Source organism: Frieseomelitta varia, unplaced genomic scaffold, assembly GCF_011392965.1.
Source record: "Frieseomelitta varia isolate USP_RPSP 00005682 unplaced genomic scaffold, Fvar_1.2 scaffold_825, whole genome shotgun sequence".
Lineage (NCBI taxonomy): Eukaryota > Metazoa > Arthropoda > Insecta > Hymenoptera > Apidae > Frieseomelitta > Frieseomelitta varia.
Window position 1 is genome coordinate 10,776 of NW_025110618.1, and position 72,089 is coordinate 82,864.

General features: G+C 37.0%; 4 protein-coding genes and 1 long non-coding RNA gene across 8 annotated transcripts; 2 read left to right on the top strand and 3 right to left on the bottom strand.

Annotated features, from left to right (window-relative positions):
- The first annotated feature begins 1,139 nt into the window (after positions 1-1,139).
- Positions 1,140-30,352, top strand: LOC122536366. Its single transcript, XM_043668682.1, has 9 exons — positions 1,140-1,529; positions 2,114-2,798; positions 5,797-5,900; positions 7,800-7,976; positions 8,354-8,536; positions 9,153-9,335; positions 26,812-26,994; positions 29,109-29,193; positions 29,751-30,352. The coding sequence occupies exons 2-9, from the start codon at positions 2,374-2,376 to the stop codon at positions 29,818-29,820; spliced, it is 1,410 nt and encodes a 469-aa protein (XP_043524617.1). The 5' UTR covers positions 1,140-1,529; positions 2,114-2,373; the 3' UTR covers positions 29,821-30,352.
- Positions 5,683-6,822, bottom strand: LOC122536369. Its single transcript, XR_006308384.1, has 3 exons — positions 6,403-6,822; positions 6,057-6,188; positions 5,683-5,907 (listed from the first exon to the last, which is right to left on the bottom strand). It is a non-coding gene; the product is annotated as an uncharacterized LOC122536369 (long non-coding RNA).
- Positions 30,093-37,608, bottom strand: LOC122536365 (HEAT repeat-containing protein 1). The gene is made up of 7 exons (XM_043668681.1): positions 37,467-37,608; positions 32,738-37,377; positions 32,200-32,517; positions 31,520-31,974; positions 30,819-31,269; positions 30,468-30,659; positions 30,093-30,413 (listed from the first exon to the last, which is right to left on the bottom strand). Exons 1-6 carry the CDS (start codon positions 37,606-37,608, stop codon positions 30,489-30,491), a joined length of 6,177 nt encoding a protein of 2,058 aa, XP_043524616.1. The 3' UTR covers positions 30,093-30,413; positions 30,468-30,488.
- LOC122536368 (MIP18 family protein galla-2) lies at positions 37,554-39,009 on the top strand. Of its 4 annotated transcripts, none has more exons than XM_043668687.1 (4): positions 37,554-37,629; positions 38,368-38,491; positions 38,570-38,667; positions 38,740-39,009. In XM_043668687.1, the coding sequence occupies exons 2-4, from the start codon at positions 38,371-38,373 to the stop codon at positions 39,007-39,009; spliced, it is 489 nt and encodes a 162-aa protein (XP_043524622.1). In that variant the 5' UTR covers positions 37,554-37,629; positions 38,368-38,370. The 4 variants fall into 4 exon arrangements, with proteins under 4 accessions (XP_043524622.1, XP_043524621.1, XP_043524620.1 ...); XM_043668686.1 differs by lacking the exon at positions 37,554-37,629 and adding an exon at positions 37,936-38,282; XM_043668685.1 differs by lacking the exon at positions 37,554-37,629 and adding an exon at positions 37,936-38,278.
- A 42-nt stretch (positions 39,010-39,051) lies between these two features.
- On the bottom strand, positions 39,052-41,133 carry LOC122536367 (mitochondrial inner membrane protein OXA1L). Its single transcript, XM_043668683.1, has 8 exons — positions 40,946-41,133; positions 40,690-40,864; positions 40,527-40,604; positions 40,086-40,415; positions 39,948-40,027; positions 39,608-39,868; positions 39,371-39,542; positions 39,052-39,301 (listed from the first exon to the last, which is right to left on the bottom strand). The coding sequence occupies exons 1-8, from the start codon at positions 41,006-41,008 to the stop codon at positions 39,138-39,140; spliced, it is 1,323 nt and encodes a 440-aa protein (XP_043524618.1). The 5' UTR covers positions 41,009-41,133; the 3' UTR covers positions 39,052-39,137.
- Between the last annotated feature and the right edge of the window lie 30,956 nt (positions 41,134-72,089).

The window sequence follows — 72,089 nt, forward strand, 5'->3', positions numbered from 1 at the left end:
ACGGCGCGTCGACAGAGCTTTGGAAACCTTCACTTACCCCCTGTTGCACAGCTGCAGAGTATTGGCGAAGATTTATACACTTCGAAAGATCCAATATTGACGAGATGATTGAGACAAACAAGAGAGATTTAACGTAATTTATACTTCGTGATGTGGTTGATTAAAACCGAAGAGGAAAGCTTTGGGAATAGGTGATCGCAGAATGTGTTTGTTTAAGATGGAAAGACCGCTTGTGATCGCAGAGAAAGAACAGCGAATGTTGGTCGATAGTGGCTGATAAACCGAGATCGATGTCTGTCATTAATTGATCGATCTGTAACTTTGGAGATTCATTGAAAAATTGTGTACGAAATTTTTTATGCAATTAAATTTGGTTGTGATTCTATGAAAATCGGTTGACAAAGATAATTCGTTGAGAGTGAACAAGAAGAAAAAGAAGAGAATTGGATATTATATTTTTGAGAGTAGTTTATGCAAAATATGGAAGTGAATTATTAATATATTTTTTTACGAGATTAATGGATAAAGTCGTCGAATCCGTGGTCGAAGCGCGTATTTTTGTATGCGAAATTTTTTAAAGGATTTAATGCACACATCGTAAGATTTCCTTCTAAGAGACTGATCGTACGCATTGGAACGTAAAGTCTAACAATTTACCAAAGAAGCTTTTGATAGTTTACGAACTACTTTGAGAAAGATTTAATGGGCTTGGAGAAGAATAACGTTAATTCAAAAATAGTCGAGCCTCGTCCGATCTTCTAACATCGTCGGTACGCCTCGTTCTTGAAATAAAACAGAAACGTCATTTACTTCGAAGCTGACTAACAACACAAATATAACGATCTCCAATCAACCAGATCTTCCCAGTATTCAACATATTACGCCAAAATTACACAAACAAGCTCTCTATTAATCCAAAGAATAGTCCAAATTCCAAAGAAATTTCTAGGCGTAAAACAGAATTTTCTATCTTCAACGAAAGATTTTCTATTCGAAAGTTAAAAAAGAATTTTTCTATTTTAAACGGGGGAACTTTTCTGTTTCAAAATCAAAAGAAACTTCTGTATCACTAAAAGGGAAATTTTTTAAATTGGAAGAATATTTTTTTTTAAAACGTTTCTAAAGAAACAAAAGGAGGAGAGAAATGATCAGAGAAACTCGCAAAATGTGTAACCAGTGATTAATAGCGAATCTGATGTACAAAAGCTGTGAAAATCAGACGTGCATTCCCGATACTATTCTAATCCGTGTCCTTGAACGGCCGGTATACAGCGTTGTCTGGAAGCCTGGAACTTGGCCGTGGCCGATTAATCGCGCACCGGGGCCTCTTCGTCGTGGCAACAAACCTGAGGGCTTCTGAGAGGCGAGCACGTGGATCGAAAATAAAGAGAGCTACGATTTTCATCGAGAAATAATCGTGCTACCGCTTCAGTCTTCTCCAGTTTATCCGTCTTATTGGTCGCATTCCCTTCCGCAAGAATCCTTTGAGAATTTATTCGGCTCGGACGAACAACCTGAAGACGTTACTGGTAAGTTCCGTTTGTGAATCAAGTGTCCTTTAACGTGAAGAAGAAGTCCTTTGAAAGAACTTCTTTTTATATAACAACGTTTGAAAGAACTTCTTTTACGTAATACTGGATTGAAGATTTTTCATTTGTATAGACGACACTCGTATGTAGGTTAATTCATTTAACGTAGTTCAGGGGCGAATTTATTAAAACCGGAGAGAAATACTCTTCAGTTTCTTGCAAGAAACAGTGCATAGACAATATTAAAATGCGGATACTAATTTATTTTTGACAGAATGTAAATTAGTTACGAAAGGATCCAGGATGATTTTACTTTTCATTGAAGCTATCGTACAATCGAATTTATTTTCTAATAATACTGGTATTACTTAGTTGTAAGTGTATTTTTACATTCTGCCAAAGATAACTAAGTCGAAGCGGAATTCTCACGCCGGAACAAACTACTTGCAACACTACTTTATCACTCCACTACTTTCACGATAACACTCTGTAATGAGGCTTGTTTCGGCCAGAATTTAGCCTATCCTTCTACCCTCCTTCAAAGTTTCTTCTCGCATCCCCCTCACGTACCATGTTTCTCACAGGCTCGACGAATAGAGAACGAAGAAACGAGGATCATTGACCCGGCGCATAAAGTGGTCCTCGAGTGTCCGAGCGCGGTTCCAGCGAGCCAAAGTGCCGCTGGCTGGCCATATCAGAAGCAGAAACAAGAAACAGAGAAAAATTGATCCACGGTTATCGGTGCACTTGACTCCTTCGTCGTTTCGAGTAGGCTAATTTTAAGATCGTCTCGAAAGCGAGAGAAAGAGAAGGACTATCTCGACCTCTGTGATGATCAACGGCTATGGCGCCAGGAGCAACGGCCCTGACGAGTCTTCTGCTGTTGCTGATGGCGATGGCCGCGAGATGCTCGTCGACGAAAAGTATCCTCGCGAGCACTCAATCGCCGTTTGCCAAGATTCTGAAAGGCGTCCGGCTACCGGATGGTTACATGGAAGTAGTCCAGGAGGATCATTGTTCCCAAGGCGCTGCTCGATTGACCTGCAGATCGCTCAAGGCGTTCATCTTCATCCTGGAAGCGGAGTACCTGACGAATCTAACGCACATTTGTGGATACGACGCGCAGAAACTGATGGCGAAGAAGATGTACAAGAGTCGAGGTAACAGCTTATCGTTGAAGAAGAAGGAGCTAAAGGGGAATTATATCGACGATGCCGAGGATGAACAACGATTCGGCGTGGTGGATATTAGGCAGTCGTTGAACAGGAGGTATGTCATGTATCGTGAAAAGATTCATTTTATTGGAATACGATGCCAAATTTTCATGTATTCTGTATGTATGTGTATAAAGTAAGACTTCGGTTGTGTTCATAATAAATCTGTGTGAACACGCGCGGTCTAGTCGCGAAGAAATCTAGTAAACGTGTGAAATCATAAGAGAAATAAGTCGACGATTTCACGGTATCAAAATCGATCAACGCAGCTCGAGATCATGTTTTCTAAAGTTTTGTGGGTTTACTGCGGAGCCACTGCTTTCGCTTTTCATCGCATTTCGACACAATATAACTGTCTCCGGTAATACGAGTCAGCCACTAAGGCATCCGCAAGAAAAGGTGAGAGCAAAGTATATATTCGGTTTGGATTAGGTTACCGGACCCTAAACCACAGAGTTAGAAAACCATTTCTGATACGCAGATACAGTGCAGTACAAACACAGAATAAATTCCTATTTTTTTTTTTTTTGTTTTGGATAATTTAATGATTTAATTTATTTTATTTTTTTGTTTTGAATAATTTAATTTATGATTAACAGACGAAAGTATTTCTCGGAGGAATCCGTGTATGTGATCGCATACCCGTGCACTGTCTTATGTGAACTTATAAACTAAAATTTTATTGCAAACGAACTTCAATATCTATACTTCTAGAATTTTTTATTTTTGTATTAATATCTACTAGTATATAATTTATTGTCTACGAACTCTTTGTCTTTGACCATTACCTTTCACTTTTCCATTGATTCAAGACCTAGATCCAGATCTAGGTCAACATTCTACTATTCTTTTCATATCTACGCTCACTCCAAGTTCGACCTTCGTTATCTCTAAAAACATTTTAATTTAAATTTATTACATTTTAATTTATTCTTTTTTGGGTAATCAAACGAAATAATCCCATTAGAATTTATTCTCTGTAGCTCTCATCAGAAAATTACAAGATCTTATAGAAAGAGTTATAATAATTTATTTCTCATTATTGATAAATAAAGAATTATTTAACAAGAATTCCAATTACTTTACAAAAATCTTTTCAAAAATTTCACTACGAGTTTTCCAAACAACCTATTCTTCAAACGAAATATGTTTCGCCGTAAGCTGGCAAAATAACATGGTTTACGTAATACTTTATATCCCACAGTTTCCATTTTTTATTTCCTTCATCTATTTTACAATAGTACGAGGTCTTACGTCACGCCTTGTATTACATGTACACCATTGTCTGCCACAAATGTGTTCGCAGGAAGGTGCAGGGGTGGCTACGACAATCGCATGAATAGACCCACCAAAAGTAACTGCAGTAGAATTAGACCTCTACTCTGCTTTCGTGAGGAATTGCTCTCTCTCTCTCTCTCTCTCTCTCTCTCTCTCTCTCTCTCTCTCTCTCGGTTTCTCTGAAATTTCGTTCTTCGTAATCGCATGTGCCGTGCTGCAGACCTGTCTTCAAGAGTGGAACGAAATCTCGGCACGCAAAATTGCCGTTTGATGTGCGCCAACAAAGCGTATATGAAGTTTTAATTGCCTTTTGAGCGACGTTCGATGCCCGTCGAAGGAGAAATCGCTTCCAGGAGAGTACATCGCGCGCGAGGAGCACAGCTCGATGAACTTTGTAAATAAGGGGTAGCTGCGGACCGGAGGGAGCATACTACCCTATCTGCCTCTCTAGGATGAAGTTTCTGGCATCTTCGCAGCGTCCGACTGATTTTATCGTACTCTCTTCTCTGTTGCACAAGTTCAATTTCAATTGATCGTGTAAATATTTAAAACGACATAGAAAACATTTAAAATTAATGTAACACGTTCGCCACCAATATCACATATATACGTATTAGAAGGTCTACTCGTTATATCTGTAGAAAAATTTCGAAAGAAAAGGAACTCGATTTCTGCAAAGATCTTTAACGAAGCCAGCCAGTTTCTCAACATTTAAGAAGATACGTAACACACCGGATTCGTTCGCTATCTGAGTACTATCTGAAAATAGCTATTTCAAGCATCATTACGAAACTTCCATAGTTATAGAACTATCCACTTGAAGAACATTGGAGTACCCTCACTTAAATTTCTTCAGTATTTCTAGGAAAATCCATATAAAATATCATAATGCGCAGTTTAGAAGCAAAGATCATTCGTTCCGTGTAAACGCGTTTCATGCTCATTTTGATGACGGAAACGTGACGATGAAAGGTTAGCGACGTCGAAAAATTCAAAGAGATTACTCGCGTGGGTGGCACGTGAAACGTTATTTCCCTTTTATTTCCGGCAAAAGGGAATGAAGCGATACAATCGGCGAGAAAGAAAAGAGAGAGAGAGAGAGAGGGTAAGTTTATCCCTCGCGGCAGAAAGGGTGAAAATCGACCCCCATGGCCATTGTTTCACGTAGGCCAAGCCACTTTCGATCCCTGCGCAACAATCATCTCGATCTAAAAACAATCGCGATTTCTCCTTTGTCCGGTCGAACGCAGGGTGCTGGCGCTTTCGACACCCGGTACACACCCCCTAACGACCGGCGTCGCTTATTTAATTGACGACGCTGCAACAAGAAATCGATAAAATCTGCGTTGCGCTGTTTGCGATACGAATATTTATTGGCATGCGTATTTAAAAACGCGATATCACACTTGCCAGTTCGCGATAACGATTATGTTCATTTTTATTAGGGTAATAGAAAAAAAAGGGTGTTCTTTTACTTTGGAAATTGAAACCTGAAATTTAGGAATTAAAATATATTTAAGATTATATATTTATATAAAATACATTTAATTTAGGATTTTAAGATTTGCGAAAATTCGAAGATGCGAAAACTTTGAAATTTTTGAAGATCCCCGAACTTGAAAATATTAAAGACTTATAAATTTAGAATCTGAAAATTCGAATTTGTTTTCAAGAAATTGAAATTGAACATTTGCATCGAAATATGTATATTCATTCAGATGTTCGTAGTAGTTAAATCTTTTTAGCGATATATGATTGTTGTTTCAATATTTCAGATGTTCTGGTCAAAAACATTGTCGTTACAACTTCATCACCGATCATCCTGGCGCCGTTTATTGGAATCCTGCCACTTTGCGGTTAAAATATGCGTGTATCCCTGGTAAGTTCTTCACAAGAGATAATTAATACACACCTATCAATGAAGCAATTATCTCTTCAAAGTGATATTTAATATTTCCACCTCTTGAATAATCCGATAGAATTTATTACATGAGAAACAGGAAATTCTTCACGTGCGTATCACGTTTCTACTTACGGGACGTAGACAATCGATCGTCAGTCACGTTCAATCGATAATCTTCAATCCGGATATTCCAACAAAAAGATATCAGATCAAAGCCGAAGAACGAATGCTGTGTCACGTGCGATACGTTCACAGATTTTTATCCTTCAGAAACATTTGTTATCCGTGGACTTTGTAAAAATTATTTTTCCAATAGTGAATAATTTATTACAATCTAGATAATATTCTATAATTCTTTTGCAATCCACTTTCTTTTAAGAAAAAAAAGGAAGAAATTAATTCAAGTAAAAGTTATAAAGAAAGTTAAAAATTGATAAAAAAAAAAGTGGAACTTGGAGTTTTTTTTTAAATCGCATACCTAAAATGGTACTATTGGTTTTTCTGTAATTTTCTGAGACTTCTGCAGAACACGTGTTTCAAAACAATTCCAGCCTTCGACTTCAAAGAATTGGAAACTTTCATAATGGCCAATAGTTTTTTGGCATGTATTCCGTAATGAATGGCATGCAGCACGCAACAAAAGGCAGAAATTTGTCAAGGACACACTAATCCCTTGTTTCTATGCAACCAGGCGCGTCCCGAATACGCAAAAGATGCAACTAAAGTTCATTGAATACGAAAGGAACGTCCTTGTATCCCTTGCAAATTACAGTCGTCGAATATCTTCTCAATCGAACATAATTTCAACTTCACGATGTGCAATAAAATCCATCATGAATAAAAATATTAACGATTGTTATAATTTATATTGGAATAAAAATATACTTGAAAATATTGCTAATATCTTACAACAGCTGACGCAACCATGAACGGTATATGCATATTGACTTTCTCACGACGTTTCTGTGCCATAAATCATTTCTAATATATAAACAAACCCATATGCGCTTCGTTTGCATCACTAATGGTGAAAAAATTACTGCTTGCAAAATGAAACCTCGTCTCATATACGTGCCTCATTACGAAAACTTGCTTCCATCTCAACAATATGATAATAATAACATGGAATAAGAACAAAGCTAGAAAGAGCAAAGTTGTTATTTATGAAATCACAGTTCAACAGTTGTAACATTCCATGCAAAAAGTTCATCCCATTTCAAAAATTTCAATCTTCGCCGTGCAATTCAACGGTGGTTCGATAAAACAGCGATTTTACTCATTGAAAAGAACAGAAAATGAGCTCGAAAGGAACGAAATTGCGAGCATCTTTTTTCACGATGAGAAAGGTGGGAAGGGCTAGGCCACCCCTTCGACGCCCTACAACCGGTATCAGCCCCCTCCAGGTGTAGATATTCTCCGGTCGGTTCACCCCTCCGTTGGAAAGTGGGGCAAGGACACTCTCGGTCGCATAATGGTGGCCAGAGTCACATTCGAAATCGACAAATGGACCGAAACGGATGCAGATGTTGATCAGCGTCCTTATGCCGGTAGAAGTATCGTCGTTTCGTGTCTTTGTAACGAACAATAGCTTCCCCGGGAGCTCTTACTTGGGGGTGGTAATTCAATCGAGTCGGATCGAACCGGAGAGAATAGAATTTCTGTGTGTTTCAAATACGGATAATTTATATTTTCTTTTTTCTTTCTTATCTTCCGATATCAGGAAGGAAATTTAATTTTCTTTCCACCCTCGGTGACGTAACTGAATCGCAGAGGAGAATTTACGTTGTACATCGATGTTATGCCGTTCAGTTCATTTTTTTTTTGTTTGGATGTTTTTTAACTTTGAATTTATACAGTTTTTGTCGGTTGTTCCAGAGGCTGCCGTGAAGAGATATTGCAACGAGGAGCTGAAGGTGGTCCCTGGAGAGGGTGGCTTCATAAATTCACCAGGTTATCCGCTTTACTATCTCGGCGAGAATACGTGCGGCTGGACCTTCAGGTCGGCTCCTGGGCACAGGATTGTCCTGACTTTCCACGATCTGAATATCCGGGGTGAGTATCGATCCGTGTCGAGCCATCTCTCGTTATTCTCTTCACCTTCCGATTTAACTCGCGTGGATCTTGCATGCAATCGATCAAGAAATTACGAGCCGTGACAATGTGTTTTCCAAGAGAAATGAACGGCTTCGCGAACGCGAATTAATATTTAATCGGTATTGGAAATGTCAAATTTACACGTGCATCAGTTACGAACTTTGTATCTTGCATTTTGAAAGTTAATGAACTTCATTTATTTTATATTCGAAATTCGTGCGAGGAATCATCTAACGGAGTGAAACTTCCTTGTTTATAATTGTTAACAGTTAAAAATTGAATCTTATACCGATACGGAGAAATATGAGTAATAAAATATTCTAACTGTGTTTTAGAACCTGAATCGGACGGAAGTTGCGTGGACATCGTGAGAGTACGAGAAAAAGGAAGAACATTGTTCGAGAATTGCGGTACCGTGGTCGGCGTCAAGGTCATTTCGAACTCGAACGTGATCACTCTCGACCTTGTCGCCACGAAGAGACTGTACACTGCACGAGGATTCTTCTTGCAATATCAAGGTCGGTTTAACTTGACAACAGCAAGTCGTTTCATTTTTATTGTTTGTTTGAAATCGAACCTGTCTGAGATGGATAGAACTTGATATGAACAAACGTTCGCGATTGCACAATGAATCTCTCATCCAGAAATAACATTGACGAGTCTATTTTCAGGGCATCGGTGTGTTTGACTCGCGTTCTGACGACTTTGCGTTTTACTTGATTGATTTCTATATATATCAAACGTATAAGATGTAAAATAAACACGTAATTTAATATTCTCAATCTATTTTCATCGTCTAAACATCTTGAGCAATGTGTGACAATCACGATCGATATTGCACGTTATCATGAACTCTGTACTTGTTTTCATTCGTTAATAATTACTATATTTACTTGCACAATATAATTATTGCAAAATTATGTTTATAACGTATAATTTGTACGTTCATATTCAACGTTCGTATTGCGAGGCTGCAATGCAAAGAGAGACTAACAAATGAGCAAGAACGTGATTGAAATCGCAAGTCAGTTTATTGTCAAGACGTACCGCCGGTAATTATAATTTGACGCGGTGAATAGAAACCGTATGCAAGTGAACAGCAATTTCCACAGCCTGGTGGTATTAATGTTTCAGTGTTGAACTGTCCGGATGTCTCAGCGCCCAACGGAAGCTACGTATTGAATGGCACTCTGACTTCGAGGACCTTCCTGTGCAAATTCGGCACCGTGTTCCCCGACAGTAAAGAAAGGACAAGGATACTCGAGTGCAAGAACGGCAAGTGGAATGAGAGTGTCATCAGCATGCCGAGTTGCACAGGTAACCGCGATTCCCTCAACATATCTTTCCCCGCAAGCGGCGTATCGTTGACACAGAAAATTAATGCGAAACATCTTGCCAACCGGAAATGCAAATGTCCTATATACATCGTGCAATTTAAAATTCTAATATCATAACTTGGGTTCATGGAGGTTAAATCATCCTTTACACGTCATGGTAACGCGTAACACATTCTTTTTCAAAAAGAAAATCGTCCGAAAAACCAAGATCGTCTACAAATTTTATAAGTCTACGAGTTTAAAAAAAAATGTGTTTGCATTTTTCACAAAGGTGAATTCCTCGAATTCTTCATCGACTGTAACATTTAATTGAAATTATCTTCGATCTATCGATGTCCATTATCGGACGTGACAACCAACTGACGTCAGTATCTTTGTGTCGAAAATATAGACGAGATTTATGGTGATCGTGGCACCCGAATTGGTTGCTACGTTCCTCGCAGGCCTCCCGGGAACCCATGGCTGTCCATTGCGTTCGAAAGGGGAAATCCGTGGTGGGGGTTATCGTGGTGAACGGCGGGGACACCGAAAGAGGGGTTGCTGGTGCGCGGGGGACGGGGCAGGAAGAAAGAAAAAGACGGAGGGAAAGAATCTTGGGGCGGAGAAGTATTCGTGAAGGCACCATACATCGGTAGCGTCGCACACGTAACGACGCCAGCCGTCTCGACGCCACGTGTCTCCGCGCAAAAATCATTTGAAAATCAATTTCCCCAACTCGATCGTATTTTTCTACTGAATCGTGTTTTCGTTTCAATCCTCGCCGCTCGATTGATCAGTGACGTTGGTATCGAAACGCTCGTACTCGCGAAACAGCAACGAAGAAGAGAGAATCACACGTCCAATCACTTCCACGTCATTTTGAACATCATCAGGTAATTTTTTTTTTTTTTTTTTCAGTAAACTGATTCTGCTTTTTGTCACGTTTCTTCTGTGTTCTTTGATCCGTATATCTTGCAACGATCGTTGAACGTTTCCCGGAAATCGCGAGTTTCGAGCAAGAAACATAAACCGATGAAACACATTTCGCTACGATAAATCAACGTCCAAAGACCTCTCTGCGTTTCTCTGTCGTTTCTTTTTTTTTTTTTTTTTCTATTTTCGTTTCTTGCAAGTGCACGATCTCGCATGCGATTAAATGTATGCGTATAAACCAAGTCAGACCGATCTTCCGCTCGAACTTTCGTACTCAAGTGGAATTGCGAATTAATTAACGGCACCCCGAGTCTTTTTTCGTGCTCTTTAAAACGTGATACGCTCAGCGGATTCTTAATTACCCTCGCTGACGATAGTAAACCCATTCAACTTTACCTTCCTGCTGAGACCGTCGTAAATTTGAAAACCATATTACAGGAAATCTTACCCCGAAGAGATACGAAATTTTTTATTAAACAGTTCTATTATTCAGTCATTCCTTTGATAGTATAAAACGAATATTCAATTCTATGTTTTCAATCTGTTAATTTATTTCCATCATTTATTATCAGCAATCGACGACGATCAACAAATTCTCAAGATTTAATTATTTCCAACAAAGTTTCAAAATGCTCTGGTTATGACGTATGTACATTCGTAAAAAGTTTCCAGTGTCCAAATACTTTCAAAAGAGTTTCAATCTGCTTTAGTCTCTTATCACATTATTAACGTTTGCGCGAGCAGACGTCCATATTTATCTTTCCTCTGAAAATTTCCGTAATCACGCGTTATCGATCCGACAGTCGCCTCTCGAAAACCAACCGATCCCAGTAACGATACAGCGCCGCTAATTCGGGCCGGTCGCCCGCTGAATGAGAGCGGTGAACAGCTGCAAGCCGAAAAAAAAATTTCGCGTGGAAAAAAAGGGAGAGAGAGAGAGAGAGAGAGAGAGAGAGAGAGAGAGATTGCTTGAATCCTCTCGGTAGCTTTTCACACCTCTCGAACAAAGGGGATCGGGAAGAATGTGTCTGTCCCGGTGTTCTTTGTGCGTCGTCCTATTCACGTCGATAATAATTCCGTCGGCCCCGGAAGCAGTCTCTTTCCGCGAAGAATATCGAAGAGTTTTCGCGCGCTGGCTTTCACCGACCGCAAGAAAACGCCCGCGAGATTATTGCCTTTCTTATACGAGGAACTTGGGATTTAAATGCAATAGAACGAGGTCGAGTAGCTTGGACATCGTAACGGTGATTGAATTTCCAAGGAGAAGATTGTTAGCAGTAGCATCGATCTCTTTTTTTTCCCTCTTTTTTTCTTCATTAGAACGATAAAGGTATTCGCGAAAGACCATTAATAACGTACTCTATAGATGGAACGACGGGATAATAGCTAACTAGTTTAGTGTTGGGTCTCATTTAAAACTCGTTTGAGGCGGATTGCTAAAAAATTCAAACGTTTACTATTCTCGATGAAATCTGGGGAGAAGCCTCGAATTGGAATGTAAAAGAAAAATGGAAGCATTGTCTATAGATTTGCTTCTCCAGGTCACACGATAAATACATTCTATTTCCATTTTAACGGCGAATTTAAAAAAGAAAATCTAAGCTCCAAATTGAAGAGAATTGAAAAGAATGCTGAAACAGGGTTTTTACTTTTGAAACAATCGAGTGCTTTAACTTGACTCTAAAAATCAATTTAAATTATCGGTATATTCCCGCGTAAACTGTGTTTCAATTTTCCGCCTCCTATATTGCACCGGCGAGCTAACGAACTTATGAAATTTCCTGCGAGATAGTTGTACGAGCACGCGTCCGCGTGCATTACAGCTACGTATAATTCAAACGAATGCATAATTCAAAGGATATGCAGTTTTGGTTAGTAGTGCGGTTACACGAACGCGAAACGTGAGAGCGGAGAAGCTGGCAGTTCGTATTCGTTTCGATGGTGGGGAAGGATCAAGAGTAGGGGAAGATAGTGATGAAACTGGAAGGGCTGATCGCCCCTATCGCCTCCCCACCATCTCTGCCCCCTCCTGCGAGAAGATAATTTTAGAGTCGACAAAATAAAACAATGTTGCGGTTGCACATGTTCAACGAGCAGCTGAGACCGAGTTGAACTCTGAAAATGCGAGCTTTAAAACTTGCTGATCCAGTATACATAATTTAATATCCATCGTCGAAAACTATGATTTAGATTATCAAATGTGAGTTTAGAAGTCAAGAATTTTTAGAAACTAGAGATAAAAATTATGTAATGAAACCGTAGTTATTTTTAATTTACAATCATTGCGATAAAAGATAATGCAAAATTAATTTCAAATGTATGGATATTACACTTTCATATGATATAGAATTTTAAAGTAACATCAACGCAGCTAACGTCAAATACTGTTTATATAATACGCTGGCATAATTTTGGGCGACTCGTGTTTCAAAGTTTACATAAATAAATGAATATACACTAACACGTATAGCATATACATTTTCCAACAGTCACTAACCGCTAAAGATAATATGACTTTATAGTAACGTCATCGATCACGAACATTGAGAATCATGTGACGCTATTGTCACGTCATCGGTCGTCATAGTGTTAATGGATCATAAATTTCATTACTTTCTAATCTACTTGATCCGAATCCTGACTCAACAGAAACATTTGTATATAATCTCTGGGAAAAATATTTGTTACAATGTTTCAAAACAGAGATCGCGGAAATCTCTTCCATGTCCAATCGAAAAGTATAGTGTTCGTGATAAAAGTAACAAAGAATCAACATACCGAAAACGAATTATTGGACATGGAAAGAAACGCCAGGTCATGCAAATTCTCGTACATAAAAAGAAGCAATATCGAAGAACCGCCGTGCAATAGTCGTTGCAAGAACGTTGATCGAATCGAAAGAGGACAGCTTGTTTTCATCCCGAGCAGAATTCGCGTGGGAGGGTGGTCGGAGAGGAATATCGTAGTGGGGACGACGCTTGCCCCTGTTTATTTCCCCACCATCTTCACCACCGTTCCCGTCTCTGTCGCTCTACCCTCACCACGATGAGATCTCCCGAGCGTTCTGGTGGACGTGGTATGAAGTAGGGAAGGTTCGTATCCAGTCGTCGTCGGAGTTTCTGATAGTGGGACCACGCGACTCTTGCCGTCTTATCGCCTCTTGCTTTTTATCAATGGAGAGCTCGTGTCACCGTCTTTCACGTTTACGTACGCACGCCTCGCGATTACGCTCAACGACGCACGCGCGATATCGTGAGGAGAAGAGAAACAGACACTCTGGACGTCCGATTCCAAGAGAGATCAGCCCGGAATCCAGCCCGTCGCGTTTCTGGACGACGGATAGTTTCTCGCGACTCGAAGGAAAGTCGATGGAGTAAGACAAGGCGGTCCAAAGGTCCACGGTGTGTATGTGTCACTCCGATTGATTATACAGCTTCGCTCCTGGCTCCATCGATTTCTTCTATTCGATATATCGAGTATACATTGTATCTCACGCTGAGTCAGAAAGAGAGAATTCGCCTGGGGGGGAGTTTGATGCACTGTACAGAGAACGAGAACGAGAACGAGACGGGGCCTTTGTTCTCTGGTTTGTCAGTAAAAGAGCATTCAAGTCCAGGTCGAGCGGAGAAAGAAGAAGAGAACCGTTTGAGAAACTGAATCGCGGCTTGTACGGTTTGCTCGGCTAGTTCAGGCTGGCATTACTTCGATGGAGTTGGACAGTCTGCCTTGGCCGAGAGAGGTATCGTGGACGGCACAAATTTGATCTGCTTCGATCTTTGTCGCTCCTTTGACGCTCTGGTCTCTTTACCAAAAAGAGAAGAGAAAAAGAAACCAATTGTGGTGAAAGTCGAGTAAACTTTGATCTCCTCGAGCTTGTCCGTATTTTAAATCGACCTTCTTCGATGAGGAATGTCGACGTTTGATCGAGATTAAATGGAAATTGTAAATTACGGATAAAAACAAAGAGATATTCGATGACTCGGATAAGTTTTCAAGGCTAACTCCAAAGATAAGAGTTCAGATATCGAGTGAAAAGACGAATAATATTAATTTACTTGGATCTCTTTATTATAGCAATACATGTCCAGGAAAAGTATTTTTAAGGATGATCGAGCGAAGCCAAAGAGTCTACTGAGAGTAAATTAAGCCTGGACAGAGCTCGATTGAAAATCAATCCTTGAATTTGACGCGTAGTACGAAAATAGTTTGAGAATGCGTTTACTTTTGAGGACGTCCATAATCACGTTCCATGCTTTCAGTATCTAGAAAAACCGCTGGGTATATTCTTTGTTGTGGCATAAATTAAGCCCAGAATCCAAAGCATCGGCAAACGGAATTATCGATATAAATCTACCTTCTGCGGAAGAGCACGTGACCAAGAGAGACTCAAAGGGAAAAAGCAATAAAGTAGGACGGCTCTAATCAGATGATCGACCGAAAAAACAACACACAAATGCACACGTTGAAAGCAGGTATTGCTAAATTTTCTTACAACAGAGAATGTCTTTTGCTTGTACACATTGTGTACTATATATAATTTACGAAGTTACGAGCAAACAGAAACAAGTTGCACAGTGGGTAACGTAAAATGACCGTGTATTATACACCGCGGAACGGTTCGTGCAACGGAATCGAAGGAAAACGCCGTTTTACACAATTCACCTCTTCTTTTTTATCGTCTGTCTTTTTCTTTGTGCCCACGATCTTTCTCTCCTTTCGACGAGTCGATTGACGTAACGTATTTATCGCGGAACAAGGTTGCCTTCAACTTTGCGGCGAACACATGTTTCGCGTAAACTGCGAAAATTATCGCGAGAAAAAAAAAAAAATTACCGTGCAACTCTTAACAAGGGAAATTAGAGTATTACAGTCGGTTCTTGTTTCCGCGGTTAAAATAAAGACGTTCTCGTCATTTTAGCACGTACGTAAAAATTTCGTCTTGTGAAAGGAGTTTGCAATGAAAATTATTCGATTCTTGAGAAACGTAACGGAGAAAAGTTTCAAAGGTAATGGAGTATTTTGTCGACTCGAAAACGGTAGTAATCTAAAAGTGTTTCTCACGTATATAAAGACCGACGAATGTTGGATTCCAAGAAAGAGGGGATAAGGATAGTCCATATGGCGTCGTTAACTCAGGATCGTGTTCATCGCTCTCGATGCCCGATCCTGATTCTCGATCACGATTGATTTATAACGTCCTCCGTTACGATTAATTTACAACGTTGTAATCAATTAATTTAAAATCCTATGTCATCCTGTACTGTACGAAAAATTGATTTCACGAAACACTTGAAAACAATTTTTACCATTGACACGCTAGATTCTGATCGGTTGTTCCATTATTGAGATTAATACAACGCCTCGATCTCCCGATTAATTGTCAAAATTGAAACACGATATGAATTCTTTTATCTCGACAGAGTCGTGTATTTAGCGCGTTTACACGTGATTGCAAAATGGTGGAGGTGTAACGTCAGATGCTGCTCAGTGGAAAGAATGCTCGGTAGAAAGAAAGATGCGCCGGTTACAAAGACAAACGATGCAAGACAAACAAACAGATAATAAATCATAATTTTCTTTGCAGTGTATCTTTTTTTCTACTTACGGCTCGGTTGGGGTCAAAGAGCATCGCGGTCGTGAACGATTGGAGGCGTCGTCCCGTCACGCCACGCGTTTCTTGTCGATGATAAAACCGATGGAATAACGACGATCTCACTCAGTTTGTCCGTTCTGCTTCGTGAGTCTTCTGTAAGCCACTTATCGGCACTCTTATGACGAGAAACGACCGTGTTTCTCCTTCACGAACGTGACAACATTCGCGTTGTCTTCCGACTCACGGAAAATTCATCGTTAATATCCAACACAAACTCGGCTTTCATTAATTTTCATGAAAAAATTATTGAATAATTGTGATATTGACGCAAGTGTTAGAACCGGTTATTCATGTGTAATATCGCATATGAATTTCTTCGCAGTTGCATGTCAAGTCATTCAGCCGAATCATTACTCGGACGATCTCGAGTTTTTCCGTTCGAGACAAAGATGGGATGAGACTTTGTCTCCTGAGTGATTACTCCGATGGAATCGATCTTCGATATTGACTCCGCTTGTCGACGAGTTTTTTGTTTACCCGGTCGATCGGAAACATCGAAAGCATCTCACTCTATCATCAACTGATACATAGTCATTTGCGACGATCATTTTCTGTGCGTGATAAAAATAGGAATAAATTGACGGATGATAGACAGCTGTTTGCCCTTGGTTTTTGAACGTGATACAGTGCGGTATAAGGATAGAGGACAGCGATATTTAAAGATAAACGTATAGAGGGAAGAAGAAAACTCCAGAAAAAATATAAAGAGAGGGAGAGAGAGAGAGAGAGATCGTGAAACAAAAGACAGAGATAGGAGACAAGAGACGCTTTGGGGAGAGACTCCAAGCCAGAGTGGTTTGAACACGGGCCCACTGATGCTATAGTAGTACAGTTCGAGGAGTCAGCAGGAGCTGTCCGTTTATTAACCGAAGTGTCGTACAGGAACGCGTTATGGTGGCGTCTAGCAGCTGACAGCGCGCGGCCATACACGAATTCGAGTGTAAGGGAGGATCGACGAAGAGCTTCTTGCCGATTGCTTCACCATGATACGAATATTCGCGGACACCTTCAGGCATCTGATAAGTGAGTGTCTCGGAGATACACTGTGCGTTCAATTTCATTTTCAAATCAAACGTGTACCATTTCGTTGAAAGTAACATCATCGGTCAGTCTTTTAATCACCAAGTCAATGATAACTTCTTTATTTTTATTTTTCTTGTATTCTATTTTGTTTCTGGACATTAGAAAATTATTTTCTAAAGAATATTATATAAAAATACAGATCTGAGAATCGGTATTATGTAAAAGTACATCTGAATTAATCAGAGAACGAAAATTATTGCTGTAGATATTCATTCGTATATTTTATCAGACATTTAATCGAATATTGTGAATTTAAAAATTATTCTATCTAGTTACAGTGTCTAAAAAAGAGAAAAAAGAATATCAACCGAGACTCTCGGTTAAGATTAACTTCCGTTTGAAATGTAGTCAGGAAAATATCATTCAAATCGTTTTTGTATTCGTGTATATATTTTTAGATCTTTAATTTCTTTTCTAGTACATTAACATGGAAGAGATAAATTACTAAAGAACCTTGAACTAAGTGACATTGATATTAGGTTTTATCTTAACATTTATTTAACCGGAAAAGATAGAAGAAATTTAACCGGAAAAGATAGAAGAAATTTAACCGGAAAAGATAGAAGAAATTATTGGAAAAACCCAATAAATCGACGGAAAATACTCATTTCTCCCTGCGATGATCGTTTCGAAGTAACGATAACGAGAAATGTTACGTCATTTCGTTTCGCTTCATTAAACTACCGAATGACAGTTTCCATGTTGACGTGCTCATAAATTAGCACAAGTCGATGTAGCGGTCATATTAATCAAATTATTTATAGCACCTAGAATTCGTCGTGACATGTTTATACAGAATCATATGGACGTGTTTAGTATCCGGTCAAAGCACAATTACATTTCAGTTGACATTTGTAATGTGATTATTTCACACGTATTTAAACATAACAGAGAGGGGGGAGGGGGATCGATTAATTTGCCATCTGTGTATCGTTCTGTGTAAAATCAACAACAGAAAAAAGAACAGAAAATTAAATTAGAGAAAAATACGGCAAATTCTTTCTTTAGTTACTAAAAACGATGTACAATAAGCAGCGAATGTACGATAAGAAATTCGTAACATTCCGTCCTGAATCATTTTCAGCTGACGTTGTACACAATGCACAGGAAGTCCGTTCGACCGTCTCCGATAATTTTAGTCAACAGTCGGCAAAAAAAAATATTATCCATCTTGATGTTATGTAATTTCACGATGTATCGCGAACGTCCAATTGTCCGTCAGGATTATCACTCAATCTTCGCTCCTATTCTCTGCGGCTAGACTCATTCCATGCGATTTTGTTCCGAACTCCATTCAGCCATTGACGAGCGGAAAAAGAACGAAGCTAAGTTCACGAGCTCACCTTGTGCTCGTCCTGTCGACCGGAAAGGAAGCTTTTCCCTCGACATTGTTTCCCGACTCGCCTTTTATCGACGATTTCCATCGGCCTTTTTGGACGCACACGATCGATTCCTGCTTTTTTCTTTTCTTGCCAACCTTCTTGCGCGGCAAGCGCGTGGTATATACGTGACTGATGCAACGTACAGAAACTCGTGCACGACACTCGTTCTAGATTCTCTGCTCTTCTGCACAGCCAAAACCTGTATGTACATATTGTGCAGTTGGGGGGCAATTTTCGATGGCCTTTGTACCCAGCATTAAAATTAGGCGAACAATGTGACGCAATATCGTGCTTCCGATCACAAATCCGTCTATTCTCGTGTCGCTTAATTGTCGCTCTTCTATTGCGTTCAATCGAGCCGATTCTTCTTCGTTTTATGTCACGAGTAACGATCGATCCGACTCGATTCTTGCTGTCGAGAGGAGTTGTAGAGAAAGGTGGAGAGAATTTTAAGCTGGCAAGAGGCCGGTGTACGTCAGTGGAATGTAATTTGGATTTTTGCTCTCGAGAGAAGCGGTGGATATAATTTTAGAGAATTGCAGATAGAGTTGACGATGACGTAAACTTTTTCTTTGAAAAGATGCTCGTTGATACTCATACGACGGAATAGTTCGTATTTTAATATGATTTTATATAGCTTTAGTTTGGAGTAATATCGAAAATTATAACAATATAAATCAAGATCTTGAGGATTTGGTATTTCAAGTCTTTAAGGTGTAATAAATTATTCGTTATAATATAAACAGCGCAGAACGTTATTCCGTTCTATTCTAGACTGACTTATGTCAGATTTTCAGCTCTTTGTATTTGTTATGTATTTGTCGAGTAATTTGATTAAATATTTTCTCCATATCAAAGTGAATGCACGTATATGACAGGAATCTCCAGAAGTTGGATTACGAGGCGTCAAACTCTCTCGATCAAACGAAACGAAGATAGTGACAAACGATTAAACTTTAAAGTCATCTGAACTTTGAAATTGTCGTTTGAATCTTCATGAAATATCTGGTATCAGTTGTTGTCGTTTCTCTTCATTTAATTCTTCAACATTCGTTGATATTGACTTCTCTTATTTTCATTTTCACGTTCTACAATTTTTACGAAGCATTTACTGTTCTTCGCGAAATTTCACGCAAGATAGTTCTAAAGCGGGGAGCCAAATTTCATACACCTCGAATAGCAAGACAAGTGTGGTTTCTCTTTCCAGTGTTATAGACATTATCCGTTATAAAATTTCGCAAGAATGTTTCACGAAGCCAAGAAGATTTCGTTCTTACTTTCTTAAAAGAAAGTATCTTAACTTATGAACCTTGCCAGCAAGTCTCGTGAATTCTGTATTAACCTAGCATCCATCTTCGAATCTTGATATTTCAGTCTTACTCTCGCTTTATATTTATAGAATTTTACATGCATAGATATCGAATTTAATTGAATTAGTTTCTTTACCAAAATAACGCGCAGGAGATATAACTAAGTCTTCTCAAATCCTAAATTTATATCAAAAGGTCTTCTCTAATTAGCATTCTTCATGTAATCTCTCAAGTTCATTTCTCTGTTCAGTACGATGTGTAACCTTCCTTTTTAATCGGTCCTTGAGATCTTGCCCATAAAGGGGATTCTGTTCTCTGATTATGAGACGATCATGCACCGTTCTCCGAGACGATTCTGCGTCACACTTGAGGAAACATTCTGGCCTTTAAGTAGCATCTCGACCAGTCGGTCACTCTCAAGGATTAACTAAGTTAGAGGGTTAGCGACAATTGCGACTGATTGAACGATCAGTGAAGAGACCCTTCGCTGGTATACTTGAAACGCACCGGTTTCAGTTCGTTCGAGTGCCTCGTGGAACCTGGTCGATGAATCGCAACTTACCCGAAACTTGTACTGAACTGTCTTCAAATTGCTTTAATTGGTCCTATCGAAAGTTTCGTTCGGTAGTCAGTGACAAGAATTGTTTCTCGCTTCACGAGTTGCATCTGCTAATTGGACAGGTACACTTTTCTAGATACAGTTTGTCTCGTGTGTTATTTTTATTTTCTAATTGAAGATACTGTAGAACTTCATTTTATTTATATTTGGATATGACACTTCGATTGGAGCGAAATTTTGTTCCCGATTTTTATCGACTCTGAGAGAAAGGTTTCATATTTTCTTTGTTATTATTATTTTCTTTTTCACCTAGATCCTACAACTTTGTTTTCAAATTATTACTCGTGTCATTTGTGTAATTATTAGGTAGTAAGAAAAATTGGCGATCGCCTATTATATGAACTGTTAATAGTACGGTTAATTGTTTGAAAACTATTTAAAATTATTTGCATCGAGGAACTATGATTACTTGACATGTAGAACCATACAGAGAATCAACAATATATCATGTGATTCATTCGGGTGAGGTTTAAATTAGTTTATCTCATTTATCTTGAAAACGGAAGGGTTGCTAATTGCATTTCCTATTAACGTAGATTGCATTTGTTCGTTCAGTTAACAAAGTTACGTCATCAAACTCTAAATGAATAAAAATGTAAAATAATAAACTAATTACTCGTAAGTTAAATAAAAGAAAGAAATTATGAATTCGCATTAGTATTTTAAGTAATTTCAAGCGATTATTTTGTGCATTCGTTATCGCATAATTTATTTTATAAGTTCACCCTAACGTGAGAACGCGATATCGTTGATTGAAGTACATACTTATACCTAATTTCATCTTATCATTCAATAATACAAAATCAAAAGTTCGCCCCATCGTTGTTATTTTATGTTTCATACGCTATTAAGCTATCAATCTTCATATCGTGGACTTCATTTGCTCTCGACTTTTTAAAAATAACTTTCAATACCAAAGTGGTCAAAATATATTTGTTTTGTCATTCGTTTGTCGCTGTAAGATACGAACGGTGTAATGTTTAATTATTTAAATAACAGACCAAAATTTATGATTTTGTTGTGGCATTTGATTACGCAATAAATTCGTCCGCCTGTCGATGTTTTGAAGACTATTTTGAAGACTATTGGAGATATTTTGAGAATTATTAATAGAAACATTATTTATGCCAATTGCACATACGTTTCAATATTTGAAAATTTTGTACGAGTAATTATTTTATGATTTGAAGACTAATATATTCAAAGACTACAGAAAAATTCTTATCGACGCTTTTTCATGAAATAGGTTACTTAATCCATTTGCGAGAATAATGTATAAATGATCTTATTACGCAAATTGATAATTTCGTAATGTTAGAATTATCAGATTTGTATAATTTTTATTAATAAGAGCTCAGTTTATTTCTTTATATTTCAATTTATTCGATGGAATTTAGTCACGAGTAAATTTTAATGTATATTAATATTGAAAGTCTCACAATTTGCATTCCGTTTAACGATTTTCAACGACTTTCATTAAGCATCGCTCCCTTGTTCGAAGAATAGGAACGTGAACGACGCGTGGCTCCATCGTGGATCGGAAAAATAAAATGGTTACAGTGAAATGAAGCGTCGATATCCAGTGACCCGTGTCAGAGCAACAGTTCATCAAAATCTTCCCACATTGAACAGCGATAACGAATCGTTCGATTCTCACGTAATCGGGAATGTTTCTTTACTGCAGTAGCATTGGTGCATGATACGACAGAGAAGGCAAGACAAGACAATATTTGATAATCTGATGCCACAATTTTGTCAATAATTCTCGATTGCAGATATATATTTCATCTGTTGGCATGTCAATATAATTAATCGATTGACGAATGATTCTATTAAACTGTCGACCGGATGTATTTATAAAAATTTTAAAATTAATAAAACTGGTTTTGTTAATTTGGTAAACGTTTGGAAAAAAGAAGGAAGAAAGCAATATATTAAAATTCAATGCGAAATTATATCACAATTTTACAGTTTGTACTTACATGCAAGAAAAGTTTCGCTTCTATTTTATATATTCAAACAAATTTATTTTATTAAATTCATTGATTAATTAATTTATCTCATAATTCGTTTAAATGAAGTAGAAATAACTATAGCGAAAAGAAAATTGTCTTAAACTTGAACATGAGAAAGATATTAATATCACTTGATAGAAGTATTAAAATAAAAAATAGAAACAAGTTCGATTCATGTAATACACCATGTATGATGACGTACGAACGAGTTTACATTTTCTATTTTAAACAACATAAATTTTAATCGTCCAATCAATTAACAGGAAGCTGAGATGTTTCAATTAATTACAGATAAATATGATGAAAATAGAGCGATCGATAATAGCGATGGTACAAAATCAGTGTAATTGGGTCAATCGATGTTCTTGCAAAGAAGTTCGACTATCGATAAATTACACCGGATAAGGACGCATTCATATCTTTTAATTAAAAATTGGTATGATACCGTTCGAATGAAATGTGATATCGTTATTCGGCTTCTATATTCTTTCGGATTCCAATAAAAAGAATATCAAATACTTTTACCTTAAAAACAATAGTCTTAATTAAATTTTGAAAATCACAATACATGATTTGTAAATGTCTGATCTCGACGAAAGAGAGAGAAAAAAAAAAACAATGAACACGATGTTCTCAGTTTTAATAACGCAAAAATTTAGAAGATTATTACTTCATTGGTTTTTTGCCAATCGTGACTATGTGTCGAGTCATCCGAATGGACTTTGCACGCTCGAGCTATTCTTCATATTCTATTCCACGAGTCGTTAAATTATTAAACATCGCGGAACATAAACCAGTTCGCGATCACGTAAATACATAGTTCGATAATTGAATTTCTTTGAACTAACTGGTTTTAACTTTACCGAGAATCAAGCGAAAGACAATCGAAATATATATTTATTTGTAATAAAAACAGAAACGCGATTCGCGTCACTGAAAATAATTTAGAAAAATAATTTAGAACGTTGTTCGTTCGAAGAGAAAAACAAATATAATTTTCGACAACAATAGAAATGCTAAAGGCTATTTAATGATACCAAATTTTTGTTCCTGTTCTAATAATTTATCCCTCCAGTAACTATTTTATTTTGAACTTGAATAATATTAATCGTAGTTTACAATTTAAAGAAACTTACAATTTTATTTGTAAACGACAAATATCATTTTTCAAATCGTGGCTCACTGCAAATGTTTTCATAGTATCTGTAACAGAAAAATTAGATGGATGCGAAATAAACAGAAAAATTCACAATTTGTTGCTTCTCTCTCTTTTTCACTTGGAAAATATTGCATTTCAATCGTGATCAACTAAGCGTCTATTTTGAAAAGTGAATAAAGTGAGAATTTTCTAGAAATTATTTTGCTCACTGAAACAAATCCAAAATCTATGTTATTTCATGTACATAATAACGACCAAATGTATCATGAATTTATAGTATTATCATAACTCTAGTTGCTAGGGAACGATGTTCATTTTGTAAATTTAAAATTAAATCAATATTTGAGTTTAGTGCAGAGAAAAGAAAATTAAAATTCATCCGAGATATTGATAATAATTCTCTTATTAAATCTCGATAATTAGTAAATTGAAAAACGATTTATCGTTTCCACTGCAACCAATAAGATTAAAGAAATTCGTACGAAAAATATCAAACTCTAATTTCAGATAAGAATAAAACTCGAAATTATCGAGAATTTTCCAGTAAATAAAGTAAAAATACTTATGATTTTTCATTAGTCGTTCACCTTGTACTTGGTATCAGTTCCTTTCGAAATATTGATCGTCCAAGTGACGTACTGCAAAGTAATCGCTTATCGTGCTTGCGAATTCGCGTTTCCGTTGTTTGATAATAATATATACTTTTACGCTGCATTTGTCGTGAATATTTTCTCTCTAACAACGTAGTGATCGAAAGACAAAGAATGTATAGCGTACGACCGTGACCATTTCGTGAATCTAAGAAATCATTTCTCCAAAACAAGAATCGTCCAATTTTTTATTGTTCGCGTATTTTAAAGAAGTAATAATTTTTACTATTTCATGATGATTTCTTGCTATTTTGGTGATTAATTTGTTATATTGGTTTAAATTAGACTCGAAAGTAAAATACACGTTATGTTCGCTATTTTTGAAGATACAGATGTATTTTTAGTGAAAACATTTCAAGCAACGTAAAATTTTATAGTGTCGGTAGTAGTTGCATACAATAAGCGTGTATTTTCAGAGCGATGTGTCTGCTTTAATTCCCTTTGTATTTTTACTGTAAGACACTTTCATAGACGAGGTAAAATTCTAAAACTGTGATTTCCTTCCTTTCTTTTAGATTATTTAATGAATTTTGGTAAACCTTGAATTTTATTATTCTCCATATTATGTATTTAAGAAATTATATTCGTTGCAAAGTGTATTGTATTTCAAAGAGGTTAAAATTAAAGGTAATGGATAAGTTACATTCCTTCCACAATGGAACTGGTGACTTTGATAACAGATACGGACGAGAAATGCGTGTTCTTTCTTCCTCCCTTTGCAAAAATAAATTGTATTCTCGTCTTCGTTTTCTTTTCCGATAATAAGATTTGATCATTTAAAATGAAATGAAACAAGTACATACTAATCAGATATTTATCTCCGTCAATTTCAATTATTACAAAATCTTCAATATGATTTAATCAACATATACTTTTATTAGAAAACCACGTACGTCTTTAGTCGATGGTATCAAATCAAATGAGTTGTTCAAGCTTCAAATTCGTAGAGAAAATTTCTAATTCTGCTTGACCTTGTTTCTTCCCCCTAACATATGATAGAACGTACAATTTACGTTCCACATGATTCACCGAGGAAATATAAATCCTAGTTGTAGATGTTAATTCTTCACGACCGAAAACACACACGTGAACACATCCTGGAACATGTTTCTATGAAAAGAAACGGCAATCGGCTCGAGCGTAAACGTGTTTTATGGGGCTTGGCCGTTCTAACTTTGATATTATCGGAGGAGCGTTTTCGAGGGCATGATACTCCCACAATCAGTCTCTAAAAACAGAAGCCATTTTTGAGAGCTGGCCGTTTGTCTCCAAGTTTCCAAGTCACCATCGTAAAACGTACCCGGCAGAAAAAGAATTTTTTGTATTACTTCTCTGCTAAATACACACAGAAAATTCTCTTTTCTTTCTTTCTTTGCTACACACGTATTGTGTTTCTTATTTTTCTTTTCCTTTCTTTTTCTATCGCACAAAACATCGAAAAAATCATGGCTTTTATAATCTATGTTTTTGAGATTCTTTTTCCGTCTTTCTCAGACTGTTGACATTTTTATACATTTTCTTATGCGTTTTCAAGTATTTTAGTTGGAAGACTTGTATAGAGATTTTTCATTATTTATGTATTGTTATTTTAACATGTATATTGTTATAGAATTTCTATACTATTCTACAGTATCAAGACTGAGTTATAGAATTTTTATTCTATTCTATAGTATCAAGACTAGTAACAAGAATTACAAGTATTATTAGGAATTACTAATGAACAGTACATGAAAGTTCGATTAGAAGCTTTCTATCGGAAAATTCATTTGTTCAAATAATTTTTAGTGATCTCTGTATTGTATGCAATGAAGAAGTTTTTATCTTTTGCTTGATCCTCTGCCACGAATGGAGAGTCGATGATTGAGAAAGTTTCTGAAATATTTTGTTTTACGGAGTTTAACGAATATGAAACTCCAAACTGTCAACAAAGTTCTGAGACCCTCGTATCATCCATGTTCCCTTGTTATCAGTCACTTTATCAATCATTTTTCTATTTTCGTCTCTACATATCAGCGATAATATTTGCTTTTTATGTTTGCTTAAACTGTAAATCCACTCTTCAGAACTGATATCTACACTGTTTAAACAAAATATTTGCACAACTACTTTTTATAATTCAATGTTATCATAAAAGTTATCTGATAACTAAACTGCAGATTTTCATACACGTAATAAATGCATATTGAATATTTTATACATATAATAATGCATAATATGTATTTAGTGCATATCAAACTGTATAAACATCCGCAATTCACTGATGACATATCAAAAAGGTGACATCATGTTCAAAGAGATTTTAATCTTTTGTACATATACGTAAAAAAATACAAACAATTGAAACAACTTTTTAAAATCGATATCTCCAACAAATTGGCGCGAAACACTACTATCGCATCCATAACTCGAACTACCGTATCTGTGAACCAGCTGCTAGCGCAAAGGGTTAATATTCCCCTAAAATAACAATTTTATTTAATTTCGTAACAATTTTACATTCAAAATCTCATAGTTTTCAATTTATCTGTCTCCAAAATTTTCATATACAGTTCATGCATATACATGTATATAAAGCCTAAGGGTCAAGGTCATAAAATTTGCTTTAAGTAGTCAGTCGTTGATTAAAATATTCTCGTGCAACGAAGTCATTTCTTTTATCTCATATTTCGACAGCCACGTCAGCGGTGATCCTGAAGACGGAACAGGAGCATCATCGGATATCCAATCTTTCAGGGGACAATATCCTTGGCGCAGGGGTCAGGATTGGTCGAGGTGAGGACGCAGTCGCTGTTAGCAACGGGAACATTATGGATTCGGCGCAATCAGCCATGATGAAGCAAACAGACTACGTCGTAGGTTAGTAAACCAAGCTTGAACAAATTCTTTTCAACGCATTGAATGGACTTGTTAAATAAATTCTTCTATCTCGTCCAATCGCTTCTGTGATTCGTGGAATTACGAGTTCACTCGAATTATCCGTGATATTTCAAAATTTCGCCGAGAAAGATGATCGTTGCGACGCAAGAATAGTTTGTAGATAAATCGACTGATTCGATGTGTCAGTGTTTTAGACAATTCTGGACAATTTTCTTCATCGTTATCATCCTTTTTTACAAGCGAACTGTGACACGGTGATTCAACATGTTCTTGTAAAAGTGCAAAAAATGCAAAAACGGAAAATAGTGAAACAGAGGTTGTGTTTCGATATCACGTTATGTGTGATCAGCGATTCTCGATATCGACATGTCCAAGAATTCCGATGATATAATCGTCATATAATCAGTGAACTGATGTTTGAAAATTGTCCAGATACGTGTATTGCGTAATACTATAATGATACATGTCATTTCAATGAAACATGCAAACTTTATTATTCTCTTCGTTCTTCTATTTTCCTCCTTTTTTAAAATCGTTTGTAATATGATTCTTTTATGCTTACAATGAAGTATAAAAAATACACGCTATTTATTAAACACACAGCAGTCGATAATGGAATCTTAAAAAATTTTTTGTTTTAACAATTACATCTTTAAATAAATTAAATAAGTTATATACGCCATTTTATAGAAAAAGTTATTACTTGTCCGAAAAATCACTTGAAAATTCCTGGTATGAATTATCAAGCAACGTAATTTACTGATTTTCTAATTTGCAGTCCATTAGACTTGCTCACCTCTGTTAAAATTAGTTTCAAGATAATGCGAAAACTTTTCCGTTCACTATCACTGTTTACGTTTGCCGAGTTCCCATCGTTTGCTCGTTTTCTGGTATTCATTATAAATTCCTATATAACTAAAGTTTTATCTAATTATATAGGAATATAGCAGAACAAAGTTTCGGATTACATCGGATCTTATCTGAATTGGAAGTAAGACTATTAAAAAATAAAATATGATAATTTTCAATGAATTTGATTGAAATTGAATTTAATAGAAATCAACTTGGAAATTTTGTATTTAACAATTAAATTTGAAAAATAAAATTTAAATTGATATTGAAATTTGGAAAAATATTGGATATTTAATTATATGGAAATTTTGAAGGAATTGTGATTATGAAAGATTCTACAAAAAGAAATGTAAAGTACTGGATTTGATTATAAGTAGTAATAAACTTTGTTCGTTGATTAACGATTGAATATCGATTTTGCATCGAATGACGGACTGTCATGAATGTCATAATTGAACAACAGAAAATTGAAGAAAGTTATTGAATTTTCATCCGTTGGAATACTTATTTAATCTTATGAAATACTTATGTAATATAAAAATATTCTATTCGTCACTAATGCTAAAGACGTTATCCAACAACTCGTAGAATGTTATCCAACAGGTTTTTTTTTTTTCGTTGTGTACAAAAAATTCTGTAAAATATTATACAATCAATGGACTTTATATCAACAATAATCTTTTTTCTTCATTCAATATGTTCCACGACTTGCTACCAACCATTGCCATAGAAAGTTTCATTCAGTTTCTCTTTTTTTTAATCTTAAAAAACTAACAATGAGACGAGAAACGATGAAACTTAAATTGAGACTTCATTTTCAAAATGAAAAGTTATCCTTCTCTATTATATCAGAGATTAAAAATTAAATTATTTGGAATTGCTAATAATTTGCAATGATCTTCTTTGCCAATTAAGAACTTCTTGATCTATTATCATTATAATTTATCGACTTCAGATAGCTTGATGATAGATATACAGTAAAGAAATATGATATAATTATTATGAAAAATCAATTTCGGTAATTGGAATCGTAGCCGGTCGATTAAGAGGCAATCAGAGCGCGGAAACGTTGGTGCACGCGAATGGCAAACTTCAACGATTAGTCAACGTAAGAGCAAAGTTCACTATGCCACACGCTTCTTGGAGGCATGAACCGTAGAATGGCGAATCGCAAAAGCGGAGAACGAAAATCCCCACGTGGCACAATGCACCTGTTAATCTATGCTTTTCCAATTTTATAGATGTTGTCTTGCCGACCGTCCTAATTGCCCTGTTGTTCGTTGGCAATGCCATCATCGTCTACATTATCTTTCAATATAGAAAGAGGTGAGTAAAAATGGAATAATAATTGTGTAATTGTGCTAATAATTTTCTTCTGCTTATTTGTTGACCTTGATTATTTGTACACATAATGCAAACCGTTTATTCATTGCGATCATTCTGGTCAGTTCAAATCCTCAGTAAGTCTTTTCATTGAGGTACAAATACGATATGTTTTTAGACAACAGATAATATATTCAGACATGTCAGTAATATCAGAGGTTCTGTATATGAGTTTAATTTCAAAAATTAGTATGAATGGCAATGATCAGTTAAATAAGGCAACATTCTGTTTAGTTCTTGAGTATTTCAAACTTTTAATTTTTTGTTGAACAAATTAAAGACTTTTTCCTTTTGAATGAGAATTTTGTTTCATACATGATTTCGACTCTTTAAAACTTATTCATATGATATCTAATCATGTTGAATTTGTTTCTTATAATTATGATATAAATAATTATAATTACTTAAAAAGATTAAATGCCTTGAAAGAGTAATGTCATGTATGAACTTCACATTGGTGTAATTCACAACAAATATTCTAATTTTAATTGTGTTTGCAGGAAAGTTCCATCAATGGAGCAGGGTGAGGAAATGTCTTTGCGTAACGCAGCCGAGGTGCCGCAAGTATGATTCACACAAGAATCGATGATAAAATTCACGGTGCCAGCCAGAAATATCAGCGAGAAGGCCTACGTTGCATTTCTTCTACAAGGATGATCTCCGAACGAAAATGGATCTCTAAAGAGAGGATCGTCGAGAGGCATCGACAGTTATTTTTTCTCTTCTCAATGTTTAAAAAGAAGAATTGTCGTCGAGTCAACCGAGGGATCCTCGAATTTGTGTTCATTCGATTTCGTTGATCACACGTTCTTCAATTGAGGAGCATAGTTTAAAAATGTTTTTCTACACGTACGAAATTCGGAGATGCTCTCGAAGAAAAGACTATAAATGTGCTCGTCGCCGCTCGTAATAATTGCTGTCAATATTTAAAAAATCAGGCGCCTAGTTATCTGCTGCCACGATATTCTACGCGTACATTCAGACACACACATACACACGTACACGTACATTACGATAATGTATTATAATGTAAGGAAATAATATATTCTATATTTCGTCCAAATTGTGAATAAGTTAAGAATAAACTGATGTTTTCATAATATTTTTGTCTTTCTAAATATTTTGTTAAATTCTTCTTGTAGAAAAATAACATTTATATTTATTTATTTATTTATATTTACAAAATATTTCCACAAAGTAAATTAAAAATATTTTTGCAAATATTTCTACAAATTAAATTAAAAATATTTTTGCAAAGGTTCACCTAGAATTTCTTCTAGAATGCGTACTGCGTTTTGTGCATTCTTCTCCGTAGCTTCATCCTCGTCTTCCAACAATTCGGCTAAGAAAGGTATAGTTTCTGGTAGAAGTGGCATGAAATCTTCGCCAAGCTTCCTTACAATTTCAACCTTATTTATACGAAATAAAATATTAATTTAACCTCATTTTACGGACTTTTACTCAATTCAATAGCACTTTTGACACAATTGCATCGAGTTATAATAAAATACAACAAATCAACTTTAACTGATCAATATTAATTAATTAAATAAAAAAAATTTACTTACCAATGCGTTCAAAGCAGCACTTCTAACATATGGTTTCGAGTGTCTTGTCTTCAGCAGCGTCTGATACACTAATTGTTTGTGTAAAGAATCGTCGGGAATGGCACTGGCAAAGGCTGCTATGCAAGGTACTATTAACTCATTTGCCCTCTTCTCATAATCCTCTATGGTGCCTAAAGTATTCTCTAATTGATCCACAATTGGTTGAGCCAGTATTTCAAATCTCTCTTGATTGACAAAATTATGAGCGTCATAACTGAAGACTCGATAAAGAGTCAACAAAATAGCTTCTATCAACTCAATTTTGCTGGATTCTTGAGGCAGAGTCATCTCCTGTGGTTCTTCTATAAGCGCTGGATTATTACTACTTAACAACATTGCTGCATGCTTGAGAAAATGACCAGCGAAAAGAACGAAAAGAGATTTCAAACACTCCGCTATATTAGCTGAAAGACTGCAATAAATATGCAAAATTTATATTTAGTTCAAAGACACAAAACTTCTAAAATTATATAATTACATTGCAATGTATGAAGTTTTATATATATATATAAAAAAAGAGAAATATCTGCTATTACATTAATAACGATATTTATAAAATATTGAAGTTAAAAGAACCCAAAAACCAAATAAAAATTGAAAGCTCTTCAATTGTTTTGATTATTTCAATTAAAATAAAAAAATAATTTATTTAATAAACAAACCTATAGAAAGTGATACTTCGTTGCTTATGCTGTGGATTTCTAGCAGCCCAATCGTAAAGCTTATAATAAAGTGGCCTAAAGGTAGTCTCGCTCAATTTCAATGTTAAAGCAACCAATGCTTTACTGGCGTTTTTTTCTATAATCACTACATCCTTCATCGTTAATTCCGATTCATCTATCTCCATATCATTCTCAGTATTTGAAATATCTTCACGAAATTGTAAGACCTTCAGGAAAAACGTGCCTAAATCTGATATAGCTGCGTTTATATCATTTGGCGAAGCGCTGTTGAATGATTCTACTAGCACATTCATCAGTGCTGGAACACGTTGATATGATTTCTTCGCTAGTAATGTTGTATATGTTCTATTAACAGCTGGTAATAGTATTCGCAAAGGTATGCAGGAAGATAATTTTTGAGTTGTTGCATTTAATCGTGATACCATGATGCCAATCTATGGAAATGATAAATAAAAAATCTTTAAAGATACTGATTGCCATTTTGCAAATGTGAGAGTTTATCAAAAATATCTGAAAAGTATTTCATTTAAAATTAAGTAAATTTGATTTAAAATAAAGATTATCATCTTAGATTTTCTACTGTTATTTTGACTATTGCTGTCATTATCTTTTCATTACATTTCATTTTGTTCATATTAATCAATACCAATAAATCATACCTTTTGATGTTCCGTATCGGTGTACAGAGAACTTAATCTTGCTAATTCAAACAGTAATTGATCCAAATACAAAGACAAAAAGTTTCCTACAGATTCGACGATCTTTTGTAATGCGCTAACTATACTGACAGCTACTACGTCCGGCATATCTTGATTACAGTGATCCTCTAACAATTGCAGGATCGCTGGTACAAATTTGTTCAACGAGTGTATTGCATGAATACGCATAGAACTGCATAATTCCGCGACACAAAGAGCAGCGCTGCCTAATACTGGCCCTTCTCTTGAACTTAAAAGTTCGGTAGTCATCTCAAGTATCTGTAAATGAAATATTAAAGTTATATTTGAACAAATAATAATAAGTAAGTAATAAAATATCTGAAAAATAATAAAAAATTTTATTTATTAATCTATTTAATTATATATAATAATATATATATAAATAGTCTACTACTATAATATTACTCGCTATAATATTGAGTATATTTACATACTAAGTACTGAATATAATATTATTTAGAAGTATATATTGACTCACCGGCTTGAATAATGTAGGATAATCACTAGCCAACAATTTCGCCAGCAATTTTATAGTAATCAAAACAGTTTGTTGAACAATCTCCTGTTCCTGTGTTTCAGATTTTACTTTTGCTGGTATTATCTTCAATAAAGATTCAATCAATTGTAACAATTCTTCATGATTCTCTTTATTAAACTTTCTTTGTTGAAGACGTGTATTAAGAAGCTCTAAGGCTTTCCTCTTTACTGTCGGTAGATTGTGTTCTATCAAACGTTTGATACTGATCAAAAATATTCCATTCGGTAATAAGTTATTCATCAAATCTAGAACATCATACAAATGATGCAAAAGAACCTTCCAATATTTTGCAGTTGGTTTTCCATGATGTTTATCGGCATTCTTCGAGGTACTTTGAATTAGTACGATTACTTCCACGATCAATTGATCATAATATGGTCTTACGTTATTTACTTCGGTAACATTGAGTTCAGCAACTTTATTAATAAAATCAGGCGATGATAATAGATTACTTAAAAATTGAATCAGGGTATATTTATAATGTTTTAAATGTTTAGGACTGTTAGTGCCAACATCAAAAATATATTTATGTTTAAAAGACATTGCAGCTTTTCTACCTTCCTCTTCTTCAATATCTATAGGCAGTTCTTTCATAAACTGAAGTAATTTCACACAAACTTGAATAAGTTTTGTAGGTGGAAATTCTTGGGACACCTGCAAAGCGAATTCTAATCTTTGTCCAGGTGTCTTCTGATTTGTAATAGACATGGTTCTCGACAGAACGTGACTCTCGAAACTCAATAAGTAATATAAATGAAAATGATTATCCAATAATTGTAATAACTTTACAAATAACGGAGTTCGTCTATGTTCTGGAATATCTGGTAATGAAACGATAAACGTTCTTAAGACTTCGCAAGCGTGAGTTTCATTCTCAGCCGCGTTTATTATGGGTACCACAGTTTCGATAGTCTTCGAGATTATTTGTATGGAATAAGCATCGTCCTGGCGAACCACAGTACTTCCCATAAATGTGAAAATAGGCATGATGGTGTAAAGAGCACACCGTATATCAACAATTTTCAACAACTCTACCAGAACTAATAAAGCGTGATGATGAGTCTGAGGATTTCTTGAAGTTCTAATGCACTGTGTGATTAAATCTACTTGAAGATGGGCATCGCGAATAGGCAGCTTCTTCACTGCTAATCGATGAATGGTGGATAATAATAGTTGGTTCATATATTCTATAGGACTCTGTTCCTCGAAACTGAGGCATGTCTTCAGCAAATCAAATAAAATTGGATAGAGTAATTCCTCGTGTTCGATATTATCCGCTTGTTGAACGAATTCTAAGAGAGTCATGCCGCGTTTCCATTCTCTTCCATTGATAATAGTTGGATTGGGAAAAGCATGGGCATGACTGAGTCGTTTTTTATTCTTAATTTTAGCATCATTTGATTCAGCATTCTTAAGATTTTTCATAATTTGAAGTTCATCGACTATGAGTTGTGCATTCACGCGAATCTTCCTTATCGCTCTATTAGCTGAAGAAATAACATTTCCTATTTCACAATTGGTGGCTATGTCTACTAATTTAGATAGAATTCTTTTCTGAAGATCGTTAGACGTTTCTCCAGCCACTTGAAAGAAAGTACTTCCTATTTGTTTTAAAAGAATCACACTTGGCGGATACTGCGTTCTAGATTCTGTGATTATTTCAATTTTATGTTCCTCTATGCTGGCTTCAAATAATTTCCATACTTGTTCAACGTTAAGCGCCTTTATTGTTGTGCTATTGAATCTCTGAAGTATGTTTTTCAACAAATTTCCTGCAGACTTATTTTTAGGATCAGTTTGAAGCATTTTTAGAAGTTGTAATCCAAGAGGAACCAATTGTTGAAGTATAGTGGGTCCGTTGACGTAAACCAGAATATCAAGTAATTGCGATTTAATGTGCAAAGGAGTCTCTTGGTCGGTAACAATTTCAAATAACATTTGTTGCGCTTGTTGAAGCCTTTTTCGTAAATCTGACTTCAATTGTCCACATACATCTGGATCAGGTGATAACAGAATATAAAGAGACAAAGATAATTGATCAGGATCTAAAGATATTTCTGGACTTCTGACGACAAGTTCTTGCAGCAAAGAAGGAAAAGGATCCACCATTAAGTGAGCAGCGCTTAAGAGCTTTTTAAGAATTTTTAATGATATTATTCGACATTCATTATTCTCTCTAGCTAATGAAAGCAACAAATTCGTGACAAATATTTTATCGTCAAATGCCCATTGAGTACATTTGCACTGATTCAACAACACTTCAGTTATTTTCAAACAGTGATAGGACGTTTGTATCTTCACAGGTTTTATATATAATTGAGAAAGAAAATGGATAAGATCCTTGATTGTGGAGAAATGTCTCTGGAAAAATATTTGTAGGCAACGGGAATAATGTTTGCACCAATATACATTGTCTATTCCTTCAAAAAACATCTCAAGAAGCCTCAAAATCAGATTACTACGATATTGATTATTCTCGAAATCAAATATCGGATTTGATTTTAGATTAAGACGCCTGTGAACCATTTCCAAAACGTAAGTACCTACTTGTAATGGTAGAACACCTTGAGAAGTCAATTCAATGGCCATTTGTATATTATTTCCCGTAATATTATTGCAATTCTGTAATAATTTCACTTGTGGGAATTTTTTGATCATCGCTGTGGCCATTTCTATTACCTCTCGAGCTATTTGCGGTTCTAACGACCCAACGGGAACTCTACATACGGAACCTAATAAAATTAGATTGAAAAACATGGAAGCTGCATCACCATGAGAGATTTGTTGCTTCATAACGCTCAATATGCTGTCTGTTGGAGGTAATAATTCCCAATTTAATATGTTGTGAAAAGATGTTGATGAAACTGCTTCTGCATTCGGTGATTTTCCTAAATCTTTTTGTACATGCTGCATGTAAATATTGTTCCTGGCAAAATTTGATCTTAATACCTCCATTGCAATATCTACGTCTGCATTATCATTTGGAAACAAATATGGCAAAGATATAATAAAAACGCTAGTATCATCTCCAGCTCCACAGAGTTTCAAGAGGATTTTCAACGCCGGTTTTGCTAGTATTTTTCTGCTACTACTGTGACAAGTAGATAGTAATACTTTTAATTCATCGATCAATATGTCTGTAGATAGAAGTGTTGTTAGACGTTCTGTAGGAATAGAGAGCAAAGCTCTAATAACATCTACTTCTGTATCGCTAAATCTAGATTGTATCGTGTTTGTCATCATTTCTTGAAAGCTTTCAGGAATATTTACATTAGAATTAGCCAACATTTCCAATCCCATAATTCTTTGAACTGGATTGATATGAATCAATTTATCAAGTATACCAACGACTTCTTGCGTATCTTTGGCTCCAAAATGCCAAGATGTGACAAACTGTAACGCCAATTTGGAATTGTTGTCTATATCGCTATGTTTTATTAATCCCTTCAAATAATCATCGAATCTTTCAGGATACATTCTTTCAAAAGTATGATATAATTTTATTAGGAAATCTCTCGCCTCATTTGTCATGTCATTTGAAAGGAGTTCCTTCTGCAATATGTTCCATAAGATGGTATCCACTCCACTATTGTTCAGCTTTATTCGTGTTAATATTTCATTCACCATTTTCTGCAATTTATTTTCTGGCGGATTACCCACGATCATGCGACAACTTGTTTGTAGTAATGGTACAATGAATTTTAATATGTTCACGTTGGATGACTGAAGTTTGATTGCGAGTTCAATGAACCAGGACAATTCTGATAGTCGTGTAGCAAGACTTTGTGGGACACTAGTCAGCGGATGAACTGGTACATTGTACAAGACAAATAACAAGAGCAACGCTTCCTCTTTTAAGTATGTTTTTTTAAATATTTTCAAAAGTAATTTCTCCATGGTTTCACTGTTCAGTTTCTCTTTGAACATTAATTTTGCTAGGATCATATAAGTGCTAGCTACAAAATCGGAGATAGAACTTTCTAAGCCTTTCAAAATAGTTGGTAACATATGACCCATTTGTACATCAGAAATAGTAGATAATTGATCAAGAATTCCTAATATTGAAGTTGTATAAAATGCATATAAAGTATTTAAAGAAGATGCTCGCTCTGAATGTATTCTAGTGGCAGTAGTTACATGATTACAAATTAATTTTAACAAAGCATTATTGGAACCAAGACGATTGATTAATGTTATAGAAGCCAAGGGAATTCCAGGCCTTTGAAGAGGTTCTAACCAATGCCAATTATCAGCTTCATCAGATAAATCTAATAATTGCAATGCCCTAACGAACATTCGAGTTTCATGATAAGGTAATATCAAAAGTAAAAATTGATCTCTATTAAATTCATGTATGCGAAATCTACATATTAACCATTCAAGAGCTTTATGGGCATTATTAAGTAAGAAATAAGGAGATAAAAAGATGAGAAACCTCTCAATCTCTCCATCTAATTTTTTGTTAACTTTAATGTCTTGTATAGCACGTTCAAGGCTCAGTGAACTTTGTGCAAAAAGAGTTTGCTTAAATTCTAAAAATACATCTGATAGCTTAATCAACTCTTGCAATCCATTTTGACCTATGCAAAAAATAATCAATACTAGTTGTTTTGGTAAAAAAAAAAATATATATATATATATATATAAAGAAATATATAAAATACGTTACCTATACTTAGAACTGTTTCTTTGTCTAAATTAGCAGCTTCTCTAGGATCAAATAACAAGCTAGCACGTTTTTTATCCTGCTGTAGTATTTTTGTTTGAGGTGTTTTTAATTTCTTTAGTTGTTCTGCAAGAGATGTAGCCATTTTCAAACTGCAATTAAAATTGTTTGTAAGTTAAAATATAAAAAACGAAATATAAAAAAGAAGTATAAGGTTTGGGTTAGGTTTATAATATAGAAGTAAAGGTTGGGTTAGGTTATGTATTACTTCTACACTCTATATATATCTTACCTTATTTTTATATATTATAAATATATAAATCAATGAAGTCTTCGTTGATACAATATTAAAAAATTTATTTAAATATTAAATAATACTACAAATAAAAAAAACTTATTTAATTCTTAGAATCCTCTCACACTTGACTTGAAAGGATTCTTAAATATATAGGAAGTTGAAAAGATCGTAGTCGGAAATGATTGGTTGTGGCATAGACAAAGTATATGAATAGACATTGCATGCAATGTATTTTTTCGGACACAATTTTGGAGTCGAAACTGTATTATCATTTACATGTTACATCCTGTCGTACCGATTCAAGCAGATTTTGCACTGCAGCACTACTAGTGATAAAAATTAAAATCAAAACATATCTCGTCTGTGGCTGTAGTTTATTAGGTTAAAACACTAAAGTAACACGCATGTTAGCCAAATGATCATATTTACTACTAAAAATTGTAACTATTTATAACTAACGTATTTAAGGACAGGTGAAACGAATTGATTACTCTTATTACCATATATCCTGACTATTGTTTGTAAAACTCTAATTAATATGTATATAAATTAATTAAAATAATTTTATTAGACTTACTTACGATATGTAATGTTTTTTTTATGAAGAAAATGGGTGACACATTAGAAAATATTAATCCCAAATTATATAAAAAAATAAATGAAAGAGAAATTACTGCAGAAGATGAAGACGAAGATATTATAGACGAATTTGATACACGTGAAATTTTTGGTTTGTATTAATATATGTAATAATGTTTCTTGCATTTAAACTTGTATGCATCTTTTGTTTATAGCATATAATTTCTAGATTTGATTAGGAATATCAATGATCCTGAACATCCTTTAACATTAGAAGAATTGAATGTAGTAGAGCAAAGTCTCATCGAGGTAATATATTATATATTGGTTAATATACGTATTATAAAATATATATATCATCAATCATATTATTAAAAACACTGATATGTTTTATTTTAGATTGATAATGAAGCAAACAAAGTATGTGTAAAATTTACTCCAACAATACCACACTGTAGCATGGCAACATTAATTGGTTTATCAATTAGAGTACAATTACTGCGAGTTCTACCTCCAAGATTTAAAGTTAGTGTTGAAATTACACCAGGTACTCATATGTCAGAGGCAGCAGTAAACAAACAATTGGCTGACAAAGAAAGAGTAGCAGCAGCTCTTGAAAATAATCACCTACTTGAAGTGATCAATCAGTGTATTGGTATAAAATGTTAATATTATATATTTTAAAATAGTTGCCCATAGTATGCAAAAATATTTTGTCATTATTTTCTAGTTTATTAAATTATTACAATAAAAATTTTATAACTAATTAAATAAAGAAATTGTATATACTTAAAATTTTATTTTTTCATTGCTGACATTGATGTTGTTGATTTTGATAAAGTTTGCACTGGATTGTATTTATATGTCTTTTGCAATGGACCTCTAGCTGCGTCATTAAATTGTTTTTGATCTGCGTGTGTATGTGCTGCTAACTTATTAGATATTTTCATGTTAGTCCAAGCTAAAATAAAAATTATACATATAATAAATTTAAAATTATATCATGTTTAAAATATCTATTTAAAGATACCTTCAGAGAATGCTTCGTTGAAGCCTTTCTTTTGATGTCTAGTTACAATCTGTGACTCTGGGACTGCTACTATATGAGGAATATTAAAATATGTTTTTACTTTTTTTGTTTTTAATATTTCATTTTCAGCTAAAGTTATAACATTCGACACAGCCCAGTGACACAAAATGGCCTAAAACAAATTCTTTTTAATATTCACAATACATATTAATAAAAATAAATTTTAATAATACTTACTCCTGGAAATCTCATTGCAATTACAAATGAAATAACTGGCATTGCCTTGAACAACTGTCGTGCCAATGGATGCATATTTCCTGCAGATTTTAATGTATATGTGGTGACAGCATACAATGTTAAAGTTGAAGCTAATGGCAACAGATAATATGGATCAGGAACAGTTAAATCTGTAAACCACCAAAGTCCACCTTCCTTTAAACTTTCTACTTTAGTAACCATGTCTCTTAAAGCAAAGAAAAATGGCAAATGTGCGGATATCTGTAAATATGTAAGAATAAATCTTAATATTTAAATTATTAGAAACGTGTTTATATAATATGCATATAAAACTAAATACCTTTACAATATTGGCAACGGGCAACACCTTGACGTTGTTTGTCTTAAGCAACTCTTGTAGTTCATAAGCATATGCAGCAGCTAAAAAATAAGTGAATAATTTTATTTAGAAAAATATATTGTATTATTTGATATATACCTTCATGTGTATTTCCACATCTCCTTGCATCAGTCATATTTTGCTGAAGTTTTACCATTTGTGGTAGAACTCTTTGCATATTGACACTATTTCTCTGTGCATATATTGAACATGGAAATGTTGCAAGTTTGAGAATTACAGAAGTTAATATAATTGTTGCCCACCATGATAAATGACAATTAATATGGAGTAATTCATAAAATGATTGGAAAATTCCAAAAGGACCAAATCCACCTAATCCTAAACTTTCAAAGGTAGGTTCGCCATTTGGATGTAAATTAATAATCTTTGTGATTTCTTCATGCAATGGTATTTGTGGTACAGGTGGATCTGCAAAAAATACAAAAAAATTATACCAATTATGTCTCTACGTTTTATGTATTATTAAATAATTTAAAAAACAAATATATTAAATGCATTTCAATACAATGTGTTTATTACCTGGTATTTCACTTAATAGATCTTTCTGTACTGTTGCATTACCTATATCTGTTATTTGTGCTTGTGATTCAGATGAACCTGACAGTTAAAAGGAATGAAGCATCACATTTATTATTATATTTTCAAAAATATCACACTAAAGATATTACAAAAGTTTTCATACCTGGTGGTATATTTGGTACTGTTTCTTTTACTGTTGTATTAACTGTGCTCTCATATCGAATGAGATAAATTTTCTGAACTTTCGAAAGTTTATGTACATTTAATATACAATCCCTTCTTAACGGACTGTTTGTTATATTATAAGCAAAACCACTAAGGTGGCATTTTGCTGTTTTCTAGATACATTCATATTCTCATCATTGAAATAGTAAACTATGATATAATATAACCTCTACGAGAAAAAGTTTTCTACTTACTTGAAATACTGTAGTCGTATTTAACAATTTTTTACTAGCACGTACACAGAATCGTAATAACATGATTTTGTTTATACACTAGTAATAATTAATTCTATATTATGATAAAAGTAGATCGGATCACAAAGATTTTTATATTATATGAACATGTATGTAATTTTTGTATCTTCTGAAAAAGATCATCATATCGTAAGTTGCTATACTCTATTCCAGATGGCATTCTAGTTGAAAGTCCAACTTAAGGTACATATGTACCTCATTTGCGGTTTAGATTTAAGTTAAAGAATAAAAACAGTTAAAAATAAAATTATTAATCGCAGTCAATTAACTTATATTATTTGCTATATAATTAATTCCATTATTCATGATTCGTATTAACTATATAGTAATTAATAATTACATGTCAAAAGATTGTCAGATCAGAATGAAGGCTTTCTATATAATTTTTTTCATCCTCCTTTAATTTAATATCTATTCAACTTCAAATAAATCCAAAAAAATTTTTTGAACAATCAAGTTTCAAATGCTATACAAATAAAAAAAATTGCAAAGAAAATTGAAATGCTAAACATGAACCATTAGTTGATCAACTACCTCTAATTCCTATATTATAGCATAGATGGTACTTTTATCCATGATATTGTAATAAATAAATGACTAGTTCGGCATTTAATGTGTTATTTTGTTATAGAAATTTACGTGCTACATCAATAAGAGTAACAAGTTTATTAATATCGATGATAAATAAATATTTTTATTTTAAGTATATTTTTGATCAGTAAGTATTGCTTCATATTTTTTCATGAATGGAAATATGATACATTAATTCTGATTTATAACAGATTTTCGCTTCAAATTAATGTAATGCTTAGTTGTTTTATTCAGTATATTGCAATTATTGTCATTATAATCATCATTACAATAATTCACGTTAATAATTAAGCTATATATGGTATATAATAATTTATATGATTTTAATAATTGTAAGAATCATATGTTTATTTTTTCAGAATTGTATTCATTAGCCGAATTCTATTCGTGCATTTTCAAACTCTCACTCCGCCAAATTAGTTCAATCAAATGACTCGAATCTATTGCGTTACGTCGAAACGTGTGTTAGTTTATCCTCGAAAATGATATAAAGATGTATCATCTTCGTGAGATTTATGTAAGTAAATTTTCTTTTCCCTCTCGTTGTTTTTTCAATTGCAACACTTGCTGGTTTATATTATGAGCTTTCAATTCTTTTTATATATTTATTTGAAAATGTTGATTCTCTTTTATACAGAATTGATTTCGAAAAGAACTGTGAAGCATTATGAAAATGCCACGAAATTCAAATGATAATTAATAGAGGTGTGCGAGAACCCGATATAAATATCGGGAACACGAAAATTTCGAGATTCTCGAGTTTATCGGGATTCTCGAAAGATTCGGGATTCCCGAAAGAGTTGGGATTTGGGAAGGGATTGGGAACAAGCTTAAATAATTCGTTAAAGCCCACGCCTTTAACTGTATCGAAAGGTCGCAGATCTAGAACCATCATTCGAGCAATACCTTTTGTTATATCTTTTGGTTTAACAATCTTTCGCGTATCACTTTGTACATGTGTCAAATTTTATGTCGATTCAGTTTCTTTTCTAGTACATATGTACTTATGTTTGGATGTATATGCTTCAAATGGCGTAATAAACCAGTAGTATTTACATACCTAGTTTTAAATTCATGGTGACAATGCGTGCATCCCGCCTTTGTATCGTCTTTTTCTCGAAAATGTTCCCAAACAGAGCTTCTCTTTACCTTCTTCCTTTGCACTACTTCCTGTTACCACAACTTGACTCTCACTATCACTCGGCGTTGGTTTTAAAGATTTTTAGTCTTTATTAAATTGACATAGATTTTGAAATATACGTCTGACCTCCCCGAATTTCTCCGCGATACTGTTCAGCAGCGTACATAATATCCAAGGACTAAGCACGCAGCCACACGTTCGTTTACATCAGGTCACACGATTCTTAGAATCCGTGTTTCCAATAACTTCACTGGCAGAGGAAATTGAACTGTGTATTTATATATTTTGTAGGCTGCTATACAGCATTGTAGAGTAGTTCGAGAAACGGCAGCCGGGTTCTCAAAATTTCGGGAATCTCGACTTTTTCGGGAAACCCGATTCCTTCGGGAATTTCGAAATTTTCGAGAACCCGACTCGTCCCGGCCATATTTTCGACTTTCTCGCTCCTAAATACTACTAAATACTCCTAAATACTACTATTAAAATATTAATGTTTAATAAGAAATTAATTTATAATTATTTCAAACATTCTAAACAATTAACACTGTCCTTAAAAATAATTTATAATATTTTGTGTTCTGTGATAGGATTTTTACCAATCTTCACTTCCTCTATGATACAAGTTTCATTTGATAGACTTGATTCGACCTAAGTTGCAATAATGATAATGCTCTCCGTAATCGTGAGTCACATACATTTTTATTTTTTTAAATCATTCAGTCATGTCGTAGGATGAACGAATCCGAATAGACATGGGTGATTAGTTGTATTATGTAGAATTTTTGATGAGCATAGTGATCACGGGTATTTATTATACCCCTGCGTAGCAACATTTTCTTGTTTATATATGTTTTACTTATTAATTCAGAATGGATTATTCTTGTACATTGCGTTTTTGAATGTTCTCTGAAAATACTCAATTTTCAGTCACTTCTAGAACTTTCTAATTTGATAAATTTTCTAAATCTAATTTTCTAGAGAAAATTTCTTTTTGACTCGCAATTCTTTATATTATTGATTCTGTAAAGTGATTTCCTTTCAAATCAATTACAAAGAGAGGCTAGGCTGCGTCTTGCCGCTGACACGACACTAGAATTATGCTGTCAGTGCAGACTCATGTGATCGAATCTGCTGCAATGACATTCAGTTTGTGTCCCGGGACCAGGGTTATTAAGACAGACCTACTATTTAAATTTCTCTCATGCCGTCTCTCCGTTTTCGGGACCTCCTTCCTTCCTTCCTTTTGCTCACCTCAATCCACGTAGCTGCTTTTGTTACTCGTCACAGGGTCTGTTGATTCAAGACGATAAATACATGGCTGCATGAGATTTCACCCGAATAAAAATAGGTTGAAAAAAAAATTATGAAACGGGAAGTAATGACAGTGGAAGACGGCGTGGTACTAATTACAGATCCACATTGTCAATAAAGATTCCTAACCATCTACTGCTTTGCTACCAACTGTCAATTTCTCCATAAAATAATTTGGTAACAATTGTACTTTTTGAATGATGCAACCATCATCTCGTTGTTATCTTCTTTTCTTCTTATGAATGTTCGCCATAATTAGACTCGAGTCAAAGTATTTATCTGACCAGATTTCGTCTAGAGCGATTTACGAAATTATCCTTGACATCTTACTGTTAGAATATACGGCTAGAATTGTACTGATCGGTGATATTTCTCTTTTTTCAATATAGTATGAATTGAATAAAATTTATACTTTTTGCATTATGAACATCGGTACGGAGGAGAGAATAATTTTATATTAATATAAATATTTATCAATATTTTATATTGATATCGTTGTGAGCAAGAAATTATTTATTTATCATCTAAAATCAGACCACTGCAGTAATTTAGTCTCTTTATAAATTTTAATGGATCCAGCCATTCAAAGGATGAATAGAAAGAGTGAAGATTTCCATTTAACTTGACATTCATCTAAAGAACTAAAATTTATGCCTACAAGAAAGTTGTCGCGTAACGTCACCTGCTGCTGTGACAAAACAACGAGTTCAACTTTCGAACTTTATTTAAAATCACCCAAGAACATGGTATCCATTGCGTAGATCGGAGATCTCTTCTTCCTGGACAGGATTACCCACTTTACGCCAGGGTAGCAGGTCAATCAGGGTGACAGATAATGGGATCGGAAAGAACCATTGAAAAGAACAAGATAGTGAAGCTGTCACAGGAGAGAGACGACACTGGCTCTAACTTCGTGTCAAAGTCGTATCGCGATCCCTTTGATCTTACCGGTAAATCCCGATACAAACGGAATTTTCGTCATAATCTAATAAAGATAAACACCTAAATAAAGTCACTTTGAGGAAATTGACCGTTTCACTACGTGTCAGTGTCTCGTTAATTGAAGAACATAATAATTTTACGAAGCTACTTTGCGATTATGTTATACAATTCATTTTGATTAACACATTGTTCTACGAGGAATTAATTCGTGGTTCTTTATAAGTTTGTCTATTTTCTAATGGGCTTTTCTTTTTTCGCTTTTGCAGCTTTTAGTAGCAGACACAAAGTTTAATCAATTCAACTATATTTTCAATTATATTCTAATTTTGTTTTATAATGTTATAGTAGTTTTCGTATTGTTTATTAATAATGGCATCGACAACAAAAATTAAAAAAATAATGTTAAAAAAGAAGTTAAAATAAAAGACACACACACACACATATATATATATATATATAATACAAGAGAAAATAGATCTCTATTCACGTAAATACTTTACTAAAGAACTCTGTATGAAATCTCTGAATTGAAGATGAAGAATAAGAAGTAGACATAGAACTCCATACTCGTTTAACGTGTTTAATATGTGAAAGAAATCTCTGCTTTAATCATAATTACACAAATATAAAATTTACATACATATCCACGTTTAAAAGTAAAACTTAAACTTCGTTCGAATATAAAAGACAGAAACATGACAAATTTCTCGCAGGAGCTCTCATTGTCAGACAAGTCCAATGGGCTTTTCTTACATGGTATTAATTATGCACGAACACGAAATAACTAAAGATAACATGAAGGCAACTAGCTACACGAATCGATCGCGAAGTGAGAGATCGAAATCGTAGGTAATTAGATTATAAACACGATGACCGATTTCATAGAGGCGCGTCACGACCACCGATTCCCAACGAGATTCTTGTCTATGACAAATTAGGCTGCGGGCGATTCATCGAGGCCCTGATCGATTTGCTCGCCGCGATTCCATCGTGATATTAGCCGGCGTACGAGCGACGCGTTCGCCAATTATCGCGAAATTTGCACGCTGCCGCCAACGGCTGCTGCCTTTCCTCTCGTGCGCGCGCGCGCGCACGAGCGTTGTTAATGACGAACCGGCGCGGCGGCCGTTGTAAATCAATTTTTAATTGCGACTCCGGGTCCGTTCGGCCTTGTTGCGAAAGTGTTGCTAATACCGCGAATGAAATTCGTCGGATAATACGTACCTGAGCGGCTCTTCGTTCGTTTTTAATAATCATCTGTTACGTCGTGTTACGTCTCGCAGAAGAAGCTTAATGGTATAATGAAACACGTTCAGGCTTGAAAATATTGTCCCAAGTGGGAGAAGAACGCTTTTATATTATATTCACGCCTTTTTATTCAATTACGATGCGCAAGATGATGTGTTTCAGCTGTTGATGCGACATTTCATTCATAATGTGTCTCGATTAATTTATCTTTCTTACAAAATTTTTGTATGCACGGGATCGGCCATCATATGTGTGTAACCTCGTGTGAAATTTACATTCAACTTGATGAATCTTGTATGATTCAACAAGAATGAAGTTTCGACAGAATTTCATTCATCGCTTATAATCCGAAAATTTAGAAAGTTTAGAAAGAAAAGAAGGAAACAAGGAAACATGCTGCCAAACTTCGTGGAACCGGTCGAGTTATGAGAAACCACCCTGTACACGTAGTCAAACAAATTTCGATGGCCATCTATTCACTCTTCTTTTGTCTTTTGAATGGTCGGCGTCTGGCGACGTTGAAGGATCGACGAAGGTGCGTTTCGGTGGTAAAAGAAAGGGTCCTGTCCCATCCCTCTCTCCTTCAGGCCACTTTAAACGTCTTTATGAGTTTCGGTTGTTAACACGACCGTGGAAACAGGTACGACCCTTTTCTCTCCCGATGCCTAGTCGTAATATCTGTAGGATCTTAGGTGGCTAACGCCTGGCACGCATTCGTCAGGGATAGATAAAGTTGTGATTGGACAGGAAGTACGGCACCATGCCGACGAAAGACGCCACAAGAGTGTTTCTCTTTCTTCTTTTCTCGATTCTACCAAGACTGGTTTTTGGCTTGAACTGCACGATAAAGGTCGAATTTACTGGTTTACCTAACCGAGATGTCTTTAACTTCTTTCATTTCTGCTGAATGAAAAACCTTCAGCTTTTTCTTTTCTCTGGCAAATTTTTTTTATTTCTATACCTCTTGTTTCTTTTAAGAGTGAGGTTAAAACATAAAAATTTCAAGATTGTAACCGTAGAATAACAATTATATCACGAACGAATTCGTTGAGTTTATTTCGATATTTGAAGGCTGCATGTTCGTACGATGAAGTTCAAACAAAGCGGAAACGAAGTTGGCTTAACAAGACGTTTTTATTTGGCCGCAGATGCGTCTAACGACTTCCTCGAAAATCCGGCAGCCCATCAAAATCGTTTGAATCAAAGATCGAGCGATTAAAGTTGCGCAAAAGGGGAACAATGGTCCACTTTTATCGAATCATAGAAAAAAAGAACGAGACAGAGAGAGAGAGAGAGAGAGAGAGAGGGAAAGAGGAATAAGAAAATGAAAAGATAATTCTACGTTGTTCAATAATAGCAGCAATCTGTTCCTTTCGTTCGTGTATATCGGCGTCATCAACCGCAATTTTTCCTGATCGTTGCCTGTTCTCTCGTTGCTTTCTTGTTCATGGGGGCTCGCGTGTCGAGGTAATGGTATGTACAGAAGGATAATCTAAGCAGATACGTCGCAGATGCGGTGGTTGTGTGGGATCATAACGTGCAAAAGGAAATCGCCTCGCTTTAAGGTAAATGGTCGGGGAGGCAGAGCAACGTGCGTGCTCGGCCGCGTGTGAACCACCACCGGTTTCCTTTCATTCACTAAGTTTCTTCATCGCGAATGTCGCACGATTGCTACGCCCGATTATCGTTGTGCGAGCATCATCTCCGTGGAAAAAAGGAATTCTTTCGCGGAACTGATCCGTTCGCGATTAACGGGACCGTGTCTGCAAATTTTTGCGTGAAAAAAGAATTTCACTCTTTATTTTTTCTTTCTTTTCGTTGAATGCATTTCAGCTAAATTTTTGGTTAAAACAATTTGCTGTATAACTTCTCATGCAAAAAGGATTTCCATTCATTCCCTTTTTTATTTATTTTTTATTTTATTGTTATTCAGAGAATGTTGTGAATTTGTTTCAAATATTGACGATTGGCATGTAAAAATATTAGTTCGTTAGTATTAAAACGAATTTTTTATGGAACATTTTGAAATTCACAAGTTTCCATGCGAAACGAATTTCGATATATTGAAATGTACGTAAAAATAATAATACCTTTTTATTTTTCATTTCCATCAGAGAAATATATTCTTTTTGAATTTTTGATGAAACATTTTGTTCCTCTTTCAATAAAAACGTGCTTGTAATGAATTTTAAAATAGTATTGGCGTCTCTATGGAGCTTATTAATCGATTATTTTTATACGAGACGAAATTCGAAACGCGGTTAATGCGCGAAAGACCAGACGATTCAAAGCGGATTCCGCGATTAATCGGCATTGTCGGCACGGGAGAAATTGTTTCCGATTAGAATTTTATGAGCGCGTCCCCGTTATTGCGTTTTATTGTTTGCAAAACGCGAAATGTAGTTCAGGAGATCAGCCGTGTGCCCGATTGAAGCGCGAACAATCACGAGTCTCGGAAATTTCATTGTGATTTATCGCGTGTCTCTCGCTCGGTTGTCGAATTAATTTTGCCGTACAATAATGTTTCCGATCTGTCCAACATTGTGTCGTAAACGTACGAAAAGAAAAGAAAAAGGAGGAGAATAAAAAGAAAAAAGAAAATTTCGAACGAAAATTTCGGATCCCTTATTTGATACGATTCAATCGAAGAAAACAATAATAAACGCGAACAGTTGAATAAGAAACGATCATCCAATTGGGAAAATCGTGGGAAACGCGTTCGGTCGACACTTTAAATGTTTAAAATATCTAGCGAACTGTATTAAAATGTAGCATGTTCGTTTCGTTGACTGAAATTCGATGAAATACGCTTCGACGAGTTTTTGGTAAAAATTTCGGATGAACGGAACGAAAGCGATTATATTAATCTCAAAATTATTTCCAGCGTTCCATTCAACCGTTCAACAGTATTCTACAGCCATGAAAAATTGTATTAGTGGTTGATTCAACCATAATCTTTTTGATAAAAAAAGAAAAAAAAAGAAATGTCTATCAGAGAAGTAATTCTTTACATTTAAAAAAATACATACGTACGTCATACTTCGCTGCATCGTGAGATAAAAGAACCTTTCAAGCTGATTCGATGTGATAGAAGTATATCTACCCAGAAAATCCCCTAGAATCCCTCGGCAGTCTGGTGAAGAACGTAAATAGGGGTTCGCGTGACGTGCCCATTGAAATTCACGCGCGTGAGACAACGGAGCTCGCGAATTGGCTCGCGAACACGCCACTTATCATAATGCTCGCTTAATGCTCGTCGCGAGGACGTGCTCTCGCGTGTAACTACCGTGTAGAGGAGCGCCCGTGGGACCAACCAGGCTTCCCTCTAGCGATTCGTCGACGAGGATGTGCGAGCGCATCGAGAACATTCCCACAAATTCGCAAGCTGCTGTCTGCTTGAGCCGAGGGGGAGAGGAAAAATGGGAAAGGAGAAAGGGAAAAGAAAATACAGAAAATAACGACGATAATACGAGGAGGATACGTTTGTTAGCTTTGTTGTTCGGCCGGAAAACGCCGTGGTATTCCGGGATCCACCAAGGGGTGCCAAAGCAACCATCGTTATTTCCGCTTACGCGGTGCTTCCTTCTCGATCAAGTTGGCTCGTGCTTCCTCGTTCTTTTTTCGCTTTTTTGGTCGTTCCTCTTTCACTGCAGCTTCTTGCTTGTTAAATCCCTCGTTCGTATTAGTCCAGTTACATACCTAAATTCACGCGACTTGATTAAAGAAAATTGCATAAATGCAATGTTTAATTTGTAATTTTTTCTTTTTTTTTAGTCAATTTATCGAATTCTCTTGGATCTATGTTGCAATTATAAGAAAAAATTTCCAGAATATCTTCGCTCACCATTTCTTTCATTGCTGTTTTCTCTTCCGGAACAGTCCATAATGTGGCCGACAGTGTATATATATCTTACACAAGGCGTCGAGAAGTCTTGATTCTTCGATGTCTGCTTAAATCTCACGATAAAATAAATTCTCGACTCCAATTGCTGTTCATTTCCATCGATCGTTATTGATTGTTCCGGTTGTTTGAGACAGCAGCTACCAGACTTTATCGGCAAACCTGGAATTTTACGAGCAGATTAAATTTTCAAAAAGAAACTCCCCGATGTAGCTAATTAGTTTACTAGCGGCCAATAAATCGCATCGACTTGTTAATTGGCGATTTGGCGTTATGAGGAAAGAAGAGCTTAATTCTTAAATTGAGAATGGCTTTTCTTTTTTTTTTTTCAATAATTTGCCGTTGAAAGGATAATTTCGATATTGAATTCCATTCCATTCGGAAGATCGTTAAACGCTGAGGGACGGTATTTATCGCGGAACATTAACAGGAACGACTGCTGTTCTTTGAATTTGATGTATCTACACGTAAGTGAACAAGAGATTGTACATGATTTAGCACGCTATTGCATGTTAAATTTTAATTTTACACACAATACAAAAACTGTAAAGTAAAATTCGATATTTCCATAAGTCGACGTGATCTAAGTGAGCATCTTCGACTATATCGCAATCGTGATTTTCATCGCGATCGAAATTTCTCACGACGTGATGAAGAAAGAAAGGAAGAAAGAAAGAGAAAGATCTTGTTCCCAAGAGTGCGCTGCAACTGCGAAGAATTTTGCATAAAAAGGAAGGAAAGTCAGATTGCCGAAGTGAATCGTTGAAGGAACGTTGATACGCTTCGACGCTGAACGCAGACGCGACGTTTGAGTCTTCGAGTAGGCACGATGCCTCGTTATACACGATGCGATGGCCAAAGGCATATAACTACAACGGGTGTAGCACACGTTATCGCTCACGTGCCTCGAGAGATGTCTGTTATGAATGCTCGTCCGCGACGATGCGGATGAGCATTATTATTATTATTATTATCAACATCGCGTAAGGCATCATGCAGCAGCTGAGGCGAGGAGGCGTGGCGCCGGATGTGTATATATCATAGAAACGTATGCATTTCCGGTGGACAGATCTAGATCGATCAGCGAGCAGGTTTTTCGGTTTCCTCTCTGCCCGACCGAAATTACGATTTTTTTGCACATGCATAAGTAGCCGGGACTCGAATTAGAATCGTAGAATCTTTTTTTGTTCTGTTAACGTTCTTGATGTAGGGATTTGATTAAATGTCCGTTTGTTGGAGAGGGTTACAGTATTCTTCTACGTTTTGTTCGAAAAGTTTCATTCAAAAATCGGGAAAGAGGGCATTTAAAGAGATGTATTGTCGGAGAAAGAATTGGAGACGAATACTGAGATAAATCATACAATTCCAGAGTTTTTAATAAAAATTTTTTATCAAACAGTTTCAATTAAAAAAAAAAAAAAATGTTGAACATTCCCAAAATTTTTAATAAGAGAAATTTCAATGCAAAGATATCTAGTCACTTTCAATGTAATTATTAAAAAATCAATGAAAATTATTCATCTCGTTAATGAAAAAATATTTTTCACTCCTACATTCTTCGAATTAACTCGAAAATGATTTTGATTCGACAGCGAAGAATTTTACGAAAGTGTACTCCTAAGTTTCAACGAAAAGATTTAACGAATAAATATCGCATGAAATCCGAACTCGACGTTGGATTAATTAACAAATAATCGGCCAGGGACGAGGAATAATTAATCAGAGAAGGGTGTGTGTTACAGACACGTGTTAAACGGTCAGTTTGAAAGGACAGTTAAAGTCAAGGATGCTCATTTTCACCAACGGACGATTTTATCAACCCTTCGCGAGCTGTAAATTAATGACGAACTACCTGACCTTGCCTCCGACGATCCTTGCGCACGGCGTTTTATCATCGTCCGCCGATCGATCCATCGTGTCACGCATAAATTATCTATGCTATTAATTAATTTGCAGCTACGCTGCCACGGGCACGCATTGTAAATCGTAATACGTATTATAATATAGTCAATAGAATGCAAGATTGAACAAAAGTAATTCATTAACCGTTATCAATGGTTAATTGAATCGAAAGGAACGCAGAAAATCATTTCGCGTCGAAAGAGCTTTCGAATCTCGGGCGTTTTGGACAATCGACAAACGGCTGAACAATTTTTCACCCCCCGCTATTATAAACATACGCATATTAAAATCGTTATGAAAAATCAGCCGGACCGTGAAAGGCATCGAGAGGATAAAATTCGACTCGTTGAAACGAATAAAACGTTAAGTTTCAATCAATTTTTCGACGTTAAATATACCGACTGACGACGATGGACAGCAATTAAAATCTTTATCTCCGTTCGAAATATCGAAACAATTAATTTAAATCGTACCGCTCCACTTCCTTCCAAAGAGTTTATTAATCATAAATCCTTCCGAATAATTATAGCAACAGACTTCTTCTCGATCGAAATTGAAAAACAACGACGTCATATTTATGTTCAATTAAACGCTTCAATTATTTTCATCGACTTTTATCAGCGATCAGTTACTTTAAACTTCATTTCTGCACCTTGCATGCAAATTGCACAGTCAAATTGGAAGAGAGTTATAAGACCATAAAATAAAATCACATTGAGATTAATAATAGGAGCCAGAGGCTTATGAAACCTTCGTGAGCAGATATTATACGAAACGTTTTGAAATTTCATTAATACTGTTACAAGACTTGGCAAAGTTTGAACTAAATAATACGAATGTTATTACTTAAATATATCTTTGCAACAAACAAGTGTCTTACAGTTTCTATATTCATTCTCAGATTGATTTCAAAATCTTATCAATATAATCGTGTCGATTTTGTCTTGTAGTAATGAAATTTCGAATGTACAAGTATAATATGGATAGAAAAAGTTATTTTTTAATCGCGAATCAGTGGAATTCGAAACGTTGAAAGTTGGAAGGACGACGCGAAATGTTTAGGGCCATAATAGAAACTAGTCCCTTCAGCGATGGTCGCCCCTTTGGCAACGCAATCCCACCGCATTTCGCCACATCGATCCCCCGTGAGATAAGCAGCAGTTTGCCCAGCCACCGAGACGATCGACGTTAATCGAAGCCGGGTAACCGCGCGTTTACAGCTAAGCGACATGCAACTAGTGTCCGCTATGGTCGCGACTCCGAAACAACGAAAAAGAAGAGGGAGCAGAATATGTAGACAGAAGAAAATCTGGATCTGCTATCAGTAACTAGAAATTCATACCTCTGGGAAATAATTCATATATATATATAGAAAAGTTAATTCAGAAATTGGGAAAGAGGGTATTTAAGGAGATGTATTATCGGGGAAAGAATTGAAGACGAATACTGAGATAAATCATACAATTCCAGAGTTTTTAATAAAAATTTTCTATCAAACAGAGTTTCAATTAAAAAAAAAATTAAAAAATTATTTTCAATTAAAAAAATTTAAAAAAAAATATATATATATAAGTTAATATGGTAATAAGTCTAGAATATATATTCACACAAAATATAGTTCTGACATACATTGGAATGTCGTTGGAAGAATTTTTGGTAAAGAAATGGAATTAGACGATCTTTGTCTCGTCTCTGCCGCGATTCTGAGAAATTTTACGTAGTGCTTGTACAATAATTTACTAACTAGTAATATCAATAAATTGACAAGTATTTTACAATTCTATATCAAATCGAATAATCGGATGTGAACGAGTATCTCGTTTGAAAGTTTCGCCCCGAAACTGGAATGGTATGAGAAAAGTGGTATCGTGGTGTGACGTACAGTACAGAGGTGAGCAATGTTGGACGTGCTGTCTCGTAAATTTCGCATGCACCCGTGTCGTTGGATGCGGTAAGCCGTGTAATGCTCGGTCGCTGGCTGCAGAGGGACGTATCGCGCGCATAAAAATGAGTGAACTCGGTGCATTAAACCGAGTAATGGGCGCCTTTGGAAGGAAACACCACCATAGGCGCCGCAGCCTAGGTGTAATACGCCATGACAAAGTGGCGCGTCTGGCCGGTTGCGACCGAGAGGATATAGCTCGAGTCAGGGGCTCCGAGAATCCTTGACCATCGTGTCCGGCCGCGTTCTACGGCGTGGCAGCACGCGTTGCAAGAAAGCGTATCGCCGTGCGTCTCGTGCTGGCTGAACTTGGCGGAATAATTAATTCGATCGATCCGAGCCGCTCCGGCAATTAAGCCGGTGTCAGTGTGCACAGATAAGTAAACACCTCTAACGGGCCAAACTGATATTACATAAATTATTTATATGGTCATAGAGACCAGCGTCGAAGCATCGCTTTGATGGAACGCGGCAGTTTACATGTGATTCTCAACTATATTCATAGAACAGTAGTGTGACATGAGCTCATACTGTTGTGTTTCACATGTCCTAACATATTTGACAAAACAGCAAAACGTGTAAATGTAAAAATGAACATGAATTTTCATCGTTTTACGATTGAAGTGAAATCTAATGCGTGCCTCCATGTTGCAATTTATATTACACTCACGATATTCTGAAACAAACTACTGACACGTGGATGCATCTCGTGTCTGTCATCTCGAAGCTTGTAACCTTCGTTAGGATACACTATTACTATACGATAATCTCACGAATTTCTTAAAACAGGCTCGCGATCGAATCAACGATTACGTAGCTCGTTAATAGAGATACGGTGGGGTGGAGGCAACGTTTTGATGGTGTGAACGGTGCCGACGTTATTACGGTGGTTTACGGCGCCCCTATTCAGCCACGGCGGAAGACATTTTGTTGGATCGTCGCAATAATCATTCGCGGGTACATGGCGCGCGGCGCGACAAAAAGCGCGCTTTCCTTAAGCGCATCTCCCTCGTACGATTAGAAACCACTGCGCTTCGCTAATGCGCACGCGACTGCGCCTGCCTCGTTGCCGTGCACCGTGCACGTTGGCGCCAACCGGCGGGGTTCCACTTCGCGTTTCCCGCAATCAGGCGATTGTTTACGGAAGAACGGCAAAAGGAAATGTATTCTTTGACACACGAAATTACAGAGACACGTTGTCCAAAGACAATCAGTGGTTGAGATTTAAACTTGAGATTTAGATCGTTGGTCTTTTATCTTCTGAAAGATGGCTTAAATATTTAGAACTCTGATGGTATTCATATACACATCTACTTCTATACCAAGTGATTATAAATTTTTCCGATTTTGAAGTTAATATAATAACTGAGAGTTTTGAGTGGAGATGTATGAACACCATGTACGTAGATCAGAGTTCTTATGGAAGTCTTTGCCGCCACCATGAAAGCGACTTGCGATCGTTTTTGCATGGGATCCTTTCCTCTTACGACGGTATTCCCGCGAAAAGTTGCTCGTGTGAATCACGTTTTGCCAGCTTTTCGCCGAGAGAGCCACCGGCTGTTTGCTCTCAGTGGCTCAACAGGCAGCACGCGGATGGAATGGGATTAATTGTTTTCTTTGTGGCTCGAAGGAAGCACCATAGGCGCCACAGCTCCGCATTTGGAACGAATTAATTAACAATAAGCCTGTTACCGTAAGTGGACTCGACGGATTTAATTAGCCTCGCGAGGGTTCTTGTCGGAGTCAATTCCGTTGACGAGAAAATCAACATGGCGGAAATTATTCGCCATTACGTTTATGAAGGATTATAAGAGAGTCCCAGGCAGTTTCGATATAAACGGTACTTTTTGTGCAAGACGATCTGCAATCTTTGTGTCAGACGGAATATTTTCGTATTTTTAGGTTTTTGCTATCAAGAAACGTTATTTGAATATTTTGCTTCAGTTTTAAGTAACTACAGTTACTTGAAACAGTAACACACATATCTACAGTTGCTACGAAAAGCTATTGTTATATTTATTATGACATTTATATACTATTAATTGCAAGGATATATTTTTATGGTAACCATAAATGTAATGTTTGTAGTATTAATAACATTAACTTAAATTGCCGACAATCAACGTTAATTATCGACAGCATCTAATTTAACTATAAAATTTTTCTTTCCGCGAAACTACATAATTTCGCCTTGCTAGCGGTAATAACAATTTTTCGGTAATTTATTGTCTCTCGGAAGGCGACTATCATTTATATCTTTATATCTTTTGTCACATCGTTCGAACTGTATCGGACTTTGTACAAATTGATCGGACGCGCGTTTTATTTTATTTTGTTTTTTTTTTTTTTATTTATTCAATCCAGAGACGATTACGAGTTTCATCAGCGATAAATAACCGCGACGCCGAGTTATAATCTTTTGAAATATACACGGGGCCCCGAATGAAATAGTAATTATAAATTTTTCCAACGTTGTAAACGTTGGCACCGGTCAACGGAGATGCCGCTTTTGTGTCATTATATATTACACGGGGCCATTTGCACTTCTCGGCCGGACCGTAATCTCCGGGACACGGGTATGGAAAGCGTCTGCCAACGTATACCAACGGCCAATCCCGTTGTTCGCCTCTTACATAAATTAGAATATACTCTCGCGGCTGAACGCGTCTAAGAAATCGCATTTTCTCAGCGAGATATTGAAAGCGTTGTAAAAAGAAAAAAAAAAAAAAATCTTTACGCGCGCGAGCGCACAGTTGCTCATGAATATTTATTCGCGGCAATAACTTTTCTGTCGGCGTGTCTCTACGACCGCCATGAAATCGCGACGACTCGAGTGATCCGCGCCTCTCAGCGAGATACGACGTTACGAAATATTATTTATAGCGTTGTTGTTGATATTTTGCGACTCGTTGGCTGCTATTCTCGAGTCCGTGTTTCTTCGAACACTTTGTTTCTTTAAGCCTTGTTCTATCGTCAAACACTTTGTTTCTTTAAAAGCCTTGTTCTATCGTTCTATTTTTGGTCTAATAAATTTTATCGACCACAAATAATTTATTCGCGATTGAATTTCCAATTAATTCTTTTGGAATGATATATTTCGGTGTTTCACGCTTAAGAATGATTGTTCGAAAACTGATTTCAATGAATTTATCTTGCTTTTATTAACTTTTGATTCCATGATCGTAGAAATTTGTGGTTAAGGAGCTACTTTGTTGTCAGGTTATAATCAAAATATTATCGCTTTCTTTCCTCTTCTACAGTGAAACGGAATTCTAGTCGTAAAAGGTTGGAAGAATCTCTAGGAACATTTCACGGATAAAAAACCACTTTAGGAAATTCACTTTGAAACAAGAATGAAAGAGAAAACAAAAAGACTAGGTAAGAAGAAATAATAGGAGAAGTAATGAGAAGCAGTTTCCTCCCCGTACGTTAAATTAAACGAGATTCTTTTATTCCTCTATCTTCGTTCGTTCATCTTGAATTTATTTGTCTCGCTCAGGAATCAAGACGTTTTACATTTCGTGCCGTATAAATTGTATGTTAACTATAGGTTGAGAGAAATTGAAATTCATTGTGAAACAAGAACGTGGAGTAAGATAAAGAATGAAACGGTCCTTTAATAAAGTACATACTTTTGCTTTTAAACAACTCTCAAGACCAACTAAAAGCTTGCTCTCTGTAATCAAGTAATCTTATTAATCGTACCACTTTGCACCTATTGTCATAGTTTATTCTTCAAAAATCTGTCGCCAATAAAATTCTCTACATTTTGTCATCAATCTTGAGAAAGATTGACGCGTGATGTTTTGTTTCTCACTCTATAACAAAGCCTCCTTATTCAATCGTGGATCAAACACACGAGTAAAGTAACTTATTGCTCTGTCAAGATAAATTCCTCAAATCAAAATGAAAAACTTCAAAGATTTCACGACGTTGTAAATACTCCAGATTTGTCGCAGTATCTAAAATCGTAAGTCAATCGTGGTTAGAAGAAACGGCGACTGAAAAGCATTCAGTGTATCTTATACTTATTACAATGGTTACAAATTTATTATGAACCTAAATAGTAATTTGCTATTATACATTATAATCGCATCAGTTATTGAGAAACGTAATTTTTTTTTTACAGAATCAAGGAGATTCGATAGACATATTCCTCATTACGTTCTTGCCACTTTCGAATGATATTTACAGAGAATCGTTTGAACGAAAGTTTTTTTTTTCTTTTTTAAATGGGGGTTTAGCGTCGCATCGACTACGAGATCTTTAGCGACGTGTCAAAATTGACTCTTTATTAACTGGTCTAGTAGTTGGGCCTCCTTTAGGTAGTTGATAACGTTTTTTTGTTGTTTCTGGCAGGTTAGAGCGGTGTTTTGGTTTAATCCATATTTACTTCTTATGCTTCGGTATTTTCTGCATTCATGTAGTAGGTGCTGGGTGGTGACTTGTAGGTTGCAGGTGTTGCAGAAAGCAGGTTCTGTTTTGGTTAGTAGGTATTCGTGTGTGATCTTGGAGTGTCCTATTCGAAGCCTGGTCATAGCTATCCTTTCTTTNTTCTTTGGCTAAGGAGTCGGCTTGTTCGTTTCCTTCGATTCCCTGGTGTGACGGGATCCAGGTGATTATTATATGTTTGTGTCATTAGTAAGTTCGGTATAGATTTCCTGGATCATTTGTAAGACTTCGTTCTTTTTGTTGCTATTGATGTTTGTTGTCGCGTTTATTGCAGTCAACGAATCCGTATAGATTACCGTTGATTGATATTTGTTTTCATGGATGTGACGTAGTGCTTCAAGTATCGCGTATGCTTCAGCGGTCAGGATGGATGTGTGTTTGGAGAGTCGTTGTTTTTTGGCGGAGTTTTCTGTGACTATTGCGAATCCTATTCCGTGTTTAGTTTTGGAGGCGTCTGTATATATCTTGTGGGAACGAAAGTTGACGCGATGTTTCTTACTCTGTCCCCTTGCTACACTTTAAAAATGTAGTACCATCAAAAGAGGATTCCCCTGCATCTTCTCGTCTCTTTTCTTTGCTCATCTCGCGAATCTTTCCCTCGCGGAACAACCAGACGACGACGACGACGACGACGACGGCGGCGGCGGTGCACGTGTGTATGAGCGTTCAAGCAGATAGTCGAAAAGTAAAAAGGAAAAAAGAAAAAAAAAAAAAGAAGTGAAGATTGCGCTCGTTATTCAGCGTATCCTGGAGGGCCGTGTAGATGATTTCACGCCGTGACACGGCTGCTCGGCGAAAGGTGCGTTAAGTGTTGCATTCGATGCAGTCGCAGCCGCGGCTCGCTCTTTCGAGCCCCCCTTCCCCGTGACGATGCACGGTTCGAAAGGAAGTTCCTTAACCGCGAGCGCTGGGGTGCTGCTACGCTCCTCGTCGAAGAAAAGGGTGGAAATGTTTTCACGGAACGATGGACCCTCTCGCCTATCGCCTCGCGAGCATTATTTATTACTCGGGGAAGAAAAAAAATAACGCGAAAGAAAAAAATGCTCGTTACTCGTGACTCGCGAGTGCCTACGAGATTTTCAGATAGCTGTGTTGGTTCCTCTTAAGGAAAAATAAGATTACAATATTCAAGCGGAACGAAAGATTTCTGCGTCGATAGAAGATAGATTGTCGAAGATAAGTCGTAACACTGGTCGCTAGTTTGACACTGTGTTTGCAACGGGATCGAGAGCAGTTCAAGAGATTTTTTTTAATGCAATTTGAAATAACAATCGTGTAAGAAATGAGTCACGAAGCGAGCCAAAACGCTGGTTAACTTAACAGCCATAACTCTTTCTATGGCGATAGACGTTCAACGAGCGAAAATATCTGCGGCGCAGAAAAATTTTGTCATTCGAATACACGAAAACAGACGTGAACTTTACTTCTTTCAATTTAAAAAGTTTCCATCGCGTGAGCCCTCCGGAAAGTGTCAAGCCGGTCGCGTTAAAAGCCAGGCTTGAGCTTACCTTCGCTATCCGTGCAGCACGCTGAAAGCTAAATCGCGGGAACCCGCGGGTCTTTGGCCCAGGAATAGCCGGTGTCACGGGCAAATTTAACTAGCCACATATCAATAGGCGGCGAGAGCGGAATCGCCGCGGGAGCGTGATCGAGAGAGAACCGGTGTTCAAAAAAAGGAAAACGGTTAGGTCTGTGGCGTTGCAGCAGCCTCCGCCACCGCCGTCGCCGCGGTGCGGTTGGGGTGCGCCGACGAACGAAAAGGGGGAAGTGTGACGGTAGCCAAGTCCTCATTAGCGCATTCCGCTGCGACGCCCGCGACTCAAAGCGTCGTAAAAACGGCTGAGATGTAGCGAGGCGAGAGAGACGAGGAGGAAAGATCGTTGGAGACGATGACGGGAGGGAGAGAGAGGAGACAGAGACGGAGTGAGCAAGAGCCGTGGATCGTAGGTACGGAATCGAGCCGCTCGAACGTATCTACCCCCTTGCTCCTCCTGATAGAAAGGGGAGGATGGCGACGGCGAGCTTCTCCTTTGCTCGAACTCGTTACTCCGTTTCTCCGTCGCTTCGTCGCGTCTATTCCGAGATGATGCTTCTCTCTGTCTCCGGTTGAAGCTTGCGCGTTCGTCGCTTCTCGGAGAACGTTTGTGATTATTCGGCGGATAGTTTATCGAAAGAGGGTTTACCAAGTGGTCTGCAAACGATGAGCCTCGAATCGATACGTTTTGTCGCGATTTGGTGACGATTCGGCATGATTCGGGGCTGAGACACGGACAGGAAGAGATTATTCTGGTTTAATCTTGCGAGTTGGAGATATACGCTGCCACTCAAAAGTTTTTAGGAACGTTGGTACTTGTTAGTTTCTGAATATGAATTATACATCCGTGTGTAATTCACAAATTTCGCGCTAAAAGTCGAGCCAATCCAATTATTTATAAAGATCGTCGAACCGCGATACGATTAAAGGAAAAGCGGATGGAAAAAGAAGAGGAGAGAAATGGCGAAAATGACGGAGGATAGAGAAAGAATTAATTAACCGTGGATCGGTCTGCGAATATGCGCGGTGTTCCCACGGATGAAAAAAAGTTTCACGGCGCCTTGAGACTTCCTGGATCGTGGCAGCGAAGGATCCAAGTTGGACGATCTCTAACTAAGACGAACCGAAGAGAAATCTGGGTGATTTATGGGGGGAGAGAAAGGGAGATGACGACGCGTCGCGGCTGGTAGAGAAGAGCTCTTCTCGCGCCCCGACCACCACGCAAAACAGAGTGACTGTCGCGCTTCGTCAGCCTGTGTTCTTTCGCGGTGGCTTAAATTCATGTAGCGTGAGAGTGTTTATAAATACGGGAAACCGGGGCGGATTTGTCAAGCCGCGCGCTCGTTTCACTCGTCGGACCGAGGAACGGAGACGAAGGACACGTGTTACAGGCGACGAAGGAGAAAGTATCGCGATTCTCGTATCGGCCTTACGACCCTCTTTGATCTTACCTTTCCTTTCTCTTTTTCCCTATCAATGTGCAGTGAAGAGCACAACTGAACCTGCAATGATAGAAAATTGTCGATAATTTAAAGTCATAAGAAAATTGTATAACAATTCTATGTACTTGGTCTCATTTCAGAGTGTAAAGCTTCTACTTTCACTGCCCTAACTTTATTCCTTTCAAAGATGTTTCTTTCTTTTATTCTCGACGATTGTAAAAATCCCAACATCTTTAAAAACATTAAAAAATTTTGTTTGCGACTTGGTCTTGAAACTTAAATGATCCCTTAAAGCTTTCTTTTTTTTTTAATTTTATTGAACTTTGAATATTAAGGTTGGACGACAATTTTCTTGAACTTTGTCGTTGAAGCCTAATGTTCAAAGTTCAATAGACTAAAAGAAAAAAACAGCTAATTTTAAGGAGTCGTGGTAAAAGATTGGAGAATCTTCAAGACCAAGATAGATTTACTTATAAATAAAATTTTATGCTAAAATTCCTTAAGTGTGTTTAGTTTTGCAGTATGTACCTCCTTTTTTTTTTATCATTTGTTATTCAATTTCATTCAACGCAATATGTAAAAAATTTATTTTAATGCTATTCTTATATTACATATAAACATAATTTATTGTATTTTAATCGTTTTGAAAAACTGTAATGAGACAGGATCATTCGAATCAGAGGAATATTTGAATCAGGCTGTCGAGTAAATGGAAAGTTTATATCCAATTAATGCACACGTGAAGACTACTTAATTCGCCATATTAGTGACGTGATGAAAGGTAAAATATATCTTATTGACAACTAGAGACGCATATTTTTCTACGAGGACATAACTTCCACTTCGTGTCGGGAAAAAAGTATGATTAAATCGGCTTTACTAGCCTGATCAGTTGTGAGTTAGAACCGATTAGCCACGTTTTATAAAGTGCGTCAATTAATTAGATGCAAGTGAGTCAATAAAAAAATACCTGTTCTCTTTAGCATAGTGCGTGATATTTCCTTCAGTTTGTTGTCAAGGCGTGCAAAATATTAAGCATCCGAGCGCGCGGCAGTCGCGAATAACGTTAGACGCGCTAATTACATTTTTTACTGCTTTCTCGCCGAGATATTTTTATTGCTGATTTACTTGCTCGATAAGCGACGACAAGTCGTATTAGAGGCACTGAGAGGCGGAACATCTCTGCGGTAAGCCGAGTCATCGTCGGTGTCCGCCCAGCGTGGATCAATCTTCGTAGATCATCAGCCCCTTCGCAACGACGTACTTCCGACGACCAACACTTTCAAAACAATTTATTTGTTTTTGCGCGCGCTTAACGAATTATATTCGTAAGACAGTTTAACGTTACGTGACGTCTGACAAAAGCGAGACTGAACGTTTACACGTAGACGATTCCTTCTTTCCTCAAGGATTCGGCACATAATTTCTAATTTGTTGGACATTGTCAGTAATGTCCGAAACCTATCTGTCAAATTAATAACGAATCATCATTACTCCGCGATGTTTGTCTCCGAACGTCATCCGAACCCTAGCGTAATCTGGAAAAAGAAAAAAAAAAGACGCGTTTGATCCACCCTAGAAGCGTTTCCAACGCCTGCGTAGAGGCAGCAGGCCGAGGACGCAAAAAGCAAAGCTAACGAGCACTTTTAGCGAAGATTACCGTTACCCCGCTCGGCCAGAGAGAATTATCTGGGCCTCCCTCGTCCACGGGGTCGGCCGTATAATCATGCCGTATTATATTATTCAGTCACCCCTGTAGCCAGCGTACCGGTAACCAGCGGGATCGAAGCAACCGAGCATCAAACTGGCTTACGTTTCCTACCGGAGGCTACAAGCAAACACGACCGCAAAACGTTTGTGTGCGTAGCGCTAACTTCGTCCCTAAAATAAACGACGCTCGGGGAGAGGGGTGGAGAGAGAGAGAGAAAGAGAGAGAAACAAAGAAGGGGTGGAAAGATTGCCTCTCGAGAGCGGTCATGAATGTAACAGCACGTCACGCACCGGTGAGATTGAAATTTGTAATCTTCGGTACACACCACTGGTCGCAGGGTAAACCGAGGAAAGTGAACGGTGTGGACAAGTGAAAAACGTCAGGCGAGGGGCTGGGAGGGAGGGAGGGGGGGGGGGAGATTGAATTAATCGGCTACAAGGGTGATATGGGTTAGGTCTTGACCCTTGTTTGTTCGTTTATTTGTTTATTCGCGATTTTCGAAAGGATCTGTTTGATAAAGCGAAGGGACGACTCGAGCGCCAGAGGTGTTTGGCACTGGACGTTCGAAACAACGATCATCGTTTCTCTGAAATATTTTGGTTTGTGACAGTAATACTAATCCTCCTATATATATTATAGGGTATAAGATTTCAGTGGAATATCGAAATTTCCACTTTTATGAAGTCTTTATCACAACCTTTTGTAGTTTCAGCTTCAGAATTTTCAAACTTTGGAATTTTCGAGTTCTCCATCTTCGAACTTTGAAATCTTTCGATACTCCGAACTTCTAAACCAGAGTTTCAAAATCTTCACTCTACAAGCTTCTGCGATACGAAATTTTTCAGATTCCTCGATTGCATGGCACGAGCGAATACCCGTTTACTATTTAATTGCCGTCGTACGAGACAATTTTCTATATAAACAGCAATATCCGCTATTCCGTGCACCTAACTACGATATCAAATCCCTCATTTCCCTCTATCGCATCAAAATGACTGCATACATGTATAATTACGCGACACTTTGCCGCAAGGAGGCGGTCACGTTCCAGAACGGCGTGCGTAATGATATTAGTTACGCAAACGCGTTATTACGCTTTTCTTTGGAGTATTACACCAGATGCTCGTCTCACGCCGAAGGTATCGTTGGTTTTCGAGGGGCCATTATTTCAACAAGAATGCCATAACGACCGAAGAAAAGTCGGCCCCGGGCTTGTAAATTAATTTTGGTAGCGTCTAACAACCGTTGACTGTTCCGTTTCGTGAGCCGCAGCCGCGTCAACGGATGTATCAAGCGTGCAGTAACTCATAAATTCCTCTTCCTTGTTTTTACGCAGCCGCGTCCGAGTCACTTTGTCAGACGATCACTGTCACGGGATCAAAAGGAATGAAAACGACGGTGCAAGACACAAAAGTGCCGAGAGTTTTACCGCTTTATTCGTTTATTGCGCCATTCGATCGAATCGAAGAGGAGGCTTATTTTTACTTCTCTCGATAGAGACGGATCCTCGGTCGCCCATTCAAAATGTTCGTTGTAAATTTCTGGTTATATTGCTTTTTGGTTTCTCTTGCCTTTCTGTTTTCTTTCGAAGAAATTGAAACGCAAACGTGAGAAAGTATTTACGAGCTGCTTCTACGGCCGTAACTTCGGCACTTGATTTGCGATTCAAGACTTTTACGAGATTCCATAACCTAGAGACCTCTAGAAGTTTCCTTCGTAATTGTGAGTGGTCATTGATCAATTGTAATACTAATCACAGTTAACATTTGTAAAAGTATATACCTTCAAGTTTCTTTAAAGGAAAACTGACAGTTGCGACAACTTTATGATTCACTGTTAGCAGTTATTAAACTTGAATGATTTATTCTCATAAATTTGCTTATCGTAAAAGAGATGACTTATGTACATAAACGAAATTATCTACAGGTTGTGACATATCACCATTCGCATTTGTCTTTCGATCTACGTGCACGATGATCACTTTCTCGAAACGAAAGTAACTTTACACTCAGATTTTCCAAGTTATGAGAAAACTTGTCGACGCATCCGATTGACTCACACACGCTACTCCAAGCGTTTTAATTTCTGAAACACTAAATGGAACTTCATTCGAGCGTAGATGGCAACAAACGGCGGCATTACAAACAGGGAGCAGGTCGGTGGAAGAAAAAGAAAGGAGAGAGAGAGAGAAAAAGAAAGAAATCACGGAGAAGCGACGAGACTTCGAGCAAACAAACAAATAAATTAAAAAAAAAAAGAGAAAAAGAAAAAACAGAAAGAGATGAAAAAAAGTAACCGATCCCGATCTTCGAGTCTCGCCCGAATACTAATTACCGCATTAGCGGCACGGCCATTCTCAATTTGTCTTTCGCGAAACGAACATTTTCCTTCGCGCGTTCCACTCCGTTTAAATAGTTATAAATAAGCCCTACTGAATGGCGGAGGATCGCGGCTCGCTTACACACGTTTGCGGCGGGGTTTAATGCAGCGAGAGCTTTTACCTGCGCGAGCCTAACCGTAAACCTCGACTGCTGATATACGATTTCGCGCGATATTAATTGCGCTGCTAACAGCATCCGCCTTTTTACCACGGACAACAACAGGCTTACAGGCGCACCGTCGGGGAGAGTTGCGAGGCATGCCTGGTGCCCGTGTAAAAGCGGAGAATTATTGCCACAGGAAATTCAATCAGACTTGCCCCACGGCTCGCGATATTCGCCTTGATTTTCCAGCTTGTAAGCAGCAGGCGTACACACTCGCCCCCCTTCTCACCTCCCCGTCACGTTCAAACCATGTGATCCACCGATATCTTCTTTAAGGCCAAGGTTCTGGTACCTATTTCTACCCATTTCGTCATTTTGCAATTTCTCATTGTTTTATCTCGCTCTAATGGCACCTAAGTTTCAGTATGATACTTAAGTGACTTTGTTGCTGGGAAATTATTATATGTGCTATATACACGCATTATACATATCGTTCAATTCTAATTCATCGACTGCAGAAATCGGAGAAATTGAATGATTAAAATAAGAATACTAACTGCTAGAATTTAAATGACTGTGAAATAATTCATTTCCTGATTGTGGAAATGTATTTTATAAAATAAAAATGATATTTTATCAAATAAGTTACTATGTTTATTTGTTCCTGCTATTTAATTATCTGGATAAAGTCCCTTCTCGCCGCCCCATCACGTTCAAACTATGTGATGCACCGATATCTTCTTTAAGGCCAAGGTTCTGGTACCCATTTCGTAATTTTGCAATTTCTCATTGTTTTATCTCGCTCTAATGGCACCTAAGATTCAATATGGTACTTAAGTGACTTTGTTGCTGGGAAATTATTATATGTGCTATATACATGCATTATACATATCGTTCAATTCTAATTCATCGACTGCAGAAATCGGAGAAGTTGAATGATTAAAATAAGAATACTGACTGCTAGAATTTAAATGACTGTGAAATAATTCATTTCCTGATTGTGGAAATGTACTTTGTGGAATGAAAATGATATTTTATCAAAAACGTTAGTATGTTTATTTGTTCCTGCTATTTAATTATCTGGATAAAGTCCCTTCTCGCAGCCCCGTCACGTTCAAACCATGTGATCCACCAATATCTTCTTTAAGGCCAAGGTTCTGGTACCCATTTCGTCATTTTGTAATTTCTCATTGTTTTATCTCGCTCTAATGGGATCTAAGTTTCAGTATGATATTTAAGTGACTTTGTTGCTGGGAAATTATTGTATGCGCTATATGCATCGTTAAATTATTACATGCATTATATATATAGTTCGATTCTAAATTATCGACGTCATCGATTGTAGAAATCGGAGAAGTAGAATGATTAAAATAAGAATACTGCTAGAATTTAAATGAATGTGAAATAGTTCATTTCCTGATTGTGGAAATGTATTTTATGGAATAAAAATGATATTTTATCAAATAAGTTAGTATGTTTATTTGTTTCTGCTATTTAATTATCTGGATAAAGCCCCTTCTTACCGTTCTGTTATGTTCAACCCATGTGATCTACCGATAACTTCTTTAAGGCCAAGGTTCTGGTATCCATTTCGTCATTTTGTAATTTCTCATTGTTTTTCTCGCTCTAATGGGATCTAAGTTTCAGTATGATACTTAAGTGACTTTGTTGCTGGGAAATTATTATATGCGCTATATACATCATTAAATTATTACATTTTACATTACAATTATTACATTACATTATTACATTATTACAATTATTACAATTATTACAATTATTAAATCGACGTCATCGATTGTAGAAATCGGAGAAGTTGAATGATTAAAATAAGAATACTGACTGCTAGAAGTTAAATGAATGTGAAATAGTTCATTTTCTGATTGTGGAAATGTATTTTATGGAATGAAAATGATATTTCATCAAATAAATTAGTATGTTTATTTGTTCCTGTTATTCAATTACCAGTATTTATAACAAATAAATTAGTATATTTATTTGTTCCTGCTATTTAATTATCTGGATAAAGCCCCTTCTCACCGTCCTGTCACGTTCAACTCATGTGATCCACCGATATCTTCGTTAAGGTCAACGCCGTATGACACACACACACACACACACACACTCTCTCTCTCTCTCTCTCTCTCTCTCTCTCTCTCTCTCTCTCTTTTTTGGCATCGTGTGCATCAGTTGGGTTGTACAATAGCACTCGCTGGTCCTATGTGTGCCCAACACGCGTAATTACGCGCGAAACTGATAAGATCGATCCGGTGCCTATCATCCCGATCACCCTTCGATTTCATGCCGTATCGATTCATCGGGTTAGCAAGCGTACGCGTAGTATATACGGCATGTACTTTGCTTCCATTCAATCGGGGTGAGAATATCAGACTTGTGAAAGGATTGGCCGGTTCGTTAGCGCACGGGAGAATTTTCGAGGTGGGACGAGGCCAATCGGTACGGAGGATCTTGTGGAAAAGTCTCGATCGTGATTGTCGCGCCGAGTACCACCGAGGACACTCCAAGCCTCCACTTGATGTTGGCCTTTCTGTGAGAATGTCTCCAGTTCAGATGAATTTGAAGTTGGTTAAATTATCCGTTAGACGAGCCAGATGAACAAATTGAGGATTTCTTTTCGATTTTGAATTGATTGTAAAAGTTTTTCGAATTTCCTCGTCGAATGGGGGAAGCATTCTTTTAAAAATTGCACAGAGCATTCTCCATAAAACATTCAGCTTGAATATTCTCTATCTCTTCTCCGAGACACTCAGATACTCATCGTCAATTCAACACTGGTGCAAATTAATTAATTCGTTAAAAGAGTCATAGAAGAATTTTTTAATTGTTCGTGAAAATTTGTCTCATTTTATCATTCAAATGGGGAAGCATTCTTTTGAAATGTTCAACTTAAACATTCTCTACTTCTTTCCCAAAGATACTCAAATATTCATCGTCAATTCAACTGGTATAAATTAATTTGCACAGAGCACTCACGGTAAAAATTGAATAGAACGCTCTATATAAAATATAGAGTAAGTTAACTACAGTTACACCTAAACGTCATTATCAACGTAGCATCGATGCAAATTACATTTTATGCAAGAATCCCTCGATCCCGCGAGGAATCCGTTGTTGAGGAGAGGGAAACAAGAAAAACGCGCGGCTCCCGTGACGTGGCCAGCTTTTCCCACAGTTAATAAAGCTATTAACTTTATCTCGGGGACCGAAACTCATCCGGATAGGTACCCGGCCGCACCGGCTGAATATAATTCAAGATGTCGTCTTATCCGACGGACATCTACGGGCCAGTGCGAACTATGGGCTTTTAGGTCGACAGGGACTTTGGCCCCGTGGTCGCGTGGCATTTTACCTATGGCCACGCACACAGGCCTCGCTTTAACATTGTCAAGCCCGCTGTTGGATCTCCGTACAACGACGAGTGCCACGATTTAAATGCTATCTGATGAGCCGTCCACCCCAATAAGCCTACGCCATCGTGGAAACGTACGCTAGCTAGCGCCGAGCAAGTACTTTCTCCGTCAGGTAGACGAAAGGCCGGAAACACTCGCTCTTCTAGGAGAAACCGGATCCACGAAATTCCTCTCTCGAGACTCACGAACTTCTCTTTTGGTTTACCATGAACCTTTGCCAGAGAAGTGGAGTTTTGAACAAAATTCAAATCTATTTCTACAGATTGACGTGATGATGAATGCTGTATTGAAAAATACAAACTGTGTTTCCAAAAATGTGTGAATTTCAATTCATAGAACATCTTTAGTTTCTACGATTTAGCGTCGTTCATTCGTCGACGAATTCTCGCGCGTGTCTTTCATTTTCGCCACACCCAAATCTCCTTCCGCTTCCCGACATTCGCTTCCAATTTGTACGTTACTGCCTAATTGGCGAGTGTATCGATGGAAAATCTCGCAGCCTGCGCCCAAAACCTTTCTCCTCGTGACAGTGGAATGGGGGTAGCAAGGTTTCCCTAACAACCCAATAAACGTTGCAGCAGCGTGTACAAACTGCGTGCTGGACAATCGATGCTCGATTCTCCACCACCTGGTAGCTCGGTTATTGGGCGATAATCGCTTTTGCAAGGGTCTGATAAGTCCGCGCGGCTCGTTTGTCGGCCAAGGGCCTTCCGCGAAAGGGCGGAGAACGGGTAGCGCGTGTTTCCACTCCTCGGTCGTTTCTCCGTCGAAGATTATCCGCGGCACAATGACGTCGAGTGAAAAAAGGCCGTCCTTGAAAAAAGGTCCGACTGGCGATAATGACATTTAAGGAGGACACATTTTTACGGCTGAAACTGCAAATGACCGGATTACTGGATTCAGGACGAGTGTCGTTTCCTACTTCAACGCTGCCAGAGATCGAACCGGAGGATCGTAATTGTCAAAGGCGGCCGCTCTCGATGCGTTTAAGCAGCTTGGAAACGCCCGATTTTCGGAGAGATTCGAGAAAGGATGGATTCCCCGGCCTTCCTCGCGAGAAAAGATCACTTATTGAGTGGTCGTTGAGAAGCCTTTCAATTCGAATATTTGTCAGCTGTTCTCGGTTTCGTTTCAGTTTTGGTTTGGTTTCGAATTCAATCTCGGGTTTAACTGGCAATCCAAAACCCTGTCCTGTTTCGTTGAAGCAGAAAAAGTTGGAACGCTCGCGCAAAAACAGCACCTAGTTTATCTGCCGTCGAATCTAGTCTAACAACGAAGTTTCCAAATGTTGCGACATTTTTCAAAGTCACTTTAAAGTTATCAAATTGAGCGAATAAACGAGTTGACGTAACAAGGGTGGGTGAGAGACAGACATCGGATGCGCCTTCAAGTTTCAGCATGTACCACGTACATACTTAGCACGGCCACTTCTCGCCGTTGTTCCAAATATTACGGCCATTATCGCTCGAGCATTAAAGCAGTATCACGTTGTAGCCGGCTGGTAAATATATGCGGCGATCCCAAAACACGATACCGCCATCGAAAACGTTTCAAAGAGACCCAGGAAGGGTACGTCAGGAAGTTTCACGATTTTTGACAACTATCCTCCCCTTTGTTTCTTTTTTTCCCTCTTGCGTAACAGTTCTTCTTCTATAGATACGACGAAAGAAATAAAGAACAGCGTAACGTGTACACGCTTTATACATCTTTACGCTTTCGTAAAGCGTGGCGAGCGCTGCTCTTTCCGACGTATCCGGTGCACAAACTATTTCCCCGTCGCTTCTCCCGTTGTCGAATGTAATTATCACAGCCGCTGACTAAGCTCGTCTAGATAAAAAGAAATTTGTCCGGTGACTGCGTTTAAGGGAAAGAGACACTCTTATACGGTTGGAAAGCGACGTCAGTTGCTAAAAGTGGGCTGGCGGTTTCTCCCTCCTCCCCTCGACCCGCGTTTCGCCCACCTTTTTCTAGAGTCGTTCCTCCCGGCGAACCGGCCGGCGAAAAATTTCTTCTTTTACGAATTAATGGAATAGTTTGTTTGGCTTTAACCAGACGATCTTATCGGGACCGGCAGACCATTTTTTTTCTGCTTGAGATCACACGTGAAGCGCGCGGCTGGTTGGTTAGGTTTTGCAAGCAGCAGCGGCGCGGTTGCGCGATCTGCGTCGTGGTATATCCCGGCGCGCTGGCGAACGCGCATGCGCGCTAGATCCTCGCCGATCTTCACGCAGCGCAGGAGGAGAGCGCGCGGGGACGACCGGTCGATCGAGACCAGGAGGAAGTGGAGAACCGTTAAAATGTAAACGGAAGGAGCAAGAGAACGGCCGGGAGATAGGCCGCTCGCCGTGAAATAATTAAGCCGGCCGCTTGACATTATTAAGTAATAAATTCGCGGATCGTATCCGCGCGTACCCGGCACGTCGACGAGTGCCGTCGAAAAGTTTTCCTTGGAACGAGTCTGCTCGCCGAGTAATTTTGAATCAGGATCGGGGGTGAATTTAATATCTTCGTGAACGCGCGTTGCATTGTTGCAATACGATTATTATTTGTTATTAACAGACAGTTAAAACTATTTGTTGTATCAAGCGCAGAATCTCTTGAACGTACGGAGATAATTATTCTGCAATTTTTTTTCTTGTCAAGTTTGTCAATGCTTGTTTTGCCAATCTGAGCCAAACGTAAAATATTTTACATTAATTAAAATATGTAACATTCCGATTCGTAGGTTACGAGAAATTTCCTAATACTGAACGTACATATTATCAAACAGATCTGTATTAAAATCTTGAATGTATGTTATAATTTAGTTCTTGTTGTAACATAGACGATTGACAAGTAATTAAAATATCCATTCGTGCATATCTAATACGTGGTAGCGTATGTCTTGTGAAAAATATGTTATACTTGCTTTCACGATGTATTATATTTAGTTGTTTTTCATTATAAAAGAATTTAATCGTTCGCTATGAGTAAATGGTTTGTTTGTACTTATTTTATACGAACACGGAACGTTTTCAAATCACCAGGGTCTTAAATTTTATCGTTTGATAAGC

Bases quoted from the DNA above. Each gene is read 5' to 3' on its own strand.
- LOC122536366 (XM_043668682.1), top strand. From the start codon at position 2,374: ATGGCGCCAGGAGCAACGGCCCTGACGAGTCTTCTGCTGTTGCTGATG. The intron at 5,901-7,799 runs GTAAGTTCTTCA...CGGTTGTTCCAG, and splicing joins AAAATATGCGTGTATCCCTG to AGGCTGCCGTGAAGAGATAT. The intron at 29,194-29,750 runs GTGAGTAAAAAT...TTGTGTTTGCAG, and splicing joins ATCTTTCAATATAGAAAGAG to GAAAGTTCCATCAATGGAGC.
- LOC122536365 (XM_043668681.1), bottom strand. From the start codon at position 37,608: ATGGCTACATCTCTTGCAGAACAACTAAAGAAATTAAAAACACCTCAA. The intron at 32,518-32,737 runs GTGAGTCAATAT...TTTCATTTACAG, and splicing joins ATCCTACATTATTCAAGCCG to ATACTTGAGATGACTACCGA. The intron at 31,270-31,519 runs GTTTGTTTATTA...TATTTATTGCAG, and splicing joins CGAAGTATCACTTTCTATAG to TCTTTCAGCTAATATAGCGG.
- LOC122536368 (XM_043668687.1), top strand. From the start codon at position 38,371: ATGGGTGACACATTAGAAAATATTAATCCCAAATTATATAAAAAAATA. The intron at 38,492-38,569 runs GTTTGTATTAAT...TATAATTTCTAG, and splicing joins TGATACACGTGAAATTTTTG to ATTTGATTAGGAATATCAAT. The intron at 38,668-38,739 runs GTTAATATACGT...GTTTTATTTTAG, and splicing joins AGGTAATATATTATATATTG to ATTGATAATGAAGCAAACAA.
- LOC122536367 (XM_043668683.1), bottom strand. From the start codon at position 41,008: ATGTTATTACGATTCTGTGTACGTGCTAGTAAAAAATTGTTAAATACG. The intron at 39,869-39,947 runs GTATTTAGTTTT...ACATATTTACAG, and splicing joins CCGTTGCCAATATTGTAAAG to ATATCCGCACATTTGCCATT. The intron at 39,302-39,370 runs GTATCTTTAAAT...TTTTTATTTTAG, and splicing joins CAACGAAGCATTCTCTGAAG to CTTGGACTAACATGAAAATA.